The sequence below is a fragment of the Engystomops pustulosus genome, chromosome 4 (assembly GCF_040894005.1).
Source record: "Engystomops pustulosus chromosome 4, aEngPut4.maternal, whole genome shotgun sequence".
Lineage (NCBI taxonomy): Eukaryota > Metazoa > Chordata > Amphibia > Anura > Leptodactylidae > Engystomops > Engystomops pustulosus.
Window position 1 is genome coordinate 217,433,843 of NC_092414.1, and position 72,089 is coordinate 217,505,931.

The 72,089-nt window shown below is 50.7% G+C and overlaps 2 protein-coding genes across 2 annotated transcripts in view; both read right to left on the bottom strand.

Moving 5' to 3' along the window:
* Window positions 1-12,921: 12,921 nt before the first annotated feature.
* On the bottom strand, window positions 12,922-19,087 carry LOC140125803 (vitelline membrane outer layer protein 1 homolog). The gene is made up of 3 exons (XM_072144669.1): window positions 18,818-19,087; window positions 13,916-14,028; window positions 12,922-13,252 (listed from the first exon to the last, which is right to left on the bottom strand). The coding sequence occupies exons 1-3, from the start codon at window positions 18,965-18,967 to the stop codon at window positions 12,961-12,963; spliced, it is 555 nt and encodes a 184-aa protein (XP_072000770.1). The 5' UTR covers window positions 18,968-19,087; the 3' UTR covers window positions 12,922-12,960.
* A 51,754-nt stretch (window positions 19,088-70,841) lies between these two features.
* LOC140125804 (vitelline membrane outer layer protein 1 homolog) overlaps window positions 70,842-72,089 on the bottom strand; it is a 9,416-nt gene continuing 8,168 nt past the window's right edge. Inside the window, exon 3 of the mRNA XM_072144671.1 lies at window positions 70,842-71,425. Within this exon, the coding sequence (XP_072000772.1) occupies window positions 71,134-71,425 (292 nt within the window). The 3' untranslated portion in view covers window positions 70,842-71,133. The remainder of the gene's footprint in view (window positions 71,426-72,089) is intronic.

The following is a 72,089-nucleotide window of genomic DNA, read 5'->3' on the forward strand; positions in this document are numbered from 1 at the left end:
ACCTCTTTACACACTTCTTCCACTACGTCAAGAAGGTCATCATCACCCACAGACTGCGACTGGTGGAAAACCTGGGCATCGGAAAATTGCTCAGCAGCAACCGGACAAGTGGTTTGTGACTGTGGGAAGGGTCCAGAAAACAGTTCCTCAGAGTATGCCGGTTCAAATGCCAAATTTTCCTGGGAGGGGGCAGACTGGGGGGAGGAGGCTGAGGTGCAGGAGCTGGAGGAGGGCCGATTTCGGTGACATGGGTGGACTGCGTGGAAGACTGACTGGTGGACAAATTGCTCGAAGCATTGTCGGCAATCCACGACATCACCTGTTCGTACTGTTCTGGCCTCAACAGTGCTCTACCACGAGTCCCAGTAACTTCAGACATGAACCTAGGGAGTGTAGCTCTGCGGCGTTCCCCTGCTCCCTCATCAGCAGGTGGTGTCTCACCCCGCCCAGGACCACGGCCTCTGACCCCTGCAGTAGTTGGACGCCCACGTCCCCGCCCTCGTCCTCTACCCCTAGCCCTCAGGTTAAACATTTTGAAAATGAAAGTTATAACTTTAATTTTTTTTTAACTTTTTTTTTGTTTTTTTGTTTTTTTGTTTTCTTTGTGTTTTTTAGTTTTTAAAACCAAACGATGCTATCCTATTGCTATGGCTATTTTCTAGCCAAGTATGAAAGCACACTACTATGCCAGATGAGATGACACTGAATTATGAAAAAATAAACGTAAAATAAAAAGTAAATGGCAGACTGTGCCTAATTGAAATCCAACCCCTACAAAATTTTCCCACTTCGGTCTTTGCAATGGATATGTGCGTCACTAAGCGCTAAACACAGCGGTCGCAAGTCTCACTCCAAATTCCTCACAATATGGTAGTAGATGCACTGCAGCAAGTACAGCCACCAGCAGATCAACCAGAAATCAAATATATATAACGCTACTGTAGGCGTAAGTAAGCCGTTTGGATTCTCCTATGGCTATTTTCTAGCCAAGTATGAAAGCACACTACTATGCCAGATGAGATGACGCTGAGTTATTAAAAAAATAAACGTAAAATAAAAAGTAAATGGCAGACTGTGCCTAATTGAAATCCAACCCCTACTAAATTGTCCCACTTTGGTGTTTGAGGTGGATATGTGTGTCACTAAGAGCTAAACACAACGGTAGCAAGTCCCCCTGCAAATTCCTCACAATATGGTACTAGCTGCAAATAAAAAAAAAAAAAGTAGAACGTTATTGTAGCCCTAAGAAGGGCTGTTGGGTTCTTGTAGAATCACTCCTGCCTAACACTATTCTAATAGAACACCCTAACGCTGTCCCTGACCAGCAGCAGCTCTCTCCCTAGCGGCATCCAGACACAGAATGATGCGAGCAGCGCGGGCAGCGGCTAGTCTATCCCAGGGTCACCTGATCTGGCCAGCCAACCACTGCTATCGACGTGTAAGGGTACCACGTCATGCTGGGTGGAGTGCAGAGTCTCCTGGCTTGTGATTGGCTCTGTTTCTGGCCGCCAAAAAGCAAAACGGCGGGAGCTGCCATTTTCTTGAGCGGGAGAAGTATGTCAAGCTCGGACGAGTATGTTCGCTCATCTCTAGTCACCACCAAACAATTGTTATTCAACAATGTGTAATGTTTCGGGTTCTCCTCTGGATAGGTTTTGACCAGGGATGCGTGGATTGAAACCAATATTGTTCTAGTCTGTGGTGAACATTGCTGGTTTGGGTCCCTGAGCCTGCACTTCCGACAGAAGTTCGGGTTCAGGCTCAATCCTACAGGTAGCACCTGTGCCCAGAATCCCTAGAAGTGTCATTCCCTGATGATTATACAGGGAGTGGAGATCCTAGGGAAATGGCAGTGAGGCTGTTACCGGTGGGTGTTCACATCCTGGTACCTGCAACAAACTTTTGTTTGAAGTTGGCTGACCAAAGTGAACCCGATCCTGGACAGGTCCGCTCATCGCTCATCATTTTGAGCTGTGGGTGTTAGAAACCCAGTAGTCAACTTGTTAGGAAACTTCAAAGAGACAAGAAGAACCACTGCATAATGTGACATGTCGGTAGAAAGGTTTGGAGGATAACAACTTTTGATAATATTAGAATTTTATTGATTTATTTTAGTGTTTTGGTAAATATCTCCTCGCACCTGATCATCATCAACCATCGCTACATCATCATAAACCGTAACTAAAGAGAGATTTGCCATTGACTCATCACACTCAACTGCATGAGACCCTGGAGACCAGGAAGGCCCCAAACATTGGTAGGATGTATCTTCACCCAGACCAGTTGTTAAAACAGTAACCAATGAAGAGCCTCATCTTCCGTGTCCGATCCGAAGTTTGGTCATGCACTGCTCCTCCTCTCTTTGTCACTCCTGGCTAGGGATGGACAGACCTATTCAGGTTTGGGTTTGTTGAGTTCAGCTGAATCCAAACCTGAAAGTTCAATTTTGAACGTTTGGAGACCCACTGGGAACATCCCCCATCATGGGGGTTACCCTTCAAATGCCAGTGACACTCCCATTTTTCCTATGATTGTTCCTTCCTGTACCGTCATTAAGGAGTTACCTAGGGTAAATGGTGGTGCGCATGTCACCAAACATCATTAGCTCCAAATCTCATAGAGAAGGGGCTGGGGACTGTAGGGGATTTACGGTGATGGTGCAGAAGGTGGCTAAAAAGGCGATTGGCCCCTTCTTTTGGCGGTCCCAAAAATGGGCTGGATTTGACGGCGAGAAGTCTCCCACCCACCCTGCCCTCAGGTTAATTTTCGTTTACAGGTGGTGTTCCGGTTTCTGGCTGTTCTCTCTGTCTTCCTTTAAGATGTCACAGCATTGGCGGATTTTCACATGCCCGATGGCGAGATGAAGGGGCCCACATGACGTCTGACGCCATTCGGGGGAAAGGTTTTTGCTCAGAAGAAGCGAAGGGCCCGGATGGGCATGATTTTTGTTCCAACTATTTAGCATTTTATTCTATTTGTTATTTAATTAATTCACTGTTTCTCTAAAAATAAATGCTGTGCCCCCCCCCCCACATACCCACAACAAGAAACATGGTGTGGTGTCCATTGATGGCCGGTTTTGTTTTGCGAGGATTTAAAATTAAAATTTAAAATGGACCTGAACACTGCTGGGTTGGGCCCCCTCAATCCTACTTCTAACCTATCAAGCTAACATTCAAGCATCAGAGGGATGAATTGATAGTGAGAGAAAGACGAGAATGGGGCTAAGCCGTACTTTGTCAAACCAAGGAATGTCCATACCTCCCTTCTACTATCACCCACTATCCTGACCACCACTATCCATCCTACCCTACACTATGCAGATGATATTTGAAAAATTTAATGATAAGCAAATGTTTAGAAAAAAATGAAAATGTGGCAAAAGTTCTGCTTTCCAGGAAGATAGTCAGATCAAAATACCAAATAGCTTAATAATAGAGATGAGCGAGTATACTCGTCCGAACTTGATGCTCGTTTGAGTATTAGAGTACTCGGAACGGCTCGTTGCTCGGACGAGTATTTCGCCTGCTTGAGATCGAGCATTTACTTAAGAAAACACAGTGAAGAACAGTGAAGAATAGAATAAAAACAGTGACCACAGTGACCACAGGATCATATAAGTGAAGAACACAGTGAAGAACACATTGCAGATGTTTCCGTACATCTGCTAACTTATCCGAAGACACGCATGCAGAACGATGTTCTCCACAATAGTATGTGAAGAACAAAATGTGTGAAGAGCACATTGCAGATATTCACGTATGGAGCAGGTGCGGGAAGCTGCGGAGTCTCTGGAGCAGTTGCGGGAAGCTGCGGAGTCTCTGGAGCAGTTGCGGGAAGCTGCGGAGTCTCTGGAGCAGTTGCGGGAAGCTGCGGAGTCTCTGGAGCAGCAGCAGGAAGCTGCGGAGCCACTGAAGCAGCTGCAGGGAGCTTGGGTCCCGCTGGAGCAGCTCTGGGAAGCTGCGAAGTCACGGGAGCAGCTCTGGGAAGCTGCGGAGTCACTGGGGACACCGGGACCAGGCAGGGGGGGCGAAGTAGCCGAACTTGAGGTAGTTCAAACCTGGACTGGATTTTTCTCAGGAACTTGGTATAGGAAACCATGTCCGGGTCACCACTATCTAATAGAGGGGTAGCCCAGGCCAGGGCCTCTCCAGAGAGCAAACAGTAGATGAAGGCCACCTTAGAGCGTTCAGTGGAGTACTGGGAGGATAACTGTTCAGGGTGCTGTGAGCACTGAGAAATAAATCTTCTGCACAATTTGGGGTCACCATCAAATTTGTCCGGCAAAAAATTTTCGGGTCCAGTCTCTACTGCCGAAAAACATTGCAGGGTGACTGATGCAATGGGAGGAGTAGTGGGAGCCCGCTGCTGGGAGGCAATCATCCGAAGAGTGGCAGCGAGTTTGTCCAAGAGTTCCTTTTGGGCAGCAATCTCTTGGGACTGCCGGGCGATGGTGCTAGGGAGGTCACTCAGTAACAGGTACGGATCCTTGACACAGTCCATGGCTTTTGCATGATATAAGACCTTGGAGTAGTCCATGGCCGGATCTTACTATCACAGTCTCAGGGTACAGTCAGTGGACTCCCTGGACCACCGTGGGGAATAACAACACTAGCCGCAAGCTGGGAGCGGAGTCTAAGTGATCTCCTGGTCTTTGCCAGAGCCCTCCGCAAAGCGGGAGGGTCTTGGATAGCTGGCAGGACCACGAATGGCTGGTAGGACCACGGATGGCTGGCAGGACCAGGAATAGCTGGCAGGACCACGGATAGCTGGCACGACCATGGATGGCTGGCAGGACCACGGATGGCTGGCAGGACCATGGATAGCTGGCAGGACCACGGATGGCTGGCAGGACCACAGATGTCTAGCAGGACCACGGATGGCTGGCAGGACCTCGGATGGCTGGCAGGACCTCGGATGGCTACTGGATTACCGGACCACCACAAGATACCAGGACCGCCACAGGATACCAGGACCGCCACAGGATAACAGGACCACCACAGGACACATGAACACGGAACAGCACGGAACACGGAAACAACACGGAACACGGGAATCATAGAATCCACTGAGACGTCTGGAAATGCTCTGGACCACGCAGGGCTTTCTCTTCAGTAACGGGACATGAAGATCCGGCAGGGGATGCTGGGAGTCGCCAGGCTATATAGCCGAGCCTTAATGCCAGCACCAATAAGGAGGACGCTGGCCCTTTAAGTTCCTGGAGAGTCTCCCGGGCGCCCTAGCAGCGGGAGCCTGCGGCCAGGAAGGAAGGAGGCGTGCGGATCACATGCCGGGACCCGAGCGGAGCCAGGAGCCTGGAGTGGTGAGTAAAGTGGTGAGCACCCGCGATCCGCAACATGGATTGCGGGGAAACCCGTGACAAGAACCGGACCGAGGGCTGCATGGCCAACAGGCCACGGGTGTTCCCGTGATCCGAGACATGGATCGCAGGGTCACCCGTGACAAATACATTAATACAATGAATTAAATGATTAAATGCTCTGCAAAGTTTGATGCCCGATTTCTCCCGAGTACCGATCCCCCTCATGTGGGGGTAACCTGCACATGGCTGGGCATAGAGTAAAAGCAGCGCCATTCAGATTTAGATATTTATTAAACAGATTGATACGGATAAGGTGACACCAAATATTATTTTTTTTCAATGTGTTTTTGTTTTTGTTTTATATACTTTATTTGGCTTTTATATATAACTGGGGTGATTAGGGGACTTTTACTTCATCTATTAATTTTTAATTATAAAATGATATATACTTTTTTTTAAAAAACCTTTTAAATTTATCCACACTTGGGCTTGAGCAAGTGTTTGTCCGATTGCTTGTTCAAGCCCTGTGTATAATGTATATAACTGAGCATGCTCAGGTAGTTACAGCCGGATCCTGCCAGGAGGCAGAACCCAGGGTGCAGAGGAGCCGGCAGCCTCAGGGCACACGCTGGACCCTGAGGCTGCGGCAGTATGGATCGGATCCCCCAATAACCTCACCGGGTGTCCGATCCAGTCCAAAAATCCAGCATTTTACAGATATAAGTCCAACCTGTCTCTATCAGTCCTGCTGTACACAAATTCAGTTGCCCATAGACACGACCCTGTAACTTCTGACATTAAGGTCGTGTGGCCATCTTGTATTTCTGTGTGACTCTCTGCTGCTGAGTTTCTGTCTCTCCCTGCTTTGTGCCTGTAGCTCCGCCCCCTGCAGTCCAGGGTGGAGCATACACTGACACTCACTGACATCCTGCCAGCAAACACATCGTGAGCAGATTGAAGCTACAAACTACAATGATATAAGTGATCCAGGGGAAGGGGGAGGCAGGCACATATCTGTGAGAACAGAGATGTAGCAGAGCTGACAGTGCAAAAGTCTTTCAACCTCTGTGTAATAGGCATTTCATGCATCTATGTGTCAGGGTGCTAGTACAATGTCAGAAGCCAGATGAAAGTGTATATACACCTGCACCCTGATAATGTAACTACATTGTCACCGCACAGAACTAGACTGGTCATAATGTGTCTGCTTAGAGAGTCTACGCCCACACCCTTGAATCTTATACTGAGCAGCCTAGGGAGTGATAGGAGCCAACACAGCAATAAATCTGAGTAACACTGTAAAGTAAGGGGTTAAAATGTTGTTAAAATTGTGTAAACATCACTAGGGGATTGAGATTTGAGAATGTTCTTTCGTGGGAAAACCCCTTTAAGGTAGATCAGGTGGCAGGTTCCTCTAATGTATAGTAGTAAGCATTTTAGGGCTAACTCTTTAGTGGCCAAAACTTTTATAAATTTTAATTTCCCTAATATGTAAATTTCCTAAAGAGGCTACTGGGGCGGGGAGTGGCCAGAGCTGAGGCTACACGGCACAGCTACAACATGTGGTTTTTTATGTGGTTACAAAAATGTGGGGGCCACGATAGAGACACCCCCCACCACCACACCTATTGCTTGCTGCGGTATTCAGATACGTCTGTTCCCCTTTCATAAAGGTCCTGGGACTTTTCACTCACTCAGCCCTGATGATGGCTGAAGCAAGAAGATCCCGGGCTGCCTACAGAAGGGTAACGGAGGGAGAAGAGAAGGACGCACCAAAAGTAAACTCTAAATTTAGAGATGAATCTTTTCATGGCCTGTATATCAGGGGAGCCCTGGGATGGTAGCACGATGCCCGCACCGGAGCCCAGAAGATTCCAGAAGGACTAAATCTATCAGTATTCAATGGTAGATCAGCAACTTGACTGCTAGAGACACAACCGTCACAATCAACAAGGTGCAAAAACACAACATGTGATGTTACCTGAAGCTAAATGTCTGATGAGATCTATTTCTTAGAGGTTTTATGTTTATGATTTTATTTTATAGTCTTTATTCATTGTTCAGTTTGGGTAGATTATAATATGATGTGAAAGAATAGAAAGGAAACATCAATGGTAGAGAGAGATATCTATAGCACATCTAGCAAATCAATCACCACTCATCATCACCCCTAAACTGCACACTCCAGTACCACTCAACATCTCCCCACACCACCAATTATCACCCCTCAACACCAGCCTCCACTACCACCCAACATTGCCCCACACCACCAATCATCACCCCTCAACACCAGCCTCCACTACCACCCAACATCACCCCACACCACCAATCATCACCCCTCAACACCAGCCTCCACTACCACCCAACATCACCCCACACCACCAATTATCACCCCTCAACACCACCCTCCACTACCACCCAACTTCTCCCCGCACCACCAATCATCACCCCTCAACATCAATCATCACCCCTAAACACCAGCCTCTACTACCACCCAACATCACCCCACACCACCAATTATCACCCCTCAACATCAATCATCACCCCTAAACACCAGCCTCTACTACCACCCAACATCACCCCACACCACCAATCATCACCCCTCAACATCAATCATCACCCCTAAACACCAGCCTCCACTACCTCCCAACATCACCCCACACCACCAATTATCACCCCTCAACACCAGCCTCCTCTACCACCCAACATCACCCCACACCACCAATCATCACCCCTCAACACCAGCCTCCACTACCTCCCAACATCACCCCACACCACCAATTATCACCCCTCAACACCAGCCTCCACTACCACCCAACATCACCCCACACCACCAATCATCACCCCTCAACACCAGCCTCCACTACCACCCAACATCACCCCACACCACCAATTATCACCCCTCAACACCAGCCTCCACTACCACCCAACATCACCCCACACCACCAATCATCACCCCTCAACACCAGCCTCCACTACCTCCCAACATCACCCCACACCACCAATTATCACCCCTCAACACCAGCCTCCACTACCACCCAACATCACCCCACACCACCAATCATCACCCCTCAACACCAGCCTCCACTACCACCCAACATCACCCCACACCACCAATCATCACCCCTCAACACCAGCCTCCACTACCACCCAACATCACCCCACACCACCAATCATCACCCCTCAACACCAGCCTCCACTACCACCCAACATCACCCCACACCACCAATTATCACCCCTCAACATCAATCATCACCCCTAAACACCAGCCTCCACTACCACCCAACATCACCCCACACCACCAATCATCACCCCTCAACATCAATCATCACCCCTAAACACCAGCCTCTACTACCACCCAACATCACCCCACACCACCAATCATCACCCCTCAACACCAGCCTCCACTACCTCCCAACATCACCCCACACCACCAATTATCACCCCTCAACACCAGCCTCCTCTACCACCCAACATAACCCCACACCACCAATCATCACCCCTCAACACCAGCCTCCACTACCACGCAACATTGCCCCACACCACCAATCATCACCCCTCAACCCCACCCTCAACACCACTCTCCACTACCACCCAACATCACCCCAGACCACCAATCATCACCCCTCAACACCTGCCTCCACTACCACCCAACATCACCCCGCACCACCAATCATCACCCCTAAACCCAGCCCTCCACTACCACCCAACATCACCCCACACCACCAATCATCACCTCTCAACACCAGCCTCCACTACCACCCAACATCACCCCACACCACCAATCATCACCCCTAAACACAACCCTCTACTACCACTCAACATCACCCCACACCAGCAATCATCACCCCTCAACATCACCCCTCAACATCACCCTCCACTACCACCCAACATTGCCCCACACCACCAATCATCACCCCTGAACACCACCCTCCACTACCACCCAACATCACCCCACACCACCAATTATCACCCCTCAACACCAGCCTCTACTACCACCCAACATCACCCCACACCACCAATCATCACCCCTCAACACCAGCCTCCACTACCACCCAACATCACCCCACACCACCAATTATCACCCCTCAACACCAGCCTCCACTACCACCCAACATCACCCCACACCACCAATCATCACCCCTCAACACCAGCCTCCACTACCTCCCAACATCACCCCACACCACCAATTATCACCCCTCAACACCAGCCTCCACTACCACCCAACATCACCCCACACCACCAATCATCACCCCTCAACACCAGCCTCCACTACCACCCAACATCACCCCACACCACCAATCATCACCCCTCAACACCAGCCTCCACTACCACCCAACATCACCCCACACCACCAATCATCACCCCTCAACACCAGCCTCCACTACCACCCAACATCACCCCACACCACCAATTATCACCCCTCAACATCAATCATCACCCCTAAACACCAGCCTCCACTACCACCCAACATCACCCCACACCACCAATCATCACCCCTCAACATCAATCATCACCCCTAAACACCAGCCTCTACTACCACCCAACATCACCCCACACCACCAATCATCACCCCTCAACACCAGCCTCCACTACCTCCCAACATCACCCCACACCACCAATTATCACCCCTCAACACCAGCCTCCTCTACCACCCAACATCACCCCACACCACCAATTATCACCCCTCAACACCAGCCTCCACTACCACCCAACATCAGCCCACACCACCAATCATCACCCCTCAACACCAGCCTCCACTACCACCCAACATCACCCCACACCACCAATCATCACCCCTCAACACCAGCCTCCACTACCACCCAACATCACCCCTCAACACCAGCCTCCACTACCTCCCAACATCACCCCACACCACCAATTATCACCCCTCAACACCAGCCTCCACTACCACCCAACATCACCCCACACCACCAATCATCACCCCTCAACACCAGCCTCTACTACCACCCAACATAACCCCACACCACCAATCATCACCCCTCAACACCAGCCTCCACTACCACGCAACATTGCCCCACACCACCAATCATCACCCCTCAACCCCACCCTCAACACCACTCTCCACTACCACCCAACATCACCCCAGACCACCAATCATCACCCCTCAACACCTGCCTCCACTACCACCCAACATCACCCCGCACCACCAATCATCACCCCTAAACCCAGCCCTCCACTACCACCCAACATCACCCCACACCACCAATCATCACCTCTCAACACCAGCCTCCACTACCACCCAACATCACCCCACACCACCAATCATCACCCCTAAACACAACCCTCTACTACCACTCAACATCACCCCACACCAGCAATCATCACCCCTCAACATCACCCCTCAACATCACCCTCCACTACCACCCAACATTGCCCCACACCACCAATCATCACCCCTGAACACCACCCTCCACTACCACCCAACATCACCCCACACCACCAATTATCACCCCTCAACACTAGCCTCCACTACCACCCAACATCACCCACACCACCAATCATCATCCTTCAACATCACCCTCCACTTCCACTCAACATCACCCCACACCACCAATCATCACCCCTCAACACCAGCCTCCACTACCTCCCAACATCACCCCACACCACCAATTATCACCCCTCAACACCAGCCTCCACTACCACCCAACATCACCCCACACCACCAATTATCACCCCTCAACACCATCCTCCACTACCACCCAACATCACCCCAGACCACCAATCATCACCCCTCAACACCACCCTCCACTACCACTCATCATCACCCCACACCACCAATCATCACCCCTCAACACCAGCCTCCACTACCACCCAACATCACCCCACACCACCAATCATCACCCCTCAACACCAGCCTCCACTACCACCCAACATCACCCCACACCACCAATCATCACCCCTCAACACCAGCCTCCACTACCACCCAACATCACCCCACACCACCAATCATCACCCCTCAACACCTCCCTCCACTACCACTCAACATCACCCACACCACCAATCATCATCCCTCAACACCAGCCTCCACTACCACCCAACATCACCCCACACCACCAATCATCACCCCTCAACACCACCCTCCACTACCACCCAACATTGCCCCACACCACCAATCATCACCCCTCAACACCAGCCTCCACTACAACCCAACATCGCCCCACACCACCAATCATCACCCCTCAACACCACCCTCCACTACCACCCAACATTGCCCCACACCACCAATCATCACCCCTCAACACCAGCCTCCACTACAACCCAACATCGCCCCACACCACCAATCATCACCCCTCAAAACCAGCCTCCACTACCACCCAACATCACCCCACACCACCAATCATCACCCCTCAACACCAGCCTCCACTACCACCGAACATCACCCCTCAACACCAGCCTCCACTTCCACTCAACATCACCCCACACCACCAATCATCACCCCTCAACACCAGCCTCCACTACCACCCAACATCACCCCACACCACCAATTATCACCCCTCAACACCAGTCTCCACTACCACCCAACATCACCCCACACCGCCAATTATCACCCCTCAACACCAGCCTCCACTACCACCCAACATCACCCCACACCACCAATCATCACTCCTCAACACCAGCCTCCACTACCACCCAACATCACCCCACACCACCAATTATCACCCCTCAACACCAGCCTCCACTGCCACCTAACATCACCCCACAACGCCAATTATCACCCCTCAACACCAGCCTCCACTACCACCCAACATCACCCCACACCGCCAATCATCATCCCCCAACACCAGCCTCCACTACCACCCAACATCACCCCACACCACCAATCATCACCCCTCAACACCAGCCTCCACTACCACCGAACATCACCCCACACCACCAATCATCATCCCTCAACACCAGCCTCCACTACCACTCAACATGACCCCACACCACTAATCATCCCCCCTCAACACCACCCTCCATTACCACCCAACATCACCCCTCAACATCAATCATCACCCCTAAACACCAGCCTCTACTACCACCCAACATCACCCCACACCACCAATCATCACCCCTCAACACCACCCTCCACTACCACCCAACATCACTTCATACCACTAATCATCACCCCTCAGCACCACCCTCCACTCCAACCCAACATCACCCCACACCACTAATCATCACCCCTCAACACCAGCCTCCACTACCACCCAACATCACCCCACACCACCAATCATCACCCCTCAACACCACCCTCCACTACCACCCAACATCACCCCGCACCACCCCTCAACATCACCCCTCAACACCACCCTCCAGTACCAGTCAACATTGCACTTTGCCACTAAACTCCACCACTCAACATGAACTTCTACTACGACTCAATATCACCCCACACCACCAATCATTCATCACTCAACGCTCAAGACCCCCACTATCATCAGTCAACACCATCCGGCACCACTGATCCTTACAATCAATTAGTAACTACAGCATACCGTCGACCTAAATCACTTTCATCAACCTAAATCACCCACCAAAAGTCAATATCACCCTCCCCTTTATTATACTTCATTAGGATTTTTATACTAAAATAGATTCTTCCCAAATATGAGGATTTATTTGTTGAGCTATTAATCACAGCACTGAAGTTTGGCATCGCTGAGACCGACATCATCTTTGAAAAATCCTTGGTCACCCAGTACCCGGGTCTGGAGTCCTCTTACACCGTATGGACATTCCCTGCTCCATGGACCGTACTCCCCCCAGTGCATGCCATCTCCTTCTAGTATGGAGCCATCAGAGCACATGAACTTGATGTTGTTTGCTCCCGTGTTACCCATCCAGCTCGGCTTCTGAACTCTGAGGCTGAAACTTGTGATATATCCAAAGTTACACCATTTAGCGCCTGTCCAAGAGCCGCGTCTACGGAGAAAGCAAAAAATACAACCCTCAAAATTCTTGTCTTGTATAGTTATAGCATATAGTAACCCTGTATGGAAGTAACTATGGAGGGTGGAAAGTCAGGAGTCACACATCTCTGGAACCTAAAAACCCCAAAAGTCCCTCAAAAACTCCAAAGGCTCGAGTGACAATAAGATCACCCCTATCCACAGGATCGGGGCTTACTTGCTGATCGGTGGGGGTCTCAGAGATGGAACCCCATGGGAAGGATGGTCCATTGTACTCCCGTTGTGCCCCAGATGAACAGAGCATCCAGTTGCCCTTGCGTCGGCTGCTCTATATCTGTCTATGGCACTGAAGGAGATGGCCAAGCCGCAAACTCCGAGACACAGCTCTGATCATTTGGGGTAGAATGGAGGGACAGAAGACCCCACATTCTCGTGATCCATCCCATCACAGACTCCCCAAAGTACAGCAAGTCAGCCCCTATCCTGTGGTCACTGGAGAACCCCTTTAACCAGATATACCAGCAGGTAGATGGTCTGGTCTTGGCCGTGGACACGCAGGAGCTGAGATCATTGGAGACAGGACCACAATATGTGGGAACATTGGGTCTCTGTGATGGGGGTTGAGGGGCTTTTTAAGGCAAGTTCATGACTTATTGCTCTATGTCCTGCTACTCACGATCCCTCAGTGGATTTAATGATCTTCAGGACCTCCAATGATGCAGGTTCGGTGCAGAACAAACCAATTCCATTCATCGCTGTGTCATCCAAAATTCCTTGATCTCCTTGTACCTAAGATTAAAGGGAATCTACAATCATTACGATAAACCAGGGACATTACTCATAGATCCCGGCACTGTGACCGTGGGAATCCTATTATGTTTGTTGTCCATTGCCTCCCTCCTTCTAAAATCAACTTTTAAAATTATAAGCCTAAAGTTCTCCAGGGGATGTTACCAGAGCCCCTCCATGCTGCAGCTTCACAAGCTGTTATACTGTCTCACTCCCCCCTAGGCTCCCTCAGCACTTTGCCACTCCCTCTGATTTATGTGATATCACTGCAGCAGAGGAAGTTTCAGAACACAGTGGGAGGGGTAGGGGCTCCTGCACAGTATAGCAGCCAGTGAAACTACGCAACATCCCCATTGGGGGCCGGCAGTGTATGGTGACATCTGTAGACTAGTATTGGGGAGGCTGGCTTGATGGTGACTTAGCCACATGTATCACAAAGAAGATAATCGGATTTGGCACTTGATTGTGTAGGAGGGGTTGTTGCTGGTATCAATAGATCGTGACCTGCACTCGAACTATAACACAGGTCACTTAAAATAAGGGACCGCTTACAATATTAAAACAGAATATAGTACCTGCGCCAACAGTGTTTAAAATAAGATACAATGTGCATAAGATAACGCGACCAAGATGCCTAACCATTACACACTAATGTCGTACAAAGAAAGCACCACCTATGCACCTATAGCAATAGCGATAACAGTATCACAATTATCGGTGCGGTGTATTGGTGTACGTAGGTAATGAATGATGGTACCTTAAATGTAGTTGCTGTTACTCCTATCGGATTGGATGGTCCGGGAAGAGACTATCTGTAAGCACTTGTAGTATCGCAAGTCCAGTAGCTGTATCACACCCCTAGTCCACTTGAGGTAGTTAACAAAAAACTGAACAATGTTGACTGCGTCAGGAGTGGAGCCCCGGCCGGCGGCTACACACTCCGAGCACAGTTCCGGTGAGTTCCGTACGGTGACGTCACCTAGATTACGGTAAGTCCGGAGGGACAAAAATCCGCCAACGCGTTTCTGAGACCACTGCTGTCTCCTTCGTCAGGGCTGTCCATCACTGTGTGAGCAGTCTCTTTTATACTACTGTCAGATCAGATTAGTGGACCAGGTAGTGTGTGTATAGTAGCAGTTATTTGACCTTATTTTAATATATCAGCTAAAAACTTAAACTTTATTAAACTTAATTAAATGTTCTATTAAAAATAAATTGTATGAAATTAAGTAATTTTAAAGAAGTGTAAAATATATACAAAAAAATATGTACTTATATAATAGGTAAATGCTTGCTTAGGGACGGGGACTGTGGTAAGAGTATGTTTAGGTGTATTCATCTATATTTGAGGCACATTACTATTACTCAGATGTACACAATTTTATCTCCTTGTTACTCAAATGCAAATAATTCTATCTCCTTATTGAGTCCCGCTGGAGCCAGTGTATTAAGCAGAAAGATCCATTTACTCTCTGAGCGTGACATTTGGGAAATGTAGTCTCCACCTCTCCAGTTTCGCTGGACTTAATTTCATACAATTTATTTTTAATAGAACATTTAATAAAGTTTAAGTTTTTAGCTGATATATTAAAATAAGGTCAAATAACTGCTAATACGCACACACTACCTGGTCCACTAATCTGATCTGACAGTAGTATAAAAGAGACTGCTCACACAGTGATGGACAGCCCTGACGAAGGAGACAGCAGTGGTCTCAGAAACGCGTTGGCGGATTTTTGTCCCTCCGGACTTACCGTAATCTAGGTGACGTCACCGTACGGAACTCACCGGAACTGTGCTCGGAGTGTGTAGCCGCCGGCCGGGGCTCCACTCCTGACGCAGTCAACATTGTTCAGTTTTTTGTTAACTACCTCAAGTGGACTAGGGGTGTGATACAGCTACTGGACTTGCGATACTACAAGTGCTTACAGATAGTCTCTTCCCGGACCATCCAATCCGATAGGAGTAACAGCAACTACATTTAAGGTACCATCATTCATTACCTACGTACACCAATACACCGCACCGATAATTGTGATACTGTTATCGCTATTGCTATAGGTGCATAGGTGGTGCTTTCTTTGTACGACATTAGTGTGTAATGGTTAGGCATCTTGGTCGCGTTATCTTATGCACATTGTATCTTATTTTAAACACTGTTGGCGCAGGTACTATATTCTGTTTTAACTTAGCCACATGTGTTCTGGTAGCCTTAACCTAGTGTAGGCCTCATCCACACGCTCAGGGCCAGGCTGTTGAAGAAGAAGAGGAGGAGGACGCATGTCATGTAATGGTTCCCCCTTGGGAGAGAGGCCCCTGATGGTAGTGGCAGAGCAGATATTGGAAATTTATATTTCATTATTGGGCGAACTCTAACAGCAGCAGATAACAAGCTGGTAACAAAAGCCCCTGAGGGCTAGGAAGGCTGCTAGATGCCCCCTCAGAGCCCTAGCATCAGAAGAGGAAGCAGGACTGCTGCAGTGGAGCAAGGGGAAGGTAAGTAACAGATGTATTTTTTATTGTTTAATACTGTTACAGGAAAAGGACAGGGGGCCACAATATGAGGGGGATGAATGAGAGTGGACATAATATATAGAGGAGAGGAGGCCACAATATTAGTGGGGGGAGGCCACAGCATGAGGGGGTTGGCAGAAAGAAGTACAGAAAGCTAGGGCAATATAAGTGTGTGGGGCACATAAAGCGGCAATAAAATGTCATATGGGTACATACGGGGCTGGCCACAAGAAGGGGTCATTATACTATGGGGGGAGCCATTAAATGAAATCTACCATTCCTGATGTAGATTTCCCCTCCCGGCCCCATCCTCAAACCGTTTTTACCCATTCACCTAGTTCTGGAGCAGAACCGACTTCATCCTGCGGCTATCTATCCCTTGGACGCCGCTCTCTGGGGGGGGGGGGGGAGTTCAGCTTCCTGGACGCCATGAGCCACAGTGGTTGCGGCTGCGCTCCAACGTCTCTGCCATTACATCTACTACATAAGGTGAGGCTTTAGGACTTAGAGGTCCATTGATATTATACACTTTGCATCCCATCACTGCACTTGAGTCTGCACTTCCCGAGGTACATAGCAGTCACCTTGGACACCTGTGGATTGATGTTCTGGTCAATTTCCTCCACTTCCAGTCTTCCTCCATTCTCCTTGTCTATACATACATCATTTCCCAAGGAATGAAGGAACTAAACATAATGGGGGTCATTTACTAAGGGCCCGATTCACGTTTTCCCGACGTGTTACCCGAATATTTCCGATTTGCGCCGATTTTTCCTGAATTGCCCCGGGATTTTGGCGTGAACGCAATCGTATTGTGGCAAATCGGTGCCGGCATGCATGCGACAAAAATCGGGGGGCGTGGCCGAACGAAAACCCGACGGATTCGGAAAAACCGCCGCATTTAAAAAAAAAAAAGTGTCGCTGGACACGTGCTTACCTGCACCCAGCAATGGATCGTGAACTCCGGCGGACCTCGGCGGACTTCAGCGCAGCAGCGACACCTGGTGGACGTCGGAGGAACTGCCTTAGTGAATCCCGGCCGGACCCCAATCCACCGCATCGCGAATGGACCGGGTAAGTAAATCTGCCCCATTCACATTCATCACACACACATATACTAATGCCTAATATATACTGTATATACATCCACCCTAGACCCCGAGTCTATACATCTGTCATTATCCAAGTCTATACATCCACCACTAGACCTTGTCTATACATCAGTCCATATCCAAGTCTATACATCCACCACTAGACCTTGTCTATACATCAGTCCATATCCAAGTCTATACATCCACCACTAGACCTTGTCTATACATCTGTCCTTATCCAAGTCTATACATCCACCACTAGACCTTGTCTATACATCAGTCCTTATCCAAGTCTATACATCCACCACTAGACCTTGTCTATACATCAGTCCTTATCCAAGTCTATACATCCACCACTAGACCTTGTCTATATGTCAGTCCTTATCCAAGTCTATACATCCACCACTAGACCTTGTGTATACATCAGTCCTTATCCAAGTCTATACATCCACCACTAGACCTTGTCTATACATCAGTCCTTATCCAAGTCTATACATCCACCACTAGACCTTGTCTATACATCTGTCCTTATCCAAGTCTATACATCCACCACTAGACCCTGTCTATACATCAGTCCTTATCCAAGTCTATACATCCACCACTAGACCCTGTCTATACATCAGTCCTTATCCAAGTCTATACATCCACCACTAGACCCTGTCTATACATCAGTCCTTATCCAAGTCTATACATCCACCACTAGACCTTGTGTATACATCAGTCCTTATCCAAGTCTATACATCCACCACTAGACCTTGGCTATACATCTGTCCTTATCCAAGTCTATACATCCACCACTAGACCTTGTCTATACATCAGTCCTTATCCAAGTCTATAGATCCACCACTAGACCTTGTCTATACATCTGTCCTTATCCAAGTCTATACATCCACCACTAGACCTTGTCTATACATCAGTCCTTGTCCTAGTCTATACATCCACCACTAGACCTTGTCTATACATCAGTCCTTGTCCTAGTCTATACATCCACCACTAGACCTTGTCTATACATCAGTCCTTATCCAAGTCTATACATCCACCACTAGACCTTGTCTATACAGTTCTTGTGCCAGTTATTGGGACAAGATGTACAAAAATACACCCAGCTTAGTTCTAGTTCTACTTCTTTCCCCACTACCTAATAATCAAGCGTTATTCACATTCCTCCGTATGATGTTACTCACTTTTATATAGAATCCTCGCACTAGAGCGTCCGGGCCACAAACCTCCATGGGGCCCCATCCTCCCCAGGGTCCTCCATTCGGGACGGATATGATGGTTTCAGCCTCCACCATGTTCTGTAGAGTCCCCAGGAGCAGGAGGACGGGTAACATCTTGTCTTCTATAGGAAGGTCTCTGAGGGTGTGGACGGAGGCTGCTACATGGATGTTCACCGGATCCTAATTATACATTTATTACAAGAAAGTTCATCAATCGCCCAAGTCTCACATACGTTTCCCAGGTTCCAGACAGAAGATCATTGTTATTAATAAAGGTTTGCCCCTCCCATATTCTCGCTCCTGGCTATGAATACTTGGCGATGCTCTGGATATAATACTGGACGTCTTTTCATTCGGTTATGGCAGAGATGATCATCTGCGTTCTCTGTATAGATGAGAATCCATCTTCATGCTCATCCATAGATTTATCGCGTTTTACCAAAAGAAAAGATGAGTTTAGGGGAACAGTGGGTCAAACTGATTTGTAAAAATTGAGATTTGTTCTGAAATTTAGGTTAATACAGTCATTCCAAACCACGTGGTAACACAGCCGGCCCCATTCGTCTGAAGGTACCAGGCCCCCATTCGTCTGAAGGTACCAGACCCGAGTCCCTGCCAGTAAACACCTGCGATTGGTGCTGAGAATTTCTCCAGCACTCAAAAATGAATAACATCCAATAAAATGTAATAATCCATTAAAAAAACATGACAAACGTCATGACTAAAGCAAAAAAGATTTGTGTCGTTCACAACGCGTTGGTATTTTTACTCGCATCCCACGTCTGTAATGGATTTTTAATGTAACATTAAAGCGTATTGGATTTTATTTGTTTTTGAGACGGCTGGAGAAATTCCTTTTTCCTTTGGATTTGCCAGTCATGGTACACACTATGGTACAGGGACATAAACCAACCCAACAAAAAAAAACCCACCCGTCCCCCATACAAAAACGACATCGAGGCTGTCTGGATGAAAAAGTGGAGGTCGGCCACAGCTTTATTAAATAACAATATTTACAAAACTAAACTGACCTGTGGGAAAACCCGGACCCTTCCCGAATCATTCACCTCGCATGCCTGGCCCCGCCTACGCGGGGGCGTGTCCTTGTTGGTCCGACAGGTGATTTCGCTACAAGCCGAGAGGGTCCAGATTCCACCACAGGCCGAGCTGTGACTACCAAATAGCAACAGTGAAACAAATAAACACAAATAATATACAAAGAAATTACCGAGCAAATAAATATGCAAAAAACAGGAAAGGAGGGGGGGGGGCAATACTTCCACTCCTGCCGCCCCCAGGCTTAAACAGCCTGCGATCTGGGAAATCTGGATGACTCTGGAATTACATAAATTGTCATCTACAAAAATGTTTTACTTTGGCAAATCAAGTAGTGAGTGTGATATCTGCGCATCTCATTATAAACGTGTCACTTCTCCTACGTCTCTCCCATATTGCTTTAGGGCAATTGTAAAACCTGTGATCTCCCCACAGATCCAAATCTGATTCCAACCCCTGTACAACACAAGAGGAACATCCAAACCCTCCTCCAACCCTTATCCACATCTCTCCTACCCTTCCGTGTTCCCTCACCCTCCGGACCTTCTCCCACCATCATTTCAATGTTCTGCATTTGTCACCGATTGTCTCCCTATATATGATACATGTGATCAGATATATACATAATCTGCACTCAGCTATGAGCCCTGTGATTCATGAACACATTAATGACCCTGTTCTTCCTCATCACCTTTATGGAAACTCAGTTCTCAGTCCTGTCCCTGGGGACAATTGACAAAGGCTGTGAAGGATTTGGCATCACTGAAGTACGTGTCACGTTGCATGTAATAAAGTCATTGGGGGTCATTTACTAAGGGCCCGATTCGCGTTTTCCCGATGTGTTACCCGAATATTTCCGATTTGCGCCGATTTCCCCTGAATTGCCCCGGGATTTTGGCGCACGTGATCGGATTTTGGCGCACCGGCGCTGGCATGCACGAGACGGAAATCGGGGGGCGTGGCCGAACGAAAACCCGACGGATTCGGAAAAACCGCTGCATTTTTTTAAAAAAATGTGCCGTGAAAATTGCACTTACCTTCACCAGGTATAGGCCGGTGAATTTCAGGGCATTCCAGCGGACCTCGGCGGACTTCAGCGCAGCAGCGCCACCTGGTGGACGGTGGAGGAACTGCCTTAGTGAATCCCGGCCAGACCCGAATCCAGCGCAGAGAACGTGCCGCTGGATCGCGAATAGACCGGGTAAGTAAATTTCCCCCATGTCCTTAAAGAGAACCTGTCATCAGCTTTTACCCCACAAAAATACCAGCCCCCTCATGTAGGGTATGAAATTTACTTTCTACAATCCCCCCTTTTATGTGATATCTCAGGCATTTACCTGTAAAAATGACCCCCAAAGTCCAGCAAATATGACTCTTCTTTCATTTTCACATGAAATGAGTCAAGTTTAGTGGTTGCGGGTGCAGAGTCACTTCAGAAGCCCTGACCTTATGTTCTGTAGCACCTGGAAACATGCTGCTGGTGTCATATTAAAGGGAAGGATCTCATCTTTCTGATCACGCAGCTAAGGACATAGTTGGAAATGCAGGAATATGATCACCCTGGAGAACGTCACCAGTGTCCCACAGCAGAAATCGAAACATCCGACCCTTCCCTAACCTTAATCCACACCTCCTGCCCCTCTGGTATCTCTCCCCCTCCCGACCTTCTGCTTTCATCATTTCAATTTTTTTTTACATTGGTCAAAGTGATTGTGTTTCCATATGTGTAATAAACGTTCTCAGACACTTTCCTAATGAATCTTTTATATAAGAGCCCAGTAAGTTTCATAAACTCCTGGAATACAGCGTAGATTCCCCTCCCCCATCACATGTAGGAAAATAAGTTCTCGATCCAATGGAGGAAGTGCAGCACATGGACAATGGACAAAGGGCGTGAAGAATAGGATTTGGCGCCAGCGTATTACGCGTCACGCTGTTTGTAATAAAGTCATTGTCCTCATGTGTCGTAATATGTGGCAGACAATGGGCTGGAGCTCATCCAGTTATATGAGGATGAGAAGTGGAATGGAACAGGAGATACATTGTAACGAGAGATGAGCGGACACAAAGTTTTATGGGAGTTGTATGTGATACAATTGGGGCTTTACGTAGGGAAAAATTCTTTTACATCGATTATCAAAATTTTGGGTCACATTAACTTAGGCTTTGCGCTGCACTTCTTACGGACTGTGCCCTAACTTCAATGGGAAAACGGCTTGGACGGGTATGTAAGCAGTGGGCGCATTGCGATTGTGTCGCAAGAGACCCTTTTGTGTCGCAGCTAAGCTGCTTTCATGCGACACAAATTAGGGGGCGGGCCGTCGGATGATCCGACTGATTCGGACTGAGCGCGGGATTAAACGTTCAAATTGTGTCGCAAGACAATGCACTTACATGCACCAGGAAGAAGAAGGTGAACTCCAGGGACCTGAGCGGGGAAGAGACACATGCAGGATATCGGGCGCACGATCTTAGTGATTCCCCACATAGCGCATTATACACGGACAATGCACTTACATGCACCAGGAAGAAGAAGGTGAACTCCGGGGACCTGAGCAGGGAAGCGACACATGCAGGATATCGGGCGCAGGATCTTAGTGACTCCCCGCACAGCACATTATACACGGACAATGCACTTACATGCACCAGGAAGAAGAAGGTGAACTCCGGGGACCTGAGCGGGGAAGCGACACATGCAGGATATCGGGTGCACGATCTTAGTGACTCCCCGCACAGCGCATTATACACGGACTATGCACTTACATGCACCAGGAAGAAGAAGGTGAACTCCGGGGACCTAAGCGGGGAAGAGACACATGCATGATATCGGCTTACATACACCGGGAAGGAGAAGGTGAACTCCGGGGACCTGAGCGGGGAAGCGACACATGCAGGATATCGGGCACAGGATCTTAGTGACTCCCCGCACAGCGCATTATACACGGACAATGCACTTACATGCACCAGGAAGAAGAAGGTGAACTCCGGGGACCTGAGCGGGGAAGTGACACATGCAGGATATCGGGCGCACGATCTTAGTGACTCCCCGCACAGCGCATTATACACGGACAATGCACTTACATGCACCAGGAAGAAGAAGGTGAACTCCAGGGACCTGAGCGGGGAAGCGACACATGCAGGATATCGGGCGCAGGATCTTGTGACTGCTGGCTACTCTGGGGGGCATCCCTGTGACTGCTGGCTACTCTGGGGGGCATCCCTGTGACTGTTGGCTACTCTGGGGGGCATCCCTGTGACTGCTGGCTACTCTGGGGGGCATCTCTGTGATTGATGACTACTCTGGGGGAATCTCTGTGACTGCTGGCTACTCTGGGGGCATCTCTGTGACTACTGGCTACTCTGGTGGGCAGCTATGTGATTGATGACTACTCTGGAGGGCATATCTGTGACTGCTGGCTACTCTGGGGAGCATACCTGTGGCTTCTGGCTACTCTGGTGGGCAGCTATGTGATTACTGGGTTCTCAGGGGCATCTCTATGATGCCTAGGTACTCTGGGGGCATCTTTTTTATGACTGGGTACTATGGCGGCATCTCTGTGACTACTGGCTACTCTGGGGGGCATCTCTGTGATTGATGACTACTCTGGGGGCATCCCTGTGACTGCTGGCTACTCTGGGGGGCATCTCTGTGATTGATGACTACTCTGGGGACATCTCTGTGACTTCTGGCTACTCTGGGGGCATCTCTGTGACTACTGGCTACTCTGGGGGGCATCTCTGTGATTGATGACTACTCTGCGGGGCATCTCTGTGACTGCTGGCTACTCTGGGGAGCATACCCGTGGCTTCTGGCTACCCTGGTGGGCAGCTATGTGATTACTGGGTTCTCAGGGGCATCTCTATGATGCCTAGGTACTCTGGGGGCATCTTTTTTATGACTGGGTACTATGGCGGCATCTCTGTGACTACTGGCTACTCTGGGGGGCATCTCTGTGATTGATGACTACTCTGGGGACATCTCTGTGACTTCTGGCTACTCTGGGGGCATCTCTGTGACTACTGGCTACTCTGGGGGGGGCATCTCTGTGATTGATGACTACTCTGGGGGCATCTCTGTGACTTCTGGCTACTCTGGGGGTATACCTGTGGCTTCTGGCTACTCTGGGGGCATACCTGTGGCTTCTGGCTACTCTTGGGGGCATATCTGTGACTACTGGCAACTGTGAGTGGCATCTTTGTGACTTCTGGTTACTCTGGGGGCATCTCTGTGACTATTGGCTACTCTGGGGGACAGCTCTGTGCCTGCTGGCTGCTCTGTGGGGCATCTCTGTGATTTATGACTACTTTGGGGAGCATACATGTGGCTTCTGGGTACTCTGGTGGGCATCACTATAATGGTTAGTAACTCTGCGGGCATCTCTGTGATGACTGGTACTATGGTGGCATCTCTGTTATAGCTGGGTACTATAACGGAATCTTTGTGATGGCTGGGTATTCTGTAGGAAACTCTGTTATGGTTGGGTACAAGGGGGCATCTTTATGACTACTGGCTACTCTGGGTGGCATCTCTGTGACTGCTGGCTACTCTCGGGGGCATATCTGTGGCTGTTGGCTACTCTGGGGGCATGTTTATGACTTCTGGCTACTCTGTGTGGAATTTCTGTGACTACTGGCTACTCTGGGGGGCATATCTCTGACTGGTGGCTACTCTGGGGGCATCTCTGTGACTTATGACTACAGCAGAATACTTTTACTCCTTTCCTGTATATATGGGCACAGCACAGTACTACTACTCCTATCCTGTATATATGGGCACAGCACAGTACTACTACTCCTATCCTGTATATATGGGCACAGCACAGTACTGCTACTCCTATCCTGTATATATGAGCACAGCACAGTACTACTACTCCTATCCTGTATATATGGGCACAGCACAGTACTGCTACTCCTATCCTGTATATATGAGCACAGCACAGTACTACTACTCCTATCCTGTATATATGGGCACAGCACAGTACTACTACTCCTATCCTGTATATATGGGCACAGCACAGTACTACTACTCCTATCCTGTATATATGGGCACAGCACAGTACTACTACTCCTATCCTGTATATATGGGCACAGCACAGTACTGCTACTCCTATCCTGTATATATGAGCAAAGCACAGTACTACTACTCCTATCCTGTATATATGGGCACAGCACAGTACTACTACTCCTATCCTGTATATATGGGCACAGCACAGTACTACTACTCCTATCCTGTATATATGGGCACAGAGCAGTACTACTACTCCTATCCTGTATATATGGGCACAGCACAGTACTACTACTCCTATCCTGTATATATGGGCACAGCACAGTACTACTACTCCTATCCTGTATATATGGGCACAGCACAGTACTACTACTCCTATCCTGTATATATGAGCACAGTACAGTACTACTACTCCTATCCTGTATATATGGGCACAGCACAGTACTACTACTCCTATCCTGTATATATGGGCACAGCACAGTACTACTACTCCTATCCTGTATATATGAGCACAGTACAGTACTACTACTCCTATCCTGTATATATGAGCACAGCACAGTACTACTGCTCCTATCCTGTACATATGGACACAGCACAGTACTACTACTCCTATCCTGTATATATGGGCGCAGCACAGTACTACTACTCCTATCCTGTATATATGGGCACAGCACAGTACTACTACATCTATCCTGTATATATGGGCACAGCACAGTACTACTACTCCTATCCTGTATATATGGGCACAGCACAGTACTACTACTCCTATCCTGTATATATGGGCACAGCACAGTACTACTACTCCTATCCTGTATATATGCGCACAGCACAGTACTGCTACTCCTATCCTGTATTTATGAGCAAAGCACAGTACTACTACTCCTATCCTGTATATATGGGCACAGCACAGTACTACTACTCCTATCCTGTATATATGGGCACAGCACAGTACTACTACTCCTATCCTGTATATATGGGCACAGAGCAGTACTACTACTCCTATCCTGTATATATGGGCACAGCACAGTACTACTACTCCTATCCTGTATATATGGGCACAGCACAGTACTACTACTCCTATCCTGTATATATGGGCACAGCACAGTACTACTGCTCCTATCCTGTACATATGGACACAGCACAATACTACTACTCCTATCCTGTATATATGGGCACAGCACAGTACTACTACATCTATCCTGTATATATGGGCACAGCACAGTACTACTACTCCTATCCCGTATATATGGGCACAGCACAGTACTACTACTCCTATCCTGTATATATGGGCACAGCACAGTACAGTACTACTACTCCTATCCTGTATATATGGGCACAGCACAGCACTACTACTCCTATCCTGTATATATGGGCACAGCACAGTACTACTACTCCTATCCTGTATATATGGGCACAGCACAGTACTACTACTCCTATCCTGTATATATGGGCACAGCACAGTACTACTACTCCTATCCTGTATATATGGGCACAGCACAGTACTACTACTCCTATCCTGTATATATGGGCACAGCACAGTACTACTACTCCTATCCTGTATATATGGGCACAGCACAGTACTACTACTCCTATCCCGTATATATGGGCACAGCACAGCACTACTACTCCTATCCTGTATATATGGGCACAGCACAGTACTATCACTCCTATCCTGTATATATGGGCACAGCACAATACTACTACTCCTATCCTGTATATATGGGCACAGCACAGTACTACTACTTCTATCCTGTATATATGTGCACAGCACAGTACTGCTACTCCTATCCTGTATATATGGGCACAGTACTACTACTCCTATCCTGTATATATGGACACAGCACAGTACTACTACTCCTATCCTGTATATATGGGCACAGCACAGTACTACTACTCCTATCCTGTATATATGGGCACAGCACAGTACTACTACTCCTATACTGTATAATTGGATAGTGCACAGTACTACTACTAGACAACCCCTAGTTACAGACAGACCCCTCTGCCCCCTGTGACCTCTGGTGACCTCTCTGGATGTTACTTTACCCCCAGACTGCAATGATCAGCTGTTCGGTGTCTGTAATGAAGCTTTATTAATAATCCTTGGTCCAATTACAGCAAAAAATTCATCACTCCAATTGTCACTGGGACAATAATTTTTTTTGCCTGGATATACAATTATGAAATATACAGTTTCGACTTACAAACAAATTCAACTTAAGAACTAAACTATGGAACCCATCCTGTATGTGACCCGGGGACTGCCTTGTATTAATAAAGCCGGGGTGATGGGTATAAATTGAAGAGTTTCCTTTCATATCGGTCATCATGGACAGCGCTGTAAGAGGAAAGTGTCTTGTGAACTTAAAGAGGAACCTGTCAGGTGGATCATCCACAGGTCCTCAAAGACTGGTGGTTTGGAGTTGGAAATCGCCCTGTATGATTACTGTTCGTGACCACATTGCAAAAAAAAAGGTTTACACTTACCTCAGTCTGGAGCTCTCAGTGCTTCAGGAGTAGTACACCCTGGTATCACTGCACAAGCGCTGTAGGTACACTGCATGCACTATGAAGCCGGAGTCGTACACCCTGGTATCACTGCACAAGCGCTGAAGGTACACAGCATGCACTATGAAGCCGGAGTAGTACACCCTGGTATCACTGCACAAGTGCTGTAGGTACACTGCATGCACTATGAAGCCGGAGTAGTACACCCTGGTATCACTGCACAAGTGCTGTAGGTACACTGCATGCACTACGAAGCCGGAGTAGTACAGCCTGGTATTACTGCACAAGCGCTGTAGGTACACTGCATGCACGACGAAGCCGGAGTAGTACAGCCTGGTATTACTGCACAAGCGCTGTAGGTACACTGCATGCACTACGAAGCCGGAGTAGTACACCCTGGTATCACTGCACAAGCGCTGAAGGTACACAGCATGCACTATGAAGCTGGAGTAGTACACCCTGGTATTACTGCACAAGCGCTGAAGGTAAGCAGCATGTACTATGAAGCCGGAGTAGTACACCCTGGGTATCACTGCACAAGCGCTGTAGGTACACAGCATGTACTATGAAGCCGGAGTAGTACACCCTGGTATTACTGCACAAGTGCTGTAGGTACACAGCATGTACTATGAAGCCAGAGTAGTACACCCTGGTATCACTGCACAAACGCTGTAGGTACACTGCATGCACTACGAAGCCGGAGTAGTACACCCTGGTATTACTGCACAAGCGCTGTAGGTACACAGTATGTACTATGAAGCCGGAGTAGTACACCCTGGTATTACTGCACAAGTGCTGTAGGTACACAGCATGTACTATGAAGCCGGAGTAGTACACCCTGGTATTACTGCACAAGCGCTGTAGGTACACTGCATGCACTACGAAGCCGGAGTAGTACAGCCTGGTATTACTGCACAAGCGCTGTAGGTACACAGCATGTACTATGAAGCCGGAGTAGTACACCCTGGTATCACTGCACAAGCGCTGTAGGTACACTGCATGCACTATGAAGCCGGAGTAGTACACCCTGGTATTACTGCACAAGCGCTGTAGGTACACTGCATGCACTATGAAGCCGGTGTAGTACACCCTGGTATCATTGCACAAGCGCTGTGGGTACACTGCATGCACTACGAAGCCGGAGTAGTACAGCCTGGTATTACTGCACAAGCGCTGTAGGTACACAGCATGTACTATGAAGCCGGAGTAGTACACCCTGGTATTACTGCACAAGTTCTGTAGGTACACTGCATGCACTATGAAGCCGGTGTAGTACACCCTGGTATCACTGCACAAACGCTGTAGGTACACTGCATGCACTACGAAGCCGGAGTAGTACACCCTGGTATTACTGCACAAGCGCTGTAGGTACACAGTATGTACTATGAAGCCGGAGTAGTACACCCTGGTATTACTGCACAAGTGCTGTAGGTACACAGCATGTACTATGAAGCCGGAGTAGTACACCCTGGTATTACTGCACAAGCGCTGTAGGTACACAGTATGTACTATGAAGCCGGAGTAGTACACCCTGGTATTACTGCACAAGTGCTGTAGGTACACAGCATGCACTATGAAGCCGGTGTAGTACACCCTAGTATCACTGCACAAGCGCTGTAGGTACACAGCATGTGTTATGAAGCCGGAGTAGTACACCCTAGTATCACTGCACAAGCGCTGTAGGTACATAGCATGTACTATGAAGCCGAAGTAGTACACCCTGGTATTACTGCACAAGCGCTGTGGGTACACAGCATGTACTATGAAGCCGAAGTAGTACACCCTGGTATCACTGCACAAGCGCTTTAGGTACACAGCATGTGTTATGAAGCCGGAGTAGTACACCCTAGTATCACTGCACAAGCGCTGTAGGTACACAGCATGTGTTATGAAGCCGGAGTAGTACACCCTAGTATCACTGCACAAGCGCTGTAGGTACATAGCATGTGTTATGAAGCCGGAGTGTTCCACCTTCATTGAGAGAGGAAGTACCAATGCTCCAGTCCTATGTGCCTCATCTAATTATAAACACCCCATAAGGACCCGAGGGCGGTTTCGTGTCCAAATCCACCTGACAGGTTCTCTTTAACAAATCCAAGATGCCACTGACAGAACAGAGATGTCTTCTGTCACTACATTGGGGGTCATTTACTAAGGGCCTGATTCGCGTTTTCCCCGAATCGGGTCCCCATGGATTTCCCTGTGGATTCGGGTCCGGCCGGGATTCACTAAAGTAGTTCCTCCGACGTCCACCAGGTGTCGCTGCTGCGCTGAAGTTCCCCAAGGCCCGCCGGAATGCACTGAAGTTCACCGGCCTATTCCTAGTGAAGGTAAGCGCGAGTCCCGCGACACTTTTTTTTTTAACTGCGGCGGTTTTTTTCTGAATCCATCAGGTTTTCGTTTGGCCACGCCCCCCAATTTCTGTTGCGTGCATGCCAGCGCCGATGTGCCACAATCCGATTGCGTGCGCCAAAATCCCGGGGTAATTCAGGGAAAATCGGCGCAAATCGGAATTATTCGGGTAACACGTCAGGAAAACGCGAATCGGGCCCTAAGTAAATGATCCCCAATGTGTCCTGTGATTATTATTAGGGAGAACCCGTATCTACCACTACATGGTCACTGTATGGTGGGATACTGGTGCACACGGGTTGGGGGCCCAGGTGGACTTGCCCCCCATATGCTGAACCCCTAGTTACCCCTCTGCTTCTATCCGTGCTAGAAACAAACTAAGTGCATCCCTCAGGTCTCAGGTCCTATACTACAGGAGGGGGTCACATTAGTGGAATTCATTACTTGTCTCTTCTCTTCGACATTTACCCATTCGAGGACAAACAGGTAAGTACAAGGGTGATGCCGCACCTCACCTTTTTGGACAGTTTTAAAGCTTGCGTTTTTAGTCTGTTTAGTGCTTTTGTGAAGCTTTCCCTGCGTTTGGCTGCTTTGAACCTGTTTATCTTCATTTCTGGAAGTGTCGGCAGCTGTGACACAGATTAATACCAGCCAAACACACGGCAACCATACAAAAAGGCAAACATAGGCTTTAAAACCGTCCAAAAACGTGTAGCATCTTCCTAATTGTCGTTAGGATATAACCTGGAGACAGCACCTTACTGCCCCCTGCTGGCAGTCCATAGCACAGCCATGAGCATCAGATAGTAACAGCGAGTGTGTTCTACTGCCACCTGCTGGCAGCCCATGGTACAGACAGGAGAATCTCATTCCATCAATGTACTATCATAACAGATAGAAACCTCCGTCTGAGAGAATTCAGTACTTCATGGTGATAACTTCCTATCTCCACCTTTTGAGAAATAATACAATATCTTAAAGCTATTGGGGCTCATTTACTGACCAATCCGGAGGAGTTCACAGAAATTGCATTGTCCATGTATAATGCGCTGTGCGGGGAGTCACTAAGATCCTGCACCCGATATCCTGCATGTGTCGCTTCCCCGCTCAGGTCCCTGGAGTTCACCTTCTTCTTCCTGGTGCATGTAAGTGCATTGTCCGTGTATAATGCGCTGTGCGGGGAGTCACTAAGATCCTGCACCCGATATCCTGCATGTGTCGCTTCCCCGCTCAGGTCCCTGGAGTTCACCTTCTTCTTCCTGGTGCATGTAAGTGCATTGTCCGTGTATAATGTGCTGTGCAGGGAGTCACTAAGATCCTGCACCCGATATCCTGCATGTGTCGCTTCCCCGCTCAGGTCCCCGGAGTTCACCTTCTCCTTCCTGGTGCATGTAAGTGCATTGTCCGTGTATAATGTGCTGTGCGGGGAGTCACTAAGATCCTGCACCCGATATCCTGCATGTGTCGCTTCCCTGCTCAGGTCCCTGGAGTTCACCTTCTTCTTCCTGGTGCATGTAAGTGCATTGTCTGTGTATAATGCGCTGTGCGGGAAGTCACTAAGATCCTGCGCCCGATATCCTGCATGTGTCGCTTCCCCGCTCAGGTCCCAGGAGTTCACCTTCTTCTTCCTGGTGCATGTAAGTGCATTGTCCATGTATAATGCGCTGTGCGGGGAGTCACTAAGATCATACACCCGATATCCTGCATGTGTCGCTTCCCCGCTCAGGTCCCCGGAGTTTACTTCTACTTCCTGGTGCATGTAAGTGCATTGTCCATGTATAATGCGCTGTGCGGGGAGTCACTAAGATCCTGCACCCGATATCCTGCATGTGTCGCTTCCCCGCTCAGGTCCCAGGAGTTCACCTTCTTCTTCCTGGTGCATGTAAGTGCATTGTCCGTGTATAATGCGCTGTTCGGGGAGTCACTAAGATCCTGCGCCCGATATCCTGCATGTGTCCCTTCCCCGCTCAGGTCCCCGGAGTTCACCTTCTTCTTCCTGGTGCATGTAAGTGCATTGTCTGTGTATAATGTGCTGTGCGGGGAGTCACTAAGATCCTGTGCCCGATATCCTGCATGTGTCACTTCCCCGCTCAGGTCCCCGGAGTTCACCTTCTTCTTCCTGGTGCATGTAAGTGCATTGTCCGTGTATAATGCGCTGTGCGGGGAGTCACTAAGATCGTGCACCCGATATCCTGCATGTGTCGCTTCCCCGCTCAGGTCCCAGGAGTTCACCTTATTCTTCCTGGTGCATGTAAGTGCATTGTCCGTGTATAATGCGCTGTGCGGGGAGTCAGTAAGATCGAGCGCCCGATATCCTGCATGTGTCACTTCCCCGCTCAGGTCCCCGGAGTTCACCCTCTTCTTCCTGGTGCATGTAAGTGCATTGTCCGTGTATAATGCGCTGTGCGGGGAGTCACTAAGATTGTGCCCCGATATCCTGCATGTGTCGCTTCCCCGCTCAGGTCCCTGGAGTTCACCTTCTTCTTCCCGGTGCATGTAAGTGCATTGTCCGTGTATAATGCGCTGTGCGGGGAGTCACTAAGATCGTGCACCCGATTTCCTGCATGTGTCGCTTCCCTGCTCAGGTCCCTGGAGTTCACCTTCTTCTTCCTGGTGCATGTAAGTGCATTGTCTGTGTATAATGCACTGTGCGGGAAGTCACTAAGAACCTGCGCCCGATATCCTGCATGTGTCGCTTCCCCGCTCAGGTCCCAGGAGTTCACCTTCTTCTTCCTGGTGCATGTAAGTGCATTGTCCGTGTATAATGCACTGTGCGGGGAGTCACTAAGATCATACACCCGATATCCTGCATGTGTCGCTTCCCCTCTCAGGTCCCCGGAGTTTACTTCTACTTCCTGGTGCATGTAAGTGCATTGTCCGTGTATAATGCGCTGTGCGGGGAGTCACTAAGATCGTGCACCCGATATCCTGCATGTGTCGCTTCCCCGCTCAGGTCCCAGGAGTTCACCTTCTTCTTCCTGGTGCATGTAAGTGCATTGTCCATGTATAATGTGCTGTTCGGGGAGTCACTAAGATCCTGCGCCTGATATCCTGCATGTGTCACTTCCCCGCTCAGGTCCCCGGAGTTCACCTTCTACTTCCTGGTGCATGTAAGTGCATAGTCTGTGTATAATGTGCTGTGCGGGGAGTCACTAAGATCGTGCACCCGATATCCTGCATGTGTCACTTCCCCGCTCAGGTCCCCGGAGTTCACCTTCTTCTTCCTGGTGCATGTAAGTGCATTGTCCGTGTATAATGTGCTGTGCGAGGAGTCACTAAGATCATGCACCCGATATCCTGCATGTGTCGCTTCCCCGCTCAGGTCCCTGGAGTTCTCCTTTTTCTTCCTGGTGCATGTAAGTGCATTGTCTGTGTATAATGCGCTGTGCGGGGAGTCACTAAGATCCTGCGCCCGATATCCTGCATGTGTGGCTTCCCCGCTCAGGTCCCCAGGTTCACCACTTTCTTTCTGGTGCATGTAAGTGCATTGTCCGTGTATAATGCGCTGTGCGGGGAGTTACTAAGATCCTGTGCCCGATATCCTGCATATGTCGCTTCCCCGCTCAGGTCCCCGGAGTTCACCTTCTTCTTCCTGGTGCATGTAAGTGCATTGTCCGTGTATAATGCGCTGTGCGGGGAGTCACTAAGATCGTGCACCCGATATCCTGCATGTGTCGCTTCCCCGCTCAGGTCCCCGGAGTTCACCTTCTTCTTCCTGGTGCATGTAAGTGCATTGTCCGTGTATAATGTGCTGTGCGGGGAGTCACTAAGATCCTGCACCCGATATCCTGCATGTGTCGCTTCCCCGCTCAGGTCCCTGGAGTTCTCCTTTTTCTTCCTGGTGCATGTAAGTGCATTGTCTGTGTATAATGCGCTGTGCAGGGAGTCACTAAGATCCTGCGCCCGATATCCTGCATGTGTGGCTTCCCCGTTCAGGTCCCGAGGTTCACCACTTGCTTTCTGGTGCATGTAAGTGCATTGTCCGTGTATAATGCGCTGTGCGGGGAGTCACTAAGATCCTGCGCCCGATATCCTGCATATGTCGCTTCCATGCTCAGGTCCCTGGAGTTCTCCTTTTTCGTCCTGGTGCATGTAAGTGCATTGTCCGTGTATAATGTGCTGTGCAGGGAGTCACTAAGATCCTGTGCCCGATATCCTGCATGTGTCGCTTCCCCGCTCAGGTCCCCGGAGTTCACCTTCTTCTTCCTGGTGCATGTAAGTGCATTGTCCGTGTATAATGTGCTGTGCGGGGAGTCACTAAGATCCTGTGCCCGATATCCTGCATGTGTCACTTCCCCGCTCAGGTCCCCGGAGTTTACTTCTACTTCCTGGTACATGTAAGTGCATTGTCCGTGTATAATGCGCTGTGCGGGGAGTCACTAAGATCCTGCCCCCGATATCCTGCATGTGTCGCTTCCCCGCTCAGGTCCCCAGAGTTTACTTCTACTTCCTGGTGCATGTAAGTGCATTGTCCTTGTATAATGCGCTGTGCGGGGAGTCACTAAGATCGTGCACCCGATATCCTGCATGTGTCGCTTCCCCGCTCAGGTCCCCGGAGTTCACCTTCTTCTTCCTGGTGCATGTAAGTGCATTGTCCGTGTATAATGCGCTGTGCGGGAGTCACTAAGATCGGATCCCCGATATCCTGCATGTGTCGCTTCCCCGCTCAGGTCCCCGTAGTTCACCTTCTTCTTCCTGGTGCATGTAAGTGCATTGTCCGTGTATAATGCACAGTGCGGGGAGTCACTAAGATCCTGCACCCGATATCCTGCATGTGTCACTTCTCCACTCAGGTCCCCGGAGTTCACCTTCTTCCTCCTGGTGCATGTAAGTGCATTGTCGGTGTATAATGCGCTGTGCGGGGAGTCACTAAGATCGTGCGCCTGATATCCTGCATGTGTCACTTCCCCGCTCAGGTCCCCGTAGTTCACCTTCTTCTTCCTGGTGCATGTAAGTGCATTGTCCGTGTATAATGCGCTGTGCGGGGAGTCACTAAGATCCTGCACCCGATATCCTGCATGTGTCACTTCCCCGCTCAGGTCCCTGGAGTTCTCCTTCTTCTTCCTGGTGCATGTAAGTGCATTGTCCGTGTATAATGCGCTGTGCGGGGAGTCACTAAGATCCTGCCCCCGATATCCTGCATGTGTCGCTTCCCCGCTCAGGTCCCTGGAGTTCACCTTCTTCTTCCTGGTGCATGTAAGTGCATTGTCCGTGTATAATGCGCTGTGCGGGGAGTCACTAAGATCGTGCGCCCGATATCCTGCATGTGTCGCTTCCCCGCTCAGGTCCCAGGAGTTCACCTTCTTCCTGGTGCATGTAGGTGCATTGTCCGTGTATAATGCGCTGTGCGGGAGTCACTAAGATTGGACCCCCGATATCCTGCATGTGTCGCTCCCTGCTCAGGTCCCCGGAGTTCACCTTCTTCTTCCTGGTGCATGTAAGTGCATTGTCCGTGTATAATGCGCTGTGCGGGGAGTCACTAAGATCGTGCACCCGATATCCTGCATGTGTTGCTTCCCCGCTCAGGTCCCCGGAGTTCACCTTCTTCTTCCTGGTGCATGTAAGTGCATTGTCCGTGTATAATGCGCTGTGCGGGGAGTCACTAAGATCCTGCGCCCGATATCCTGCATGTGTCGCTTCCCCGCTCAGGTCCCCGGAGTTCACCTTCTTCTTCCTGGTGCATGTAAGTGCATTGTCCGTGTATAATGCGCTGTGCGCGGAGTCACTAAGATCGTGCACCCGATATCCTGCATGTGTCGCTTCCCCGCTCAGGTCCCCAGAGTTCACCTTCTTCTTCCAGGTGCATGTAAGTGCATTGTCCATGTATAATGCGCTGTGCGGGGAGTCACTAAGATCCTGCACCCGATATCCTGCATGTGTCGCTTCCCCGCTCAGGTCCCTGGAGTTCACCTTCTTCTTCCTGGTGCATGTAAGTGTATTGTCCGTGTATAATGCGCTGTGCGGGGAGTCACTAAGATCCTGCACCTGATATCCTGCATGTGTCGCTTCCCCGCTCAGGTCCCCGGAGTTCACCTTCTTCTTCCTGGTGCATGTAATTGCATTGTCTGTGTATAATGCGCTGTGCGGGGAGTCACTAAGATCCTGCGCCCGATATCCTGCATGTGTCGCTTCCCCGCTCAGGTCCCTGGAGTTCTCCTTTTTCTTCCTGGTGCATGTAAGTGCATTGTCCGTGTATAGTGCGCTGTGCGGGGAGTCGCTAAGATCCTGCGCCCGATATCCTGCATGTGTCGCTTCCCCGCTCAGGTCCCAGAGTTCACCTTCTTCTTCCTGGTGCATGTAAGTGCATTGTCCGTGTATAATGCGCTGTGCGGGGAGTCACTAAGATCCTGCGCCCCAAAATCCTGCATGTGTCACTTCCCCGCTCAGGTCCCTGGAGTTCACCTTCTTCTTCCTGGTGCATGTAAGTGCATTGTCCGTGTATAATGCGCTGTGCGGGGAGTCACTAAGATTGTGCGCCCGATATCCTGCATGTGTCGCTTCCCCGCTCAGGTCCCCGGAGTTCACCTTCTTCTTCCTGGTGCATGTAAGTGCATTGTCCGTGTATAATGCGCTGTGCGGGGAGTCACTAAGATTTTGCACCCGATATCCTGCATGTGTCGCTTCCCCGCTCAGGTCCCTGGAGTTCTACTTTTTCTTCCTGGTGCATGTAAGTGCATTGTCCGTGTATAATGCGCTGTGCGGGGAGTCACTAAGATTGTGCGCCCGATATCCTGCATGTGTCACTTCCCCGCTCAGGTCCCCGGAGTTCACCTTCTTCTTCCTGGTGCATGTAAGTGCATTGTCCGTGCATAATGCGCTGTGCGGGGAGTCACTAAGACCGTGCACCCGATATCCTGCATGTGTCGCTTCCCCGCTCAGGTCCCCAGAGTTCACCTTCTTCTTCCTGGTGTATGTAAGTGCATTGTCCGTGTATAATGCGCTGTGCGGGGAGTCACTAAGATCCTGCGCCCCAAAATCCTGCATGTGTCACTTCCCCGCTCAGGTCCCCGGAGTTCACCTTCTTCTTCCTGGTGTATGTAAGTGCATTGTCCGTGTATAATGCACTGTGCGGGGAGTCACTAAGATTGTGCGCCCGATATCCTGCATGTGTCGCTTCCCCGCTCAGGTCCCCGGAGTTCACCTTCTTCTTCCTGGTGCATGTAAGTGCATTGTCCGTGTATAATGTGCTGTGCGGGGAGTCACTAAGATCCTGCACCCGATATCCTGCATGTGTCGCTTCCCCGCTCAGGTCCCCGGAGTTCACCTTCTTCTTCCTGGTGCATGTAAGTGCATTGTCCGTGTATAATGCGCTGTGCTGGGAGTCACTAAGATCGTGCACCCGATATCCTGCATGTGTCGCTTCCCCGCTCAGGTCCCCAGAGTTTACTTCTACTTCCTGGTGCATGTAAGTGCATTGTCCTTGTATAATGCGCTGTGCGGGGAGTCACTAAGATCGTGCACCCGATATCCTGCATGTGTCGCTTCCCCGCTCAGGTCCCCGGAGTTCACCTTCTTCTTCCTGGTGCATGTAAGTGCATTGTCCGTGTATAATGTGCTGTGCGGGGAGTCACTAAGATCCTGCCCCCGATATCCTGCATGTGTCGCTTCCCCGCTCAGGTCCCCAGAGTTTACTTCTACTTCCTGGTGCATGTAAGTGCATTGTCCTTGTATAATGCGCTGTGCGGGGAGTCACTAAGATCGTGCACCCGATATCCTGCATGTGTCGCTTCCCCGCTCAGGTCCCCGGAGTTCACCTTCTTCTTCCTGGTGCATGTAAGTGCATTGTCCGTGTATAATGCGCTGTGCGGGAGTCACTAAGATCGGATCCCCGATATCCTGCATGTGTCGCTTCCCCGCTCAGGTCCCGGAGTTCACCTTCTTCTTCCTGGTGCATGTAAGTGCATTGTCCGTGTATAATGTGCTGTGCGGGGAGTCACTAAGATCCTGCCCCCGATATCCTGCATGTGTCGCTTCCCCGCTCAGGTCCCCGTAGTTCACCTTCTTCTTCCTGGTGCATGTAAGTGCATTGTCCGTGTATAATGCACAGTGCGGGGAGTCACTAAGATCCTGCACCCGATATCCTGCATGTGTCACTTCTCCACTCAGGTCCCCGGAGTTCACCTTCTTCCTCCTGGTGCATGTAAGTGCATTGTCGGTGTATAATGCGCTGTGCGGGGAGTCACTAAGATCGTGCGCCTGATATCCTGCATGTGTCACTTCCCCGCTCAGGTCCCCGTAGTTCACCTTCTTCTTCCTGGTGCATGTAAGTGCATTGTCCGTGTATAATGCGCTGTGCGGGGAGTCACTAAGATCCTGCACCCGATATCCTGCATGTGTCACTTCCCCGCTCAGGTCCCTGGAGTTCTCCTTCTTCTTCCTGGTGCATGTAAGTGCATTGTCCGTGTATAATGCGCTGTGCGGGGAGTCACTAAGATCCTGCCCCCGATATCCTGCATGTGTCGCTTCCCCGCTCAGGTCCCTGGAGTTCACCTTCTTCTTCCTGGTGCATGTAAGTGCATTGTCCGTGTATAATGCGCTGTGCGGGGAGTCACTAAGATCGTGCGCCCGATATCCTGCATGTGTCGCTTCCCCGCTCAGGTCCCAGGAGTTCACCTTCTTCCTGGTGCATGTAGGTGCATTGTCCGTGTATAATGCGCTGTGCGGGAGTCACTAAGATTGGACCCCCGATATCCTGCATGTGTCGCTCCCTGCTCAGGTCCCCGGAGTTCACCTTCTTCTTCCTGGTGCATGTAAGTGCATTGTCCGTGTATAATGCGCTGTGCGGGGAGTCACTAAGATCGTGCACCCGATATCCTGCATGTGTTGCTTCCCCGCTCAGGTCCCCGGAGTTCACCTTCTTCTTCCTGGTGCATGTAAGTGCATTGTCCGTGTATAATGCGCTGTGCGGGGAGTCACTAAGATCCTGCGCCCGATATCCTGCATGTGTCGCTTCCCCGCTCAGGTCCCCGGAGTTCACCTTCTTCTTCCTGGTGCATGTAAGTGCATTGTCCGTGTATAATGCGCTGTGCGCGGAGTCACTAAGATCGTGCACCCGATATCCTGCATGTGTCGCTTCCCCGCTCAGGTCCCCAGAGTTCACCTTCTTCTTCCAGGTGCATGTAAGTGCATTGTCCATGTATAATGCGCTGTGCGGGGAGTCACTAAGATCCTGCACCCGATATCCTGCATGTGTCGCTTCCCCGCTCAGGTCCCTGGAGTTCACCTTCTTCTTCCTGGTGCATGTAAGTGCATTGTCCGTGTATAATGCGCTGTGCGGGGAGTCACTAAGATCCTGCACCTGATATCCTGCATGTGTCGCTTCCCCGCTCAGGTCCCCGGAGTTCACCTTCTTCTTCCTGGTGCATGTAATTGCATTGTCTGTGTATAATGCGCTGTGCGGGGAGTCACTAAGATCCTGCGCCCGATATCCTGCATGTGTCGCTTCCCCGCTCAGGTCCCTGGAGTTCTCCTTTTTCTTCCTGGTGCATGTAAGTGCATTGTCCGTGTATAGTGCGCTGTGCGGGGAGTCGCTAAGATCCTGCGCCCGATATCCTGCATGTGTCGCTTCCCCGCTCAGGTCCCAGAGTTCACCTTCTTCTTCCTGGTGCATGTAAGTGCATTGTCCGTGTATAATGCGCTGTGCGGGGAGTCACTAAGATCCTGCGCCCCAAAATCCTGCATGTGTCACTTCCCCGCTCAGGTCCCTGGAGTTCACCTTCTTCTTCCTGGTGCATGTAAGTGCATTGTCCGTGTATAATGCGCTGTGCGGGGAGTCACTAAGATTGTGCGCCCGATATCCTGCATGTGTCGCTTCCCCGCTCAGGTCCCCGGAGTTCACCTTCTTCTTCCTGGTGCATGTAAGTGCATTGTCCGTGTATAATGCGCTGTGCGGGGAGTCACTAAGATTTTGCACCCGATATCCTGCATGTGTCGCTTCCCCGCTCAGGTCCCTGGAGTTCTACTTTTTCTTCCTGGTGCATGTAAGTGCATTGTCCGTGTATAATGCGCTGTGCGGGGAGTCACTAAGATTGTGCGCCCGATATCCTGCATGTGTCACTTCCCCGCTCAGGTCCCCGGAGTTCACCTTCTTCTTCCTGGTGCATGTAAGTGCATTGTCCGTGCATAATGCGCTGTGCGGGGAGTCACTAAGACCGTGCACCCGATATCCTGCATGTGTCGCTTCCCCGCTCAGGTCCCCAGAGTTCACCTTCTTCTTCCTGGTGTATGTAAGTGCATTGTCCGTGTATAATGCGCTGTGCGGGGAGTCACTAAGATCCTGCGCCCCAAAATCCTGCATGTGTCACTTCCCCGCTCAGGTCCCCGGAGTTCACCTTCTTCTTCCTGGTGTATGTAAGTGCATTGTCCGTGTATAATGCACTGTGCGGGGAGTCACTAAGATTGTGCGCCCGATATCCTGCATGTGTCGCTTCCCCGCTCAGGTCCCCGGAGTTCACCTTCTTCTTCCTGGTGCATGTAAGTGCATTGTCCGTGTATAATGTGCTGTGCGGGGAGTCACTAAGATCCTGCACCCGATATCCTGCATGTGTCGCTTCCCCGCTCAGGTCCCCGGAGTTCACCTTCTTCTTCCTGGTGCATGTAAGTGCATTGTCCGTGTATAATGCGCTGTGCTGGGAGTCACTAAGATCCTGCGCCCGATATCCTGCATGTGTCGCTTCCCCGCTCAGGTCCCCGGAGTTCACCTTCTTCCTCCTGGTGCATGTAAGTGCATTGTCCGTGTATAATGCGCTGTGCTGGGAGTCACTAAGATCCTGCGCCCGATATCCTGCATGTGTCGCTTCCCCGCTCAGGTCCTTGGAGTTCTCCTTTTTCTTCCTGGTGCATGTAAGTGCATTGTCCGTGCATAATGCGCTGTGCGGGGAGTCACTAAGATCGTGCGCCTGATATCCTGCATGTGTCGCTTCCCCACTCAGGTCCCCAGAGTTCACCTTCTTCTTCCTGGTGCATGTAAGTGCATTGTCCGTGTATAATGCGCTGTGCGGGGAGTCACTAAGATCCTGCTCCTGATATCCTGCATGTGTCGCTTCCCCGCTCAGGTCCCTGGAGTTTTCGTTTTTCTTCCTGGTGCATGTAAGTGCATTGTCTGTGTATAATGCGCTGCGTGGGGAGTCACTAAGATCCTGCGCCCGATATCCTGCATGTGTCGCTTCCCCGCTCAGGTCCCTGGAGTTCTCCTTTTTCTTCCTGGTGCATGTAAGTGCATTGTCTGTGTATAATGCGCTGTGCGGGGAGTCACTAAGATCGTGCTCCTGATATCCTGCATGTGTCGCTTCCCCGCTCAGGTCCCCGGAGTTCACCTTCTTCTTCCTGGTGCATGTAAGTGCATTGTCTGTGTATAATGTGCTGTGCGGGGAGTCACTAAGATCATGCACCCGATATCCTGTATGTGTCGCTTCCCCGCTCAGGTCCCTGGAGTTCTCCTTTTTCTTCCTGGTGCATGTAAGTGAATTGTCCGTGTATAATGCGCTGCGCGGGGAGTCACTAAGATAGTGCCCCCGATATCCTGCATGTGTCGCTTCCCCGCTCAGGTCCCTGGAGTTCTCCTTTTTCTTCCTGGTGCATGTAAGTGAATTGTCCGTGTATAATGCGCTGCGCGGGGAGTCACTAAGATAGTGCCCCCGATATCCTGCATGTATCGCTGCCCCGCTCAGGTCCCTGGAGTTCTCCTTTTTCTTCCTGGTGCATGTAAGTGAATTGTCCGTGTATAATGCGCTGCGCGGGGAGTCACTAAGATAGTGCCCCCGATATCCTGCATGTGTCGCTTCCCCGCTCAGGTCCCTGGAGTTCTCCTTTTTCTTCCTGGTGCATGTAAGTGCATTGTCCGTGTATAATGTGCTGTGCGGGGAGTCACTAAGATTGTGCGCCCTATATACTGCATGTGTGGCTTCCCCGCTCAGGTCCTAAGGTTCACCACTTTCTTCCTGGTGCATGTAAGTGCATTGTCCGTGGATAATGTGCTGTGCAGGGAGTCACTAAGATCCTGCACCCGATATCCTGCATGTGTCGCTTCCCCGCTCAGGTCCCCGGAGTTCACCTTCTTCTTCCTGGTGCATGTAAGTGCATAGTCTGTGTATAATGCGCTGTGCGGGGAGTCACTAAGATCCTGCGCCCGATATCCTGCATGTGTCGCTTCCCCGCTTAGGTCCCTGGAGTTCACCTTCTTCTTCCTGGTGCATGTAAGTGCATTGTCCGTGTATAATGCGCTGTGCGGGGAGTCACTAAGATCCTGCACCCGATATCCTGCATGTGTCACTTCCTCGCTCAGGTCCCCGGAGTTCACCTTCTTCTTCCTGGTGCATGTAAGTGCATTGTCCATGTATAATGCGCTGTGCGGGGAGTCACTAAGATCGTGCGCCTGATATCCTGCATGTGTCGCTTCCCCACTCAGGTCCCCAGAGTTCACCTTCTTCTTCCTGGTGCATGTAAGTGCATTGTCTGTGTATAATGCGCTGTGCGGGGAGTCACTAAGATCCTGCGCCCCAAAATCCTGCATGTGTCACTTCCCCGCTCAGGTCCCCGGAGTTCACCTTCTTCTTCCTGGTGTATGTAAGTGCATTGTCCGTGTATAATGCGCTGTGCGGGGAGTCACTAAGATTGTGCGCCCGATATCCTGCATGTGTGGCTTCCCCGCTCAGGTCCCCAGAGTTCACCATCTTCTTCCTGGTGCATGTAAGTGCATTGTCCGTGTATAATGCGCTGTGCGGGGAGTCACTAAGATCATGCGCCCAATATCCTGCATGTGTCGCTTCCCCGCTCAGGTCCCCGGAGTTCACCTTCTTCTTCCTGGTGCATGTAAGTGTATTGTCCATGTATAATGCACTGTGCGGGGAGTCACTAAGATCCTGCGCCCCAAAATCCTGCATGTGTCACTTCCCCGCTCAGGTCCCCGGAGTTCACCTTCTTCTTCCTGGTGCATGTAAGTGCATTGTCCGTGTATAATGCGCTGTGCAGAGAGTCACTGAGATCCTGCACCCGATATCCTGCATGTGTCGCTTCCCCGCTCAGGTCCCTAGAGTTCTACTTTTTCTTCCTGGTGCATGTAAGTGCATTGTCCGTGCATAATGCGCTGTGCGGGGGGTCACTAAGATCCTGCGCCCGATATCCTGCATATGTCGCTTCCCCGCTCAGGTACCTGGAGTTCACCTTCTTCTTCCTGGTGCATGTAAGTGCATTGTCCGTGTATAATGCGCTGTGCGGGGAGTCACTAAGATCCTGCGCCCGATATCCTGCATGTGTCGCTTCCCCGCTCAGGTCCCCGGAGTTCACCTTCTTCTTCCTGGTGCATGTAAGTGCATTGTCCGTGTATAATGCGCTGTGCGGGGAGTCACTAAGATCCTGCACCCGATATCCTGCATGTGTCGCTTCCCCGCTCAGGTCCCTGGAGTTCTCCTTCTTCTTCCTGGTGCATGTAAGTGCATTGTCTGTGTAAAATGCGCTGCGCGGGGAGTCACTAAGATCCTGCGCCCGATATCCTGCATGTGTCACTTCCCCGCTCAGGTCCCTGGAGTTCTCCTTTTTCTTCCTGGTGCATGTAAGTGCATTGTCCGTGCATAATGCGCTGTGCGGGGAGTCACTAAGATCGTGCGCCCGATATCCTGCATGTGTCGCTTCCCCGCTCAGGTCCCCAGAGTTCACCTTCTTCTTCCTGGTGCATGTAAGTGCATTGTCCGTGTATAATGCACTGTGCGGGGAGTCACTAGGATCGTGCGCCAGATATCCTGCATGTGTCGCTTCCCCGCTCAGGTCCCCGGAGTTCACCTTCTTCTTCCTGGTGCATGTAAGTGCATTGTCCGTGTATAATGCGCTGTGCGGGGAGTCACGAAGATCCTGCACCCGATATCCTGCATGTGTCGCTTCCCCGCTCAGGTCCCTGGAGTTCTACTTTTTCTTCCTGGTGCATGTAAGTGCATTGTCCGTGTATAATGCGCTGTGCGGGGGGTCACTAAGATCCTGCGCCCGATATCCTGCATGCTTCGCTTCCCCGCTCAGGTCCCTGGAGTTTTCGTTTTTCTTCCTGGTGCATGTAAGTGCATTGTCTGTGTATAATGCGCTGCGTGGGGAGTCACTAAGATCCTGCGCCCGATATCCTGCATGTGTCGCTTCCCCGCTCAGGTCCCTGGAGTTCTCCTTTTTCTTCCTGGTGCATGTAAGTGCATTGTCTGTGTATAATGCGCTGTGCGGGGAGTCACTAAGATCCTGCGGCCGATATCCTGCATGTGTCGCTTCCCTGCTCAGGTCCCTGGAGTTCTCCTTTTTCTTCCTGGTGCATGTAAGTGCATTGTCTGTGTATAATGCGCTGTGCGGGGAGTCACTAAGATCGTGTGCCCAATATCCTGCATGTGTCGCTTCCCCGCTCAGGTCCCCGGAGTTCACCTTCTTCTTCCTGGTGCATGTAAGTGCATTGTCCGTGTATAATGCGCTGTGCGGGGAGTCACTAAGATCATGCACCCGATATCCTGCATGTGTCGCTTCGCCGCTCAGGTCCCCGGAGTTCTCCTTTTTCTTCCTGGTGCATGTAAGTGCATTGTCCGTGTATAATGCGCTGTGCGGGGAGTCACTAAGATCGTGCGCCCGATATCCTGCATGTGTCACTTCCCCGCTCAGGTCCCCGGAGTTCACCTTCTTCTTCCTGGTGCATGTAGGTGCATTGTCCGTGTATAATGCGCTGTGCGGGGAGTCACTAAGATCCTGCGCCCGATATCCTGCATGTGTCGCCTCCCCGCTCAGGTCCCCGGAGTTCACCTTCTTCTTCCTGGTGCATGTAAGTGCATTGTCCGTGTATAATGCGCTGTGCAGGGAGTCACTAAGATCGTGCACCCGATATCCTGCATGTGTCGCTTCCCCGCTCAGGTCCCCGGAGTTCACCTTCTTCTTCCTGGTGCATGTAAGTGCATTGTCCGTGTATAATGCGCTGTGCGGGGAGTCACTAAGATCCTGCGCCCGATATCCTGCATGTGTCGCTTCCCCGCTCAGGTCCCCGGAGTTCACCTTCTTCTTCCTGGTGCATGTAAGTGCATTGTCCGTGTATAATGCGCTGTGCGGGGAGTCACTAAGATCCTGCACCCGATATCCTGCATGTGTCGCTTCCCCACTCAGGTCCCCGGAGTTCACCTTCTTCTTCCTGGTGCAGGTAAGTGCATTGTCCGTGTATAATGCGTTGTGCAGGGAGTCACTAAGATCGTGCGCCCGATATCCTGCATGTGTCGCTTCATCGCTCAGGTCCCCGGAGTTCACCTTCTTCTTCCTGGTGCATGTAAGTGCATTGTCCGTGTATAATGCGCTGTGTGGGGAGTCACTAAGATCATGCACCCGATATCCTGTATGTGTCGCTTCCCTGCTCAGGTCCCTGGAGTTCTCCTTTTTCTTCCTGGTGCATGTAAGTGAATTGTCCGTGTATAATGCGCTGCGCGGGGAGTCACTAAGATAGTGCCCCCGATATCCTGCATGTGTCACTTCCCCGCTCAGGTCCCTGGAGTTCTCTTTTTTCTTCCTGGTGCATGTAAGTGCATTGTCCGTGTATAATGCACTGTGCGGGGAGTCACTAAGATTGTGCGCCCGATATCCTGCATGTGTCGCTTCCCCGCTCAGGTCCCCAGAGTTCACCTTCTTCTTCCTGGTGCATGTAAGTGCATTGTCCGTGTATAATGCACTGTGCGGGGAGTCACTAAGATTGTGCGCCCTATATACTGCATGTGTGGCTTCCCCGCTCAGGTCCTAAGGTTCACCACTTTCTTCCTGGTGCATGTAAGTGAATTTTCCGTGTATAATGCGCTGTGCGGGGAGTCACTAAGATCCTGCCCCCGATATCCTGCATGTGTCGCTTCCCCGCTCAGGTCCCTGGAGTTCACCTTCTTTTTCCTGGTGCATGTAAGAGCATTGTCTGTGTATAATGCGCTGTGCGGGGAGTCACTAAGATCATGCACCTGATATCCTGCATGTGTCACTTCCCCGCTCAGGTCCCCGGAGTTCACCTTCTTCTTCCTGGTGCATGTAAGTGCATTGTCCGTGTATAATGCGCTGTGCGGGGAGTCACTAAGATCATGCACCCGATATCCTGCATGTGTCGCTTCGCCGCTCAGGTCCCCGGAGTTCTCCTTTTTCTTCCTGGTGCATGTAAGTGCATTGTCCGTGTATAATGCGCTGTGCGGGGAGTCACTAAGATCGTGCGCCCGATATTCTGCATGTGTCGCTTCCCCGCTCAGGTCCCAGGAGTTCTCCTTCTTCTTCCTGGTGCATGTAAGTGCATTGTCCGTGTATAATGTGCTGTGCGGGGAGTCACTAAGATCCTGCCCCCGATATCCTGCATGTGTCGCTTCCCCGCTCAGGTCCCTGGAGTTCACCTTCTTCTTCCTGGTGCATGTAAGTGCATTGTCCGTGTATAATGCGCTGTGCGGGGAGTCACTAAGATCGTGCGCCCGATATCCTGCATGTGTCGCTTCCCCGCTCAGGTCCCAGGAGTTCACCTTCTTCCTGGTGCATGTAGGTGCATTGTCCGTGTATAATGCGCTGTGCGGGAGTCACTAAGATTGGACCCCCGATATCCTGCATGTGTCGCTCCCTGCTCAGGTCCCCGGAGTTCACCTTCTTCTTCCTGGTGCATGTAAGTGCATTGTCCGTGTATAATGCGCTGTGCGGGGAGTCACTAAGATCGTGCACCCGATATCCTGCATGTGTTGCTTCCCCGCTCAGGTCCCCGGAGTTCACCTTCTTCTTCCTGGTGCATGTAAGTGCATTGTCCGTGTATAATGCGCTGTGCGGGGAGTCACTAAGATCCTGCGCCCGATATCCTGCATGTGTCGCTTCCCCGCTCAGGTCCCCGGAGTTCACCTTCTTCTTCCTGGTGCATGTAAGTGCATTGTCCGTGTATAATGCGCTGTGCGCGGAGTCACTAAGATCGTGCACCCGATATCCTGCATGTGTCGCTTCCCCGCTCAGGTCCCCAGAGTTCACCTTCTTCTTCCAGGTGCATGTAAGTGCATTGTCCATGTATAATGCGCTGTGCGGGGAGTCACTAAGATCCTGCACCCGATATCCTGCATGTGTCGCTTCCCCGCTCAGGTCCCTGGAGTTCACCTTCTTCTTCCTGGTGCATGTAAGTGTATTGTCCGTGTATAATGCGCTGTGCGGGGAGTCACTAAGATCCTGCACCTGATATCCTGCATGTGTCGCTTCCCCGCTCAGGTCCCCGGAGTTCACCTTCTTCTTCCTGGTGCATGTAATTGCATTGTCTGTGTATAATGCGCTGTGCGGGGAGTCACTAAGATCCTGCGCCCGATATCCTGCATGTGTCGCTTCCCCGCTCAGGTCCCTGGAGTTCTCCTTTTTCTTCCTGGTGCATGTAAGTGCATTGTCCGTGTATAGTGCGCTGTGCGGGGAGTCGCTAAGATCCTGTGCCCGATATCCTGCATGTGTCGCTTCCCCGCTCAGGTCCCAGAGTTCACCTTCTTCTTCCTGGTGCATGTAAGTGCATTGTCCGTGTATAATGCGCTGTGCGGGGAGTCACTAAGATCCTGCGCCCCAAAATCCTGCATGTGTCACTTCCCCGCTCAGGTCCCAGAGTTCACCTTCTTCTTCCTGGTGCATGTAAGTGCATTGTCCGTGTATAATGCACTGTGCGGGGAGTCACTAAGATTGTGCGCCCGATATCCTGCATGTGTCGCTTCCCCGCTCAGGTCCCCGGAGTTCACTTTCTTCTTCCTGGTGCATGTAAGTGCATTGTCCGTGTATAATGCGCTGTGCGGGGAGTCACTAAGATTTTGCACCCGATATCCTGCATGTGTCGCTTCCCCGCTCAGGTCCCTGGAGTTCTACTTTTTCTTCCTGGTGCATGTAAGTGCATTGTCCGTGTATAATGCGCTGTGCGGGGAGTCACTAAGACCGTGCACCCGATATCCTGCATGTGTCGCTTCCCCGCTCAGGTCCCCAGAGTTCACCTTCTTCTTCCTGGTGTATGTAAGTGCATTGTCCGTGTATAATGCGCTGTGCGGGGAGTCACTAAGATCCTGCGCCCCAAAATCCTGCATGTGTCACTTCCCCGCTCAGGTCCCCGGAGTTCACCTTCTTCTTCCTGGTGTATGTAAGTGCATTGTCCGTGTATAATGCACTGTGCGGGGAGTCACTAAGATTGTGCGCCCGATATCCTGCATGTGTCGCTTCCCCGCTCAGGTCCCCGGAGTTCACCTTCTTCTTCCTGGTGCATGTAAGTGCATTGTCCGTGTATAATGTGCTGTGCGGGGAGTCACTAAGATCCTGCACCCGATATCCTGCATGTGTCGCTTCCCCGCTCAGGTCCCCGGAGTTCACCTTCTTCTTCCTGGTGCATGTAAGTGCATTGTCCGTGTATAATGCGCTGTGCGGAAAGTCACTAAGATCCTGCACCCGATATCCTGCATGTGTCGCTTCCCCGCTCAGGTCCCTGGAGTTCTACTTTTTCTTCCTGGTGCATGTAAGTGCATTGTCCGTGTATAATGCGCTGTGCTGGGAGTCACTAAGATCCTGCGCCCGATATCCTGCATGTGTCGCTTCCCCGCTCAGGTCCCCGGAGTTCACCTTCTTCCTCCTGAAGCATGTAAGTGCATTGTCCGTGTATAATGCGCTGTGCGGGGAGTCACTAAGATCCTGCACCCGATATCCTGCATGTGTCGCTTCCCCGCTCAGGTCCCCAGAGTTCTCCTTCTTCTTCCTGGTGCATGTAAGTGCATTGTCCGTGTATAATGCGCTGTGCGGGGAGTCACTAAGATCGTGCGCCCGATATCCTGCATGTGTCGCTTCCCCGCTCAGGTCCCCGGAGTTCTCCTTCTTCTTCCTGGTGCATGTAAGTGCATTGTCTGTGTAAAATGCGCTGCGCGGGGAGTCACTAAGATCCTGCGCCCGATATCCTGCATGTGTCGCTTCCCCGCTCAGGTCCTTGGAGTTCTCCTTTTTCTTCCTGGTGCATGTAAGTGCATTGTCCGTGCATAATGCGCTGTGCAGGGAGTCACTAAGATCCTGCGCCTGATATCCTGCATGTGTCGCTTCCCCGCTCAGGTCCCCAGAGTTCTCCTTCTTCTTCCTGGTGCATGTAAGTGCATTGTCCGTGTATAATGCGCTGTGCGGGGAGTCACTAAGATCGTGCGCCCGATATCCTGCATGTGTCGCTTCCCCGCTCAGGTCCCCGGAGTTCTCCTTCTTCTTCCTGGTGCATGTAAGTGCATTGTCTGTGTAAAATGCGCTGCGCGGGGAGTCACTAAGATCCTGCGCCCGATATCCTGCATGTGTCGCTTCCCCGCTCAGGTCCTTGGAGTTCTCCTTTTTCTTCCTGGTGCATGTAAGTGCATTGTCTGTGTATAATGCGCTGTGCGGGGAGTCACTAAGATCGTGCGCCTGATATCCTGCATGTGTCGCTTCCCCACTCAGGTCCCCAGAGTTCACCTTCTTCTTCCTGGTGCATGTAATTGCATTGTCCGTGTATAATGCGCTGTGCGGGGAGTCACTAAGATCCTGCTCCTGATATCCTGCATGTGTCGCTTCCCCGCTCAGGTCCCTGGAGTTTTCGTTTTTCTTCCTGGTGCATGTAAGTGCATTGTCTGTGTATAATGCGCTGCGTGGGGAGTCACTAAGATCCTGCGCCCGATATCCTGCATGTGTCGCTTCCCCGCTCAGGTCCCTGGAGTTCTCCTTTTTCTTCCTGGTGCATGTAAGTGCATTGTCCGTGTATAATGCGCTGTGCGGGGAGTCACTAAGATCGTGCACCCGATATCCTGCATGTGTCGCTTCCCCGCTCAGGTCCCCGGAGTTCACCTTCTTCTTCCTGGTGCATGTAAGTGCATTGTCTGTGTATAATGTGCTGTGCGGGGAGTCACTAAGATCATGCACCCGATATCCTGTATGTGTCGCTTCCCCGCTCAGGTCCCTGGAGTTCTCCTTTTTCTTCCTGGTGCATGTAAGTGAATTGTCCGTGTATAATGCGCTGCGCGGGGAGTCACTAAGATAGTGCCCCCGATATCCTGCATGTATCGCTTCCCCGCTCAGGTCCCTGGAGTTCTCCTTTTTCTTCCTGGTGCATGTAAGTGAATTGTCCGTGTATAATGCGCTGCGCGGGGAGTCACTAAGATAGTGCCCCCGATATCCTGCATGTGTCGCTTCCCCGCTCAGGTCCCTGGAGTTCTCCTTTTTCTTCCTGGTGCATGTAAGTGCATTGTCCGTGTATAATGTGCTGTGCGGGGAGTCACTAAGATTGTGCGCCCTATACACTGCATGTGTGGCTTCCCCGCTCAGGTCCTAAGGTTCACCACTTTCTTCCTGGTGCATGTAAGTGCATTGTCCGTGTATAATGCGCTGTGCGGGGAGTCACTAAGATCCTGCGCCCGATATCCTGCATGTGTCGCTTCCCCGCTTAGGTCCCTGGAGTTCACCTTCTTCTTCTTGGTGCATGTAAGTGCATTGTCCGTGTATAATGCGCTGTGCGGGGAGTCACTAAGATCCTGCACCCGATATCCTGCATGTGTCGCTTCCCCGCTTAGGTCCCTGGAGTTCACCTTCTTCTTCCTGGTGCATGTAAGTGCATTGTCCGTGTATAATGCGCTGTGCGGGGAGTCACTAAGATCCTGCACCCGATATCCTGCATGTGTCACTTCCTCGCTCAGGTCCCCGGAGTTCACCTTCTTATTCCTGGTGCATGTAAGTGCATTGTCCATGTATAATGCGCTGTGCGGGGAGTCACTAAGATCGTGCGCCTGATATCCTGCATGTGTCGCTTCCCCACTCAGGTCCCCAGAGTTCACCTTCTTCTTCCTGGTGCATGTAAGTGCATTGTCCGTGTATAATGTGCTGTGTGGGGAGTCACTAAGATCCTGCGCCCGATATCCTGCATGTATCTCTTCCCCGCTCAGGTCCCCGGAGTTCACCTTCTTCTTCCTGGTGCATGTAAGTGCATTGTCCGTGTATAATGTGCTGTGCGGGGAGTCACTAAGATCCTGTGCCTGATATCCTGCATGCGTCGCTTCCCCGCTCAGGTCCCCGGAGTTCACCTTCTTCTTCCTGGTGCAGGTAAGTGCACTGTCCGTATATAATGCGCTGTGCGGGGAGTCACTAAGATCCTGCGCCTGATATCCTGCATGTGTCGCTTCCCCACTCAGGTCCCCAGAGTTCACCTTCTTCTTCCTGGTGCATGTAAGTGCATTGTCCGTGTATAATGTGCTGTGCGGGGAGTCACTAAGATCCTGCACCCGATATCCTGCATGTGTCGCTTCCCCGCTCAGGTCCCCGGAGTTCACCTTCTTCTTCCTGGTGCATGTAAGTGCATTGTCCGTGTATAATGCGCTGTGCAGGGAGTCACTAAGATCCTGCGCCCGATATCCTGCATGTGTCGCTTCCCCGCTCAGGTCCCTGGAGTTCACCTTCTTCTTCCTGGTGCATGTAAGTGCATTGTCTGTGTATAATGCGCTGTGCGGGGAGTCACTAAGATCCTGCGCCCGATATCCTGCATGTGTCGCTTCCCCGCTCAGGTCCCTGGAGTTCTCCTTCTTCTTCCTGGTGCATGTAAGTGCATTGTCCGTGTATAATGCGCTGTGCGGGGAGTCACTAAGATCGTGCACCCGATATCCTGCATGTGTCGCTTCTCCGCTCAGGTCCCCGGAGTTCACCTTCTTCTTCCTGGTGCATGTAAGTGCATTGTCCGTGTATAATGTGCTGTGCGGGGAGTCACTAAGATTGTGCGCCCGATATCCTGCATGTGTGGCTTCCCCGCTCAGGTCCCCAGAGTTCACCATCTTCTTCCTGGTGCATGTAAGTGCATTGTCCGTGTATAATGCGCTGTGCGGGGAGTCACTAAGATCATGCGCCCAATATCCTGCATGTGTCGCTTCCCCGCTCAGGTCCCCGGAGTTCACCTTCTTCTTCCTGGTGCATGTAAGTGTATTGTCCATGTATAATGCACTGTGCGGGGAGTCACTAAGATCCTGCGCCCCAAAATCCTGCATGTGTCACTTCCCCGCTCAGGTCCCCGGAGTTCACCTTTTTCTTCCTGGTGCATGTAAGTGTATTGTCCGTGTATAATGCACTGTGCGGGGAGTCACTAAGATTGTGCGCCTGATATCCTGCATGTGTCGCTTCCCCGTTTAGGTCCCCGGAGTTCACCTTCTTCTTCCTTGTGCATGTAAGTGCATTGTCCGTGTATAATGCGCTGTGCAGAGAGTCACTGAGATCCTGCACCCGATATCCTGCATGTGTCGCTTCCCCGCTCAGGTCCCTGGAGTTCTACTTTTTCTTCCTGGTGCATGTAAGTGCATTGTCCGTGCATAATGCGCTGTGCGGGGGGTCACTAAGATCCTGCGCCCGATATCCTGCATGTGTCGCTTCCCCGCTCAGGTACCTGGAGTTCACCTTCTTCTTCCTGGTGCATGTAAGTGCATTGTCCGTGTATAATGCGATGTGCGGGGAGTCACTAAGATCCTGCGCCCGATATCCTGCATGTGTCGCTTCCCCGCTCAGGTCCCCGGAGTTCACCTTCTTCTTCCTGGTGCATGTAAGTGCATTGTCCGTGTATAATGCGCTGTGCGGGGAGTCACTAAGATCCTGCACCCGATATCCTGCATGTGTCGCTTCCCCGCTCAGGTCCCCGGAGTTCTCCTTCTTCTTCCTGGTGCATGTAAGTGCATTGTCTGTGTAAAATGCGCTGCGCGGGGAGTCACTAAGATCCTGCGCCCGATATCCTGCATGTGTCACTTCCCCGCTCAGGTCCCTGGAGTTCTCCTTTTTCTTCCTGGTGCATGTAAGTGCATTGTCCGTGCATAATGCGCTGTGCGGGGAGTCACTAAGATCGTGCGCCCGATATCCTGCATGTGTCGCTTCCCCGCTCAGGTCCCCAGAGTTCACCTTCTTCTTCCTGGTGCATGTAAGTGCATTGTCCGTGTATAATGCGCTGTGCGGGGAGTCACGAAGATCCTGCACCCGATATCCTGCATGTGTCGCTTCCCCGCTCAGGTCCCTGGAGTTCTACTTTTTCTTCCTGGTGCATGTAAGTGCATTGTCCGTGTATAATGCGCTGTGCGGGGGGTCACTAAGATACTGCGCCCGATATCCTGCATGCTTCGCTTCCCCGCTCAGGTCCCTGGAGTTTTCGTTTTTCTTCCTGGTGCATGTAAGTGCATTGTCTGTGTATAATGCGCTGCGTGGGGAGTCACTAAGATCCTGCGCCCGATATCCTGCATGTGTCGCTTCCCCGCTCAGGTCCCTGGAGTTCTCCTTTTTCTTCCTGGTGCATGTAAGTGCATTGTCTGTGTATAATGCGCTGTGCGGGGAGTCACTAAGATCCTGCGGCCGATATCCTGCATGTGTCGCTTCCCTGCTCAGGTCCCTGGAGTTCTCCTTTTTCTTCCTGGTGCATGTAAGTGCATTGTCTGTGTATAATGCGCTGTGCGGGGAGTCACTAAGATCGTGTGCCCAATATCCTGCATGTGTCGCTTCCCCGCTCAGGTCCCCGGAGTTCACCTTCTTCTTCCTGGTGCATGTAAGTGCATTGTCCGTGTATAATGCGCTGTGCGGGGAGTCACTAAGATCATGCACCCGATATCCTGCATGTGTCGCTTCGCCGCTCAGGTCCCCGGAGTTCTCCTTTTTCTTCCTGGTGCATGTAAGTGCATTGTCCGTGTATAATGCGCTGTGCGGGGAGTCACTAAGATCGTGCGCCCGATATCCTGCATGTGTCACTTCCCCGCTCAGGTCCCCGGAGTTCACCTTCTTCTTCCTGGTGCATGTAGGTGCATTGTCCGTGTATAATGCGCTGTGCGGGGAGTCACTAAGATCCTGCGCCCGATATCCTGCATGTGTCGCCTCCCCGCTCAGGTCCCCGGAGTTCACCTTCTTCTTCCTGGTGCATGTAAGTGCATTGTCCGTGTATAATGCGCTGTGCAGGGAGTCACTAAGATCGTGCACCCGATATCCTGCATGTGTCGCTTCCCCGCTCAGGTCCCCGGAGTTCACCTTCTTCTTCCTGGTGCATGTAAGTGCATTGTCCGTGTATAATGCGCTGTGCAGGGAGTCACTAAGATCGTGCGCCCGATATCCTGCATGTGTCGCTTCATCGCTCAGGTCCCCGGAGTTCACCTTCTTCTTCCTGGTGCATGTAAGTGCATTGTCCGTGTATAATGCGCTGTGTGGGGAGTCACTAAGATCATGCACCCGATATCCTGTATGTGTCGCTTCCCTGCTCAGGTCCCTGGAGTTCTCCTTTTTCTTCCTGGTGCATGTAAGTGAATTGTCCGTGTATAATGCGCTGCGCGGGGAGTCACTAAGATAGTGCCCCCGATATCCTGCATGTGTCACTTCCCCGCTCAGGTCCCTGGAGTTCTCTTTTTTCTTCCTGGTGCATGTAAGTGCATTGTCCGTGTATAATGCACTGTGCGGGGAGTCACTAAGATTGTGCGCCCGATATCCTGCATGTGTCGCTTCCCCGCTCAGGTCCCCAGAGTTCACCTTCTTCTTCCTGGTGCATGTAAGTGCATTGTCCGTGTATAATGCACTGTGCGGGGAGTCACTAAGATTGTGCGCCCTATATACTGCATGTGTGGCTTCCCCGCTCAGGTCCTAAGGTTCACCACTTTCTTCCTGGTGCATGTAAGTGAATTGTCCGTGTATAATGCGCTGTGCGGGGAGTCACTAAGATCCTGCCCCCGATATCCTGCATGTGTCGCTTCCCCGCTCAGGTCCCTGGAGTTCACCTTCTTTTTCCTGGTGCATGTAAGAGCATTGTCTGTGTATAATGCGCTGTGCGGGGAGTCAATAAGATCCTGCACCCGATATCCTGCATGTGTCGCTTCCCCGTTCAGGTCCCCAGAGTTCACCTTCTTCTTCCTGGTGCATGTAAGTGCATTGTCTGTGTATAATGCGCTGTGCGGGAAGTCACTAAGATCCTGCACCCGATATCCTGCATGTGTCGCTTCCCCGCTCAGGTCCCTGGAGTTCTCCTTCTTCTTCCTGGTGCATGTAAGTGCATTGTCCGTGTATAATGCGCTGTGCGGGGAGTCACTAAGATCGTGTGCCTGATATCCTGCATGTGTTGCTTCCCCGTTCAGGTCCCCGGAGTTCACCTTCTTCTTCCTGGTGCATGTAAGTGCATTGTCCGTGTATAATGCGCTGTGCGGGGAGTCATGAAGATCCTGCACCCGATATCCTGCATGTGTCGCTTCCCCGCTCAGGTCCCCGGAGTTCACCTTCTTCTTCCTGGTGCATGTAAGTGCATTGTCCGTGTATAATGCGCTGTGCGGGGAGTCACTAAGATCATGCACCTGATATCCTGCATGTGTCACTTCCCCGCTCAGTTCCCCGGAGTTCACCTTCTTCTTCCTGGTGCATGTAAGTGCATTGTCCGTGTATAATGCGCTGTGCGGGGAGTCACTAAGATCATGCACCCGATATCCTGCATGTGTCGCTTCGCCGCTCAGGTCCCCGGAGTTTTCCTTTTTCTTCCTGGTGCATGTAAGTGCATTGTCCGTGTATAATGCGCTGTGCGGGGAGTCACTAAGATCGTGCGCCCGATATCCTGCATGTGTCGCTTCCCCGCTCAGGTCCCCGGAGTTCACCTTCTTCTTCCTGGTGCATGTAAGTGTATTGTCCGTGTATAATGCGCTGTGCGGGGAGTCACTAAGATCGTGCGCCCGATATTCTGCATGTGTCGCTTCCCCGCTCAGGACCCAGGAGTTCACCTTCTTCTTCCTGGTGCATGTAAGTGCATTGTCCGTGTATAATGCGCTGTGTGGGGAGTCACTAAGATCATGCACCCGATATCCTGCATGTGTCGCTTCCCTGCTCAGGTCCCTGGAGTTCTCCTTTTTCTTCCTTGTGCATGTAAGTGAATTGTCCGTGTATAATGCGCTGCGCGGGGAGTCACTAAGATAGTGCCCCCGATATCCTGCATGTGTCACTTTCCCGCTCAGGTCCCTGGAGTTCTCTTTTTTCTTCCTGGTGCATGTAAGTGAATTGTCCGTGTATAATGCGCTGCGCGGGGAGTCACTAAGATAGTGCCCCCGATATCCTGCATGTGTCACTTCCCCGCTCAGGTCCCTGGAGTTCACCTTCTTCTTCCTGGTGCATGTAAGTGCATTGTCAGTGTATAATGCGCTGTGCGGGGAGTCACTAAGATCCTGCCCCCGATATCCTGCATGTGTCGCTTCCCCGCTCAGGTCTCTGGAGTTCACCTTCTTTTTCCTGGTGCATGTAAGTGTATTGTCCGTGTATAATGCGCTGTGCGGGGAGTCACTAAGATCCTGCCCCCGATATCCTGCATGTGTCGCTTCCCCGCTCAGGTCTCTGGAGTTCACCTTCTTTTTCCTGGTGCATGTAAGTGCATTGTCCGTGTATAATGCGCTGTGCGGGGAGTCACAAAGATCGTGCACCCGATATCCTGCATGTGTCGCTTCCCTGCTCAGGTCCCCGGAGTTCACCTTCTTCTTCCTGGTGCATGTAAGTGCATTGTCCGTGTATAATGTGCTGTGCGGGGAGTCACTAAGATCCTGCACCCGATATCCTGCATGTGTCGCTTCCCCGCTCAGGTCCCAGGAGTTCACCTTCTTCTTCCTGGTGCATGTAAGTGCATTGTCCATGTATAATGTGCTGTGTGGGGAGTCACTAAGATCCTGCGCCCGATATCCTGCATGTATCTCTTCCCCGCTCAGGTCCCCGGAGTTCACCTTCTTCTTCCTGGTGCATGTAAGTGCATTGTCCGTGTATAATGTGCTGTGCGGGGAGTCACTAAGATTGTGCACCCGATATCCTGCATGTGTCGCCTCCCCGCTCAGGTCCCCGGAGTTCACCTTCTTCTTCCTGGTGCATGTAAGTGCATTGTCCGTGTATAATGCTCTGTGCGGGGAGTCACTAAGATCCTGCGCCCAATATCCTGCATGTGTCGCTTCCCCGCTCAGGTCCCCGGAGTTCACCTTCTTCTTCCTGGTGCATGTGAGTGCATTGTCCGTGTATAATGCGCTGTGCGGGGAGTCACTATGATCCTGCGCCCGATATCCTGCATGTGTCACTTCCCCGCTCAGGTCCCTGGAGTTCACCTTCTTCTTCCTGGTGCATGTGAGTGCATTGTCCGTGTATAATGCGCTGTGCGGGGAGTCACTAAGATCCTGCGCTCGATATCCTGCATGTGTCACTTCCCCGCTCAGGTCCCCGGAGTTCACCTTCTTCTTCCTGGTGCATGTAAGTGCATTGTCCGTGTATAATGCGCTGTGCGGGGAGTCACTAAGATCGTGCACCCGATATCCTGCATGTGTCACTTCCCCGCTCAGGTCCCCGGAGTTCACCTTCTTCTTCCTGGTGCATGTAAGTGCATTGTCCATGTATAATGCGCTGTGCGGGGAGTCACTAAGATCGTGCCCCCGATATCCTGCATGTGTCACTTCCCCGCTCAGGTCCCCGGAGTTCACCTTCTTCTTCCTGGTGCATGTAAGTGCTTGAGCTGGTGACACAATTTGAAAGTTAAATCCAGCGCTCAGTCCAAATCAGTCGGATCCCCCCCCCTCCTGATTTCTGTCGCTGCGCCACAATCCGATCGCGTGGGCCACAATCTCAGCGCAATCCCCTGTTAGATCCCTAAACAAAAAAGAAAGCTGAATGCTTGTAGTCAAAAAAATATTCAGGGCATGTGGAATACGAACAAAACACTAGGACCAAAAAGGATGAATTCCAGCAAAACAAGTATACGCAATAAAACAGTATTTATTTATTGCAATCAATCATAAGAACACATTCAAATTAGACAACAGTGCACAAAGGGATAACCTGGCGCAGTACAGTGTGGGCGCAAAGCAAGATAAGCACAAAAGTATATACAAGTCATGCAAAGACAAAAAGTCTGCTAAATTTACAGAAGGTAAATATTAATACACCTCCTGGGTACATGGAAGTCTCTTATATACAGGATGTCATTCCATCAGAAGTAGAAGTACAAGGACCAGACTGACCACATCCTGTGGGAAATATGACTAATAAAGCCCTGATAGTATTCATAGTAACCATGTCAAGAAGCACATATTTCCTTACCCATAGGGAAAGACCACACACCGTCCCCAACGCACGTTTCAGCTGTCAAGCCTTCATCCGGGGGGTGAAGTGACACAATGGGGGTCATTTACTAAGGGCCCAATTCGCGTTCTCCCGACATGTTACCCGAATATTTCCGATTTGCGCCGATTTCCCCGGGATTTTGGCGCGCGCGATCGGATTGTGACACATCAGCGCCGGCATGCACACGACGGAAATCGGGGGGCGTGGCTGAACGAAAACCTGACGGATTCAGAAAAACCGCCGCATTTAAAAAAAAATAAAAAATCTGTTGCGGAGCTTGCACTTACCTTCCCTCAGCCCGACTCGGTGAACTCCAGTGCGTTCCGATGCTCTTCAGCGCAGCAGCGCCACCTGGTGGACGGCGGAGGAACTACCTTAATGAATCCCGGCCAGACCCGAATCCAGCGCAGAGAACGCGCCGCTGGATCACGAATGGACCGGGTAAGTAAATCTGCCCCAATATGAAAGTTATATCCTGCTGAGTAATTGCTCCAGGTTTTTTTTTTTTTGGTAAATCCATTTGTTGTATCTGTAGTTTAATTAAGATGCAAATTACTTTACAAATGGTCCTTGCACCGGGGACTCCATCTGACCAATTCTAATATTTTTAGTTGTGATGGTTCGGTACTCAGTCACCTGCGCCTCGTGCTCGTGGACAAATGGTGCTTATAAATAGACAAGGAAAATCCCAGCACTTCGAGGTAGGTGAAAATCAAATATTCTTCTTTTATTTAAAGACATCATAAATCAAGTATAACACGCAAGGAAAACACGTTTTTTCGGCTCCACCTGAGCCTTCATCATCTGGCGTCTTCCTGAACAGTGGTGTTTCTTAAGCAGATGAGCGTCCAATGAATGCACTGCTACCGGAACACATCATCATTATCGCCTAGTGCTGAGCCTAGGCGATAAAAGGCACACCGCCCAAGAGCTATTACAGGGCATCACGGCGCAGACTGATCTGTGGCTGGCACCGCTGAACCTGAAGCCAGGCATGGTTGTGTGTGACAACGGCCGTAACCTGGTGGCGGCTCTGCAACTCGGCAGACTGACACATGTGCCATGCCTGGCCCATGTGTTAAATCTGATAGTTCAGTGTTTCCTCAAGACATACCCCAATCTGTCTGATTTGCTCACGAAGGTGCGCCGCATCTGTGTGCATTTCAGGAAGTCCAGCACAGATGCTGCCACTCTCAGGGCAGCGCAGCGCCGCCTCCAACTGCCCGCTCACCGACTGTTGTGCGACGTGCCCACGAGGTGGAATTCAACACTGACCATGTTATCCAGAGTTTACCAGCAGCGCAGAGCGATTGTAGACTGCCAGATGTCAACTTCCACCAGAACTGGTAGTCAGGTCAGTCAGCTTCCTCAAGTCTACAATGAGGAGTGGACGTGGATGTCTGATATCTGTCAGGTGCTGAGTAACTTTGAGGAGTCAACACAGATGGTCAGTGGCGATGCCGCCATCATCAGCCTCACCATCCCGCTGCTTGGCCTGTTGAAAAACTCTCTGGTCAGCATGAAGTCGGAAGCTTTGCGCTCGTCACAAGAGAGGGGGGAAGAAGATTCCCTTGTTGATAGCCAAAGCACCCTTAGGTCTGTTTCTCAGCGCATATCGGAGGAGGTGGAGGTGGAGGAGGATGAGGAGGAAGAGGAGGAGAATGTTGGCGAGACACAAGAGGGGAGAATTGTTCAGTCCTTCACTGTTCAGCGTGTATGGGCAGAAGAAGAGGAGTTGGAGGAGTTGGGGGAGGAGGAAATGGACAGTCAGGCCAGTAAGGGGAGTGAATTCTTGCGCGTTGGGACTCTGGCGCATATGGCAGATTTCATGCTAGGCTGCCTATCCCGTGACCCTCGCGTTCAAAGAATTTATTCCAGCACCGATTACTGGGTGTTCACTCTCCTGGACCCACGGTACAAACAAAATCTTTCCACTCCCATCCCTGGAGAGGAAAGGAGTGTGAGAATGCATGAATACCAGCAGGCCCTGGTGCACAAGCTGAAACAGTATTTCCCTTCTGACAGCGCTAGCGGCAGAGTGCGTAGTTCTGCGGGACAAGTAGCGAGGGAGAGTAGGCGAGCAGCCAGCTTGTCCAGCACTGGCAAGGGTACGCTTTACAAGGCTTTTGCCAGTTTTACGTCACCCCAGCAAGACACTGTCACCTGTCCCCAGTCTCGGCAGAGTAGGGCTGATCTTTACAGAAAGATGGTGAGGGAGTACGTAGCTGACCATACCATCGTCCTAAATGATCACACAGCTCCCTACAACTACTGGGTTTCAAAGCTGGACATGTGGCACGAACTGGCGCTGTACGCCTTGGAGGTTCTTGCCTGCCCTGCCGCTAGCGTCTTGTCCGAGCGGGTTTTCAGTGCAGCTGGTGGCATCATCACCGATAAGCGTACACGCCTGTCGACTGACAGCGCTGACAGGCTGACGCTTATTAAGATGAATAAAGCCTGGATTTCTCAGAATTTCCATTCTCCACCAGGTGAAAGAAGCTCAACCTGAATAATTTATGCACTCCTCGTCCTCCTCATTTTCCTCCTTCTCCTCCTCTTTGTACACTAAAGCAGAGGAAACTGGCCATTTTTTGCCAGGGCCAACTGGCTCTAGCTATAGTACTCTATGTATTTAATTTTTCTGGAGGGCCACCTACCCGCTCCTCTGTTTTAAACAATTTTTGGGAGTGCCACATACAGGCACTCAATCTATTTAATTTTTCTGGAGGACCACCTACCTGCTCCTCTGGTTTGAAAACCTTTTTGGACTGCCACATATAGGCACTATCCAAATTAAATTGTCTCCATAGCAGCCTCCACACGTCGTCTTTTTAGCTGCCTCCACATGTTGTCCATATAGCTGCCTCCATACATCGTCCCCTTATCAAACGAGCTGTGTCAGGCAGAATTTTGGGTTGCTTTCATGGCTTCCACATCAAACTTGTTAACTTTGTCGCCACCCTGCTGTGTAATCCACAAAATATACTGGCAAACTTTTATCATTTACCGATATTATTTCAGCGCTTCTTGCACATCTGTTTACATTCCCCTCACCCACCATAACCCAAACTTATAAGAACGCTACTACACTTGATCTTTTACAAAAGGTTCTTAGAAGTGCTGTTTGGGGAGGAGCCGAGAGACAGGGGCTTGGGCAGGCGAAAGCTCGCCTGGCAGCGGAGCGCCAGCTCCATCCCAAGATCCAACTAACATAGTTTTAACTGCAGCACCTTTAATCTACTACTAGTTCACTGCCTCCATACATCGTCCCCTTATCAAACGAGCTGTGTCAGGCAGAATTTTCAGGTGTTTCACCAGATACATAGTGGAACTTGGCCCATCTGTCGCCGCCATGCTGGAGACCTGAAGTTGCAATCATAGCAGCGCAATATGGATGCCCCATACTGTCACTCTTAATCATGGAACCATGTAAATAGTTCCATGATTAAAAATAGAACCACTATGCTATTCCATTATTCCTAGGTGAAATATTCAAATGACCCGCCTGCTTTGAAAATTATAATTTTTTCAAAGTAAACGCTTCTGGCCCCCGGGCCCATTTTGGGTGGGGAGGAGCCGAGAGACAGGGGCTTGGAGAGGCGAAAGCTCGTCTGGCAGCGGACCGCCAGCTCCATCCCAAGATTAGGCAGCCTCAGAGGCTCCTATATTTGTCATGAGTAAGGGCGGTTGCACCGCTTGAAACGCGTTGACCGACTAAGTATGTTTCATGGAGAGGTTATGATGTAACCAAATAAAAATCATTTGATGTCAAGAACCCGGCTGGACCGTGAATACATTTTGGAGCCTCAGAGGCATCCATGCATGCTGCCCCTGCTGTTTCCTGTCCATTTTGCCTCCACGATCCACAGCGTCCACCAATGTCTCCATGCGCAACTTTCAACTCTCTATACCCCAGACTCTGGAGCACGAGAGTGACCGAAAAGTTCAAGGACTACCTGGCTGCATCCTTCTTCACTGTCATCACAGACAATAAACCCTTGGCGCTTCTGAACACCGCTCGTCTTGGAGCACTGGAACAACGGTGGGCCTCCAGACTTGCCAACTTCAACTTTACCATCAAGTACCGGGCTGGTAAGAGCAATGACAACGCCGACGCTCTGTCCCGTCTCCCTGACCAGTGGCAGGGACCCTCAACGGATGCTCAGTGGGAAGATGTGGAGATGCTAGCGTTCTATGCCCGGTTTGTGCGTCAGGATGCCCAGAGAGTTTACTCCTTACCGTCAGAGGCAGCGCCAGCTACTCCTCAAGAAGAGTCATAGCCCCTGCGGAAAAGGACCTCTGGACAAGTCTTCAGGCCGATAGCCGCACCATAGGAGAAGTGATGGACTATCTCTCTAGTGGGCGAGTGCCTGAAAGAATCCGCCGGAGAAGAGCTGATGGAGAACTGTCGCAATTGTGGCGACAGAGAAAGACTCTGAACATGCATCAGGGTCTGCTAAAGAGAAGAACTCTGGACCCTATCACTTATGACCGGCTGTATCAAATTGTGATTCCCAGGAGGGACGCCAAGATAGTACTGGATATGTACCATGACCAGTCCGGACACTTTGGCGCTCAGAAGACTGAAGCCACCCTCCGAAGGTGCTTCTACTGGGTCAACATGAAGCCTGACATCAAAGCCTGGTGTCGAGAATGCCCAGCCTGCGCCATTGCTCGAGGAGAGCGACACAATCAAAGGGCCCCTCTACATCCCATTGTGAGCAAACGTCCCTTAGAGATCCTGGCCTTGGATCATGTGAAGTTGGAGCCCAGCAGATCCGGTCACACTTATGCTCTCACGATCATCGACCACTATACCAAATTTGTGGTTGCAGTACCCGTCAGAGACCTATCTGCAAGGACCACCACAGCGGCCCTGTGGAAGAGCTTCATCCTCCCCTATGGCTGTCCGGACCAGATCCTTACGGACCAAGGAACAGCATTTGAGTCCCAAGTCTTCCAAGAGCTGTGCACTCTATATGGCTGTAAAAAGCTGAGGACCACAGCCTATCATCCCCAAGGCAATGGGCTTTGCGAAAAGATGAATCAGACTCTAATCAACATGCTGAGGACTCTGACCCCTGCAAAAAGGGCTGACTGGCCAAAACTATTGCCCAAATTAGTGTACCTGTACAGCAACACCACTCATTGCTCCACAGGATACACCCCGTATTACCTGATGTTCAGGAGACACGGCCATCTCCCTGCTGATATGACCTGGGACATGGAGTCCCCTGATTCCCAGTCTTTACTCCCCCAGACTGACTGGGTTCACGAACACCAGAGGCGCCTGGCGGATGCCAGAGAAGTTGTGGATCTGCGGTTGGAAGAGGCCCGAGAGAAACAAAAAAGGGACTTTGATCGTAATGCCTGTGCTGAGCCTTTTGCCCCAGGAGATCGAGTGTGGCTGCGCAACAACCATCCCACCAGTAAGCTAGATGGGCGTTGGGAGCGTGAGCCATACCTAGTTAGGGACAGTCTCTCCCCTGAAGTCTACGAGATTTCAAGAGGAGACTGTCCACTACTTCGGGTACATAGGAACCGGCTGAAGAGATGTCTTCATCCTTTTGCCCCTATGTCCACACCTCTCACCTCGACCCCCAACTTACAGACCTCATTGTGTTCACCTACCCCCAGTTTCTTAGAACTTGTGACTGTGCCTCAACTCTGTGTTGTTGTTTCCACTCCAGTAAGAGGTACCCCAGAGAGACCATCATCCCCACCGCAGTCTCCAATACTGCTACCTGTGGAGGGTGATCCGGCATCAGAGGCAGCTGAGACTCCGACTCCAGCACCTAACTCAGAGGAGGACGATGAGGAGGTTGTTATCTTCTCCCAACTGGAACTTCGGAGGTCTCAAAGGGAGACGAAAGGTAAAGCTCCTGCGTACCTGCAGGAGTACCAACTGGTGTCACACAGACAGAGGAGGCAGGTACGCTTTTCTGACAACGAAGTACTCACCACCGAAGAAGATACTGAGTAACCCCTGATGGGCTGTAGCTCTCTTCAGGTACTGTGTTTATTGTACATAGGCTTTACTATTGCTATCCCATTTGGGCTGAACGCCCGCAATACCCATAGAGCCAGAAACTGTCCTGAGACTCTTCCCCTATTTACTTATCTCAGTCAAGAGACATATCTTGAAGTGCCCACTGTCATGTGCTATGATAGCACCCCTTCTTCTGCCACAGCAGAGATTCCTACAAAGGACTCTGTCCCTCTACACATAGAGGAGACCCTTTTTTCATTTATTGCACTTTTCCCCACATCAAGGGCTGTACCCAGAAGATGGACTTTGCTATTAAAGACCTTCTGAGAGACTTTTGCCAACTCCAAGGAAAAGTTGCTACTTTATTGACTGATTATATTGCACTTAATGCCTTCCTTTTCGGTATGGACATTCTGCATGCACTATTATGCCTTTCCCTTTTCAGGTGAAGAGACATTTGCTATCTTGCTACCCTGAGTAGCCTACCTCCGTAATGTTTGTAACGTTATGTTATAAGATGTGTACCCATTGGGCTCCTAAGCCAATGAGAGTTTACAAAATATGTTTGCACACTGTCAATTTATGTCAGTAGTTTGCACTAACCTTTTATAGGCTTTCCAGATTGTATTGTGGCTGTGTCGGACCGTCTCTATGTAAACCCTGACCGCTAACTTATGCCTCAAACCAAAGCTTCGTAAGTGGGGGTAGTCTGTAAACTGCGGGTCCTTAGGGGACCGGGGGTGTTAAAGATATAGCACCTGGATGCCACTCATACAAGGGTAAGAATGTCAGTCGGCAGGTACCTTGTACATTGTACAAATGTCTTATTGTGTCACATATGCCAATGTAATGCTTATATACACTATATATTTGTCGCCAGGGAAGAAGTGTTTATATAACAAATATACAGGCCTTGGTGCAAGGAGTGTGCAACGGACATGACACCACACCTTTCCTACTGTACAGTTTGGTTTAATGGCGTTAGCAACCAACTGTCACACTTCGCATACACATGTCTTGTCTTAGTCCGACACCAACCCAGGTGCCTGTCTCCAGGATCATGGGTGGTTTGTCCCTACAGATCATGTTGCCTGCACTTCACAGAAGTGCCCTTTTTGTATCTACCTCTACCGGCCATCACTTACACGGACCCCCCAGAGGTTCCCCGCTGCTGACCAGCGGTTGGTCCTCTGCGCCCCAACCAGTCCGTAGTCGAGCCGAGGGCGGCTCTTTGAATTGCCCCAGGGGTATGCAACACCCTCACCGATGCAAGGCAGAGGAGTTGTTGCAAATACATCCCACCATGTAGCTTGCAGCCTGTGAAGGGTCTGATCAGCCCCACAGCATGTCACTACATAGTCACTACATAACACAAATGAGCACTGCAGCGGTAGAGCCTGCCTGGTAAGGCAGGAGTTAATTGTTTTCTGTGATGTAATTCCAGCAACCAATCACATGTGTTATACTTTTTTCTGTGAGCTGAGATGTGAGCTGAGATGTAATTGGAGGAGTAGCCACCACCTGACCAATGGGAGTAACAACACCCCTGGTCAGGAAACTTCTAGAGTTCAGGCAGTCAGACCCAGGAGTCTGAACAGAGCAGTCTAATCTAGTTAGACAGGAAGACAGACTCAGAGGAGTTAGTGCAGCCAGCACACCAGACCACAGGAGTAGAGCTCAGCTCCCTGCCTGAAGACTGAGTTAGTCAGTGAGAGGAAAGGGGTATCCTACCTTCAAGGGTGATATCTGAAGCAACCCAGGACAAGCTGAAGCATCCTACTAGGACACAGCTACCTCCCAGCCTGCCCTTGCATCCAGGCTGATGATCTACATCCTGTGGCTCCCTCCAACTGCATCTCCAGCATTCTACCATTCTGTCAAGCCACGTTGCTACGGTTCCTGTCAGTTCCAATAAAGAACTGTAAGTTGTTTTTGTTCAACGTCTGCCTCCGTCTGGTCCCTGCTACTACGGCTGTTACCATCACGGGCACCCTATCCACTACACTGGGACTTATACTCCAGACCCCAAAGGGTTGCCCCAGGGAGAACCGCTATAGCAGCCTCTCTCTCATCATTTCTTGCCAACACCACCCTGCTGGAGACCTGCCAGGCTGTAGGACAGCCCTCCGGTTCCCCATACCAAGCACCGTGACACTAGCTTGCCTAGGCCGCAACCGCCAGCCACTCAGGTACTGCGGGCCCCGGCTGACTCCAGGCCCCAGGAAAAGGCTAGGCCCCAGTGGGGGATGTTGCAGATGTACAGACACTGAACATAGAAGGTTAAGCAAAACCGCCGGGTCACACCAGAGGGTACGTCAAGGTCAAACCACCAGACAAGGGAGCGTAACCTAACTGGTGAATACAATACCAGGGTGAAGCAAACAATGCTACAGCAGACCAGGAATCCAGCTGTAAGTTCCAGAAGGACAAACACTGGCACAGGTGGAAGGTCCAGATCCAATTCATGCAGCCTGCGTGGAGACGCGCAGAAACTCGGGGAGGACCGCTAGCATTGTCAGCATGGAGGGTAGAAGGACCAGCAGACGCGGTGTCCCTTCCAGCGGATCTGACAGCAACAGAGTGTCAGCTTTGCCCAAACAGCCGGATATACCAAAGCGCCCAAATGAGTGTGAACACACCACAAGCCGACTGATGCTCCTACTCCAACGGTATCCAGTGCCAGGCAACTTAAAGGGGAGTTCTCATTACAGCAAATTAATGTTATTGTTTGTATTATAAAGAGTTATACAATTGTCCAATATACTTTATATAACAATTCCTCCAGGTTTTCTAGATTTCTTCTCGCTATCCTGCAATAGGAAGCCTCTATATTTACAACAAGTGGACACAAATCTGACCATGGCCACACAGGTGCATAATTTCTAATGTATTGTCTGTAACTCAATTTTGTTGATAATTTGTTCATAATAAGTAACTAGTCACATGGGAGGGTGTCATGGATTGCCTCAGGACGCACGGTGCCACGATGTGTGGTACATGGAATCCTCCCTGCATTTGTGTCCTAAATAAACAGTTTTAGCTACAATAAAGGGGAGCGAGGGGTCATTCCTGTCTGCACCGTGTATCGTTAGGGGCAGGGGTCGGCCCAAATTTCGTCAACGACACTTGTCCTGTTGTTTTCTGTCATTCTTATATGTAGGTGCAAATAGACAGGATAGATCTGCTGTAACGTGAAGCTACATGTCTGACACAAAGTGAATCAACGCTTCTGATGCTACAGACATTCTTTATTGTTCAGATTTGGGAATTGTTTTCGTTAGATTACAATTTGAAGTCAAAGAACAGAAATGAAACATCAATAATTTGAATACATATATAGAAAGAAGAATTTTCTACCATAAATTGTATAAATCCACAACTCAACACCAACCACCACCACGTAATAGTATCCAACCAAACCTACCACAACCCCCTCTACCATCAATAACCACCTATTTCTGTATGATGTCATTCATCCAGCTTCATTGTCCATCAACACTTCACTAACATCACCATCACCCATCACTAATCAGCACCACCCTCCTCCATCCATCACTAATCAGCCCCACCCTCCTCCACCCATCACTAATCAGCGCCACCCTCCTCCATCCATCACTAATCAGAGCCACCCTCCTCCATCCATCACTAATCAGCACCACCCTCCTCCACCCATCACTAATCAGCGCCACCCTCCTCCATCCATCACTAATCAGCGCCACCCTCCTCCACCCATCACTAATAAGTGCCACCCTCCTCCACCCATCACTAATCAGCGCCACCCTCCTCCATCCATTACTAATCAGCACCACCCTCCTCCACCCATCACTATTCAGCAACACCCTCCTCCATCCATCACTAATCAGCGCCACCCTCCTCCACCCATCACTAATCAGCCCCACCCTCCTCCATCCATCACTAATCAGCGCCACCCTCCTCCACCCATCACTAATCAGCACCACCCTCCTCCACCCATCACTAATCAGCACCACCCTTCTCCACCCATCACTAATCAGTGCCACCCTCCTCTATCCATCACTAATTAGCGCCATCCTACTCCATCCATCACTAATCAGCACCACCCTCCTCCACCCATCACTGATCAGCACCACCCTCCTCCACCCATCACTGATCAGCACCATCCTCCTCCATCCATCACTAATCAGCACCACCCGCCATCCATCACTAATCAGCGCCACCCTCCTTCACCCATCACTAATCAGCGCCACCCTCCTCCACCCATCACTGATCAGCACCATCCTCCTCCTCCCATCACTAATCAGCGCCACCCTCTTCCACCCATCACTAATCAGCACCATCCTCCTCCTCCCATCACTAATCAGCGCCACCCTCTTCCACCCATCACTAATCAGCGCCACCCTCCTCCATTCATCACTAATCAGCGCCACCCTCCTCCACCCATCACTAATCAGTGCCACCCTCCTCTATCCATCACTAATCAGCGCCACCCTCCTCCACCCATTTCTAATCAGTGCCACCCTCCTCCACCCATCACTAATCAGCGCCACCCTCCTCCACCCATCACTAATCAGCACCACCCTCCTCCACCCATCACTGATCAGCACCACCCTCCTCCATCCATCACTAATCAGCACCACCCTCCTCCATCCATCACTAATCAGCGCCACCCTCCTCTATCCATCACTAATCAGCGCCACCCTCTTCCACCCATCACTAATCAGCACCATCCTCCTCCTCCCATCACTAATCAGCGCCACCCTCTTCCACCCATCACTAATCAGCGCCACCCTCCTCCATCCATCACTAATCAGCGCCACCCTCCTCCACCCATCACTAATCAGCACCACCCTCCTCTACCCATCACTAATCAGCACCATCCTCCTCTACCCATCACTAATCAGCACCACCCTCCTCCACCTATCACTAATCAGCGCCACCCTCCTCCATCCATCACTAATCAGCGCCACCCTCCTCTATCCATCACTAATCAGCGCCACCCTCCTCCACCCATCACTGATCAGCTCCACCCTCCTCCATCCATCACTAATCAGCACCACCCTCCTCCATCCATCACTAATCAGCGCCACCCTCCTCTATCCATCACTAATCAGCGCCACCCTCCTCTATCCATCACTAATCAGCACCACCCTCCTCCAGCCATCACTAATCAGCGCCACCCTCCTCTATCCATCACTAATCAGCCCCACCCTCTTCCACCCATCACTAATCAGCGCCACACTCCTCCATCCATCACTAATCAGCGCCACCCTCCTCCACCCATCACTAATCAGTGCCACCCTCCTCTATCCATCACTAATCAGCGCCACCCTCCTCTATCCATCACTAATCAGCACCACCCTCCTTTATCCATCACTAATCAGCACCACCCTCCTCCATCCATCACTAGTCAGCACCACCCTCCTCCACCCATCACTAATCAGCACCACCCTCCTCCATCCATTACTAATCAGCACCACCCTCCTCCATCCATCACTAATCAGCGCCACCCTTCTCCATCCATCACTAATCAGCACCACCCTCCATCCATCACTTATCAGCACCACCCTCCTCCATCCATTACTAATCAGCACCACCCTCCTCCATCCATCACTAATCAGCGCCACCCTTCTCCATCCATCACTAATCAGCACCACCCTCCATCCATCACTAATCAGCGCCACCTTCCTCCATCCATCACTAATCATCACTACCCTCCTCCATCCATCACTAATCAGCACCACCCTCCTCTACCCATCACTAATCAGTGCCACCCTCCTCCACCCATCACTAATCAGCGCCACCCTCCTCCACCCATCACTAATCAGCGCCACCCTCCTCCATCCATCACTAATCAGAGCCACCCTCCTCCATCCATCACTAATCAGCACCACCCTCCTCTATCCATCACTAATCAGCACCACCCTCCTCTATCCATCACTAATCAGCACCACCCTCCTCTATCCATCACTAATCAGCACCACCCTCCTCCACCCATTACTAATCAGCGCCACCCTCCTCCATCCATCACTAATCAGAGCCACCCTCCTCCATCCATCACTAATCAGCACCACCCTCCTCCATCCATCACTAATCAGCACCACCCTCCACCCATCACTAATCAGCGCCACCCTCCTCCATCCATCACTAATCAGCACCACCCTCCTCCATCCATCACTAATCAGCACCACCCTCCACCCATCACTAATCAGCGCCACCCTCCTCCATCCATCACTAATCAGCACCCCCCTCCTCCACCCATCACTAATCAGCACCACCCTCCACCCATCACTAATCAGCGCCACCCTCCTCCATCCATCACTAATCAGCACCACCCTCCTCCATCCATCACTAATCAGCACCACCCTCCTCCATCCATCACTAATCAGCACCACCCTCCACCCATCACTAATCAGCGCCACCCTCCTCCATCCATCACTAATCAGCACCCCCCTCCTCCACCCATCACTAATCAGCACCACCCTCCTCCATCCATCACTAATCAGCACCACCCTCCTCCATCCATCACTAATCAGCGCCACCCTCTTCCATCCATCACTAATCAGCACCACCCTCCTCCATCCATCACTAATCAGCCCCACCCTCCTCCATCCATCAGTAATCAGCACCACCCTTCTCCATCCATCACTAATCAGCACCACCCTCCTCCACCCATCACTAATCAGCCCCACCCTCCTCCACCCATCACTAATCAGCCCCACCCTCCTCCATCCATCACTAATCAGCACCACCCTCCTCCACCCATCACTAATCAGCACCACCCTCCTCCACCCATCACTAATCAGCCCCACCCTCCTCCACCCATCACTAATCAGCGCCACCCTCCTCTATCCATCACTAATCAGCACCACCCTCCTCCATCCATCAGTAATCAGCACCACCCTCCTCCATCCATCAGTAATCAGCACCACCCTCCTCCATCCATCACTAATCAGCGCCACCCTCCTCCATCCATCACTAATCAGCACCACCCTCCTCCATCCATCACTAATCAGCCCCACCCTCCTCCATCCATCACTAATCAGCACCACCCTCCTCCATCCATCAGTAATCAGCACCACCCTCCTCCATCCATCAGTAATCAGCACCACCCTCCTCCATCCATCACTAATCAGCGCCATCCTCCTCCACCCATCACTAATCAGCGCCATCCTACAGCACTAATTATTACCAATCTATCATCCAGATTTACCACCCACCACATCTTACCATCACCTTTCACTACCACTTGTCTCAGTCATAAAGAATATGAATAAAATATTATGATTTGATGAAATAAGTGATTCCCAAATACAATGATCTCATGCAGCGTTAGTCCACACAACGCATCTGGACATCGCTGAGACCGACATCATCTTTCCAAGGTCCTTGGTCTCCGAGGACTCTGGATTTCACTCCGTTTACTCCGCGATTACATACACCGCTCCATGGACCATATTCTCCAATATCCAAACCTTCTCCCTCTATTACAGAACCATCAGAGCACATAAACTTGATGTTGTTGGCCCCGGTGTTTCCCCACTTGCTGTTCGGCTGAACTTTAAGGCAGAATTGTGTGATATATCCAGACGGACACCATTTAGGACCTGTCCACGAGCCATGTCTACGGAGAAAGCAAAAAGACAACCCTCAAATATCTTGTTTTATTAAGGTTTTTTTTGGCACAAAGATCTTGGTGTGGCAGGGCTGTACATTTGGCCGGGCGCGATAATTTGACAGTATAAGAGAATATAACTAATGCCCAACAAGTTACCCAAATTACCACAAGGGATCTGCCAGAAATATTTCCAAATGCTGATGGACAAGTTACTTCATCGATGGATAATGAGGAAAAAATTTTACTGTGGCGCAACCCGAGTGAATTGCGCTATATAGCTGGATCGTAAATTTTATTTAATGATACAAAAGTAAAATACATATAAAACAGGGGCATATAAAATCTACATATAAAAAAAGAGAGAAAACGGACAACGCGTTTCACGCCTACTACCGGCCGCTTCGTCAGGTCAATATACAATAGACATCAATGCCGAGTTATATAATGCATCACCGGAAGTGAAGAGGTTTCAATAACTTAAATGAGTGAAGACAATTTACAATAATGATACAATGATCCTAATAAACACACTATGATCCTGATCCGTAATAACCTTTGTTATCTTCCTATTAATATGGACGATCACAAGATACGATCGGGGATGAGTGAATGAAATGATTAGCTGAGGTGCATGTGGGACCTATCATAGGGATTGGATAAAGCGCATGTT

Excerpts from the sequence above, each read along its gene's own strand:
- LOC140125803 (XM_072144669.1), bottom strand. The coding sequence starts at position 18,967 with ATGTTACCCGTCCTCCTGCTCCTGGGGACTCTACAGAACATGGTGGAG. Across the intron at positions 14,029-18,817 it reads TGCGAGGATTCTATATAAAA|GTACAAGGAGATCAAGGAAT; the intron begins GTGAGTAACATC and ends CTTTAATCTTAG. Across the intron at positions 13,253-13,915 it reads ATTAAATCCACTGAGGGATC|ACGCGGCTCTTGGACAGGCG; the intron begins GTGAGTAGCAGG and ends CTTTCTCCGTAG.